We start from the raw sequence: 72,089 nt of genomic DNA, 5'->3' as shown, positions 1-72,089 counted from the left end.
CATAATGTTCAGTAAATTGACGTGAAAGTGAGGACAGATATGTATACACAGGCAAACCGAATAAAAAAGCGCCTTTCTTCTCATTCATGGCAAAATGCATTAAAAGTTCTACTGGATTGACAATTCAATGGATGTGGAAAACAATTCTTTGTTTACTTAACAACATATAACGAAGTTAGCCATATATTACGAAAGTCAACATACTAAGGAAGATCAGATCATATAAATAAAATAAGAGAGATGGACTGTAGAACAGAAAGATTCAGAATGTCCTTTTTTCCACGATCAATAAGAGATTATAACAGCAGCATTAGAATTGATAAATAGATTAGATGACTTGTAGTGCAGCCTACTAACTTATGTGTAACTCAATGCATATCTCTGAATTTTATTATTATTTCTAACAGAATGTGGTTCTATAATTTGTTAGTATGCGTGACGTTTTCGGACCGTTTGGTGTGCATGTGGGAGTCCAATTGCATGCTGCATACTGGTGATTGATTACCCCCTGCCAAACACCCTAGGGGTGGCTCCCAAGTTATAATGTAGATGTAGATTTAATAATATTTCTCGGGATATTAAACCATAGCTTACCTATCTGGTTGCTATACCACCAGGATGACTAATAAATTTTGCAACTCATCTGTAGCATTCGCTCAAACCCACCCGTGGACTATTCTCCCGCATTCTACGCTGCATGTTTCCACCTGAGAGAGGAAGAAAGCTGAAGCTATGGGAGGCGAATGTCAGGGAACTATTCATGCCAGCCGCACATAAATATTCTCTTCCGGGGTTTGAAAAAAAAACATTGTTGAGGGCAAAAGAGCTCTGGCAACCGAGAACACGGTGAGACGGTCGCAGGTAGAATGGAAAAGTGCACAGAGGGAGAGTATTTATGCGAGCGTGTGACCTGGAGGGAAGGCCGTAGTTCAAGTGCGCCGTGGCTTGCGGTTCCCACTTCAAAGGGAAACGGGCATAATTCAGGGGTACAAGGGGCGAGTTCTAGAAGTGCCTACTACTACCTGAAGAAAATGGTAAGGATCGTGGAGAGAATGGAAGAGAGGTAAAGAGGAAGAATGGATTAGAATGAAGGGAGTAAAGACTCTAGTGGATTACGCAAAGGAAGTCCCAGCCATTCCCACGCAAGCTTGCTTCGTGCTGTCAGTTTGGGCTTACTATTGACCTTATTAAAAATATCTAGTGTATATGGTATAAATACCGGAATTTCACTCATCGTACAGCATACATCAGTGCTAATCAATTTCCAACTGACACATTGGTCAATTTCAAATTTAATTTCGTTTTTTAAATTTTTTTTACTTATTAGTTTTTTCTACATTACCAGAAAACAACTCGCAATGGCCTTTAGATCTAGGGTTCCAACAATTAACAACTGTACAAGTATGCATGTGGGAGTCCAATTCCATGCTGCATGCTGGTGATTTATCACCCCCTGCCAAACACCCTAGAGGTGGCTCGCAGGGTATTGTGTAGATGCAGATTGGTTTCAAAGTTAGCAGAGGTTTGCGTTGTTTACAACAAATCCATCAACTTTAGAGGCATAAACATTTTTTTGATTCACTGTTAATACTAGATACTGTTAATTCACTGTTAATACACTGTTAAGTTGCAATCTTTTTACATCCAAATTTCAAGTTACTGGAACGAAAAATACGGGCATACCAAGCGTTCAAAGTTGGGAAACTTGATATCACGCGCAAACCGATACTTTTTTGAGAAATAATTAAGTAGGAAATACTATGAAGCCGAAGATTTTTTTAAATTAGATGATCAAACGTAGAAATAAACATTCTTTCGTATGCTTTTTGTTGCATTGATATTGATTTCCTCGTTTAGGCGATAGAGCCCCTCAAGCTCGATTGTCTTGCTTTTTTACAGACATTACGTATTTTAATCAAAATCTTTGCTGGTTTTCAAAAATGTCAGCAGGCATTGATGATTTGAGATCGATCCATTTATACTCAGCATTTCTTATATTATATTTCCATTTTTGCACTTCTTAAGTATATATTTTATTAGTTTTTTTTAACACAAATATAACCCAGGTAGGGTACACACAGTATAAATGACTATGAAAGACAAGAAAGACTCACACGGCTAAATTTTTGAGGGCACTTCCACCTTCCTCAGAGTTAGGAAAAAGAGTCAATAATTTAATTTCAATCTTTTAATTTTTCTTTTTAGTTCAGTTGTATTTTTAGTTAGTTTTTCTTCACATCGTCAGAAAACAGCTCGCAATGGCCTATGGATCCAGGGTACCAACAATTAACAACTGTACAAGTATGAACACCCATACCTTGGATTGAGGTTTTTTTAGTAAGTTGCACTCGAACCCGCGACCTAATGATTCACGGACGAGGACTTTACGCCACCACTGCAATTCTAATATTCCCATTAGCTTGCTTGCATTATTTGCAGTCAGTGGTCCGAAGTGGGTTTTATAGCGAAGTGATTCGGGACCGTCCCTAATCCTTCTTCCCTTTCACTTGTCCTTCGATTGTATTCATGCGGCCATCATCCCTCATAATATGGCCAGCTAAACCATCCCATCTTCTCCCTACGGTTTTTAGAAGACTTTCCATTTCTCCCACTTTTCTTTGCACTTCCTCATCACTTACTCTGTCAATTCATTATATCCTCATCATTCTTTGGTAGCACCACATTTTGAATGCTTCCACCCCTGACTTTTCTGCACCTGTCGACGTCCAAGCCCTGCTCCCATAGAGAAATATGTTCCATATGCAGCATCAGATGAAATGTTTCCTCACTTATATACTTGTATTTTCAGCTATTATATATATATATATATATATATACATATATATATGAATGTTTAAAAACACAGTCACTAAAAATAGACACAAAATAAAAAAGGAAACACTCACACGAAAAACAAAACTGAGAGACTTTCGCGGTTGTAGCCGCTTCATCAGTCAAGGAGAGAATGAGGGGGAAAGGAGTGTTTTGGAAAAAGAGGTGTTGGCAAAAGGGGAAAAGGTGATGGGAAGAGGGGAGGGGTGTATTGGGGCGGGGCTAACTTAACAAGATACATTCAGACCAGGGTGTATATTGGCTTGTAGACGCCAGATGCATGCCAATTCGAGGGTGTGGAGATTGAGGGGCGAGTCAGTGGGTGGCAGGGAGGCAATGATAGAAACTTTGAAACATAGATTAAACATGGAATCATGCGATAAACAATGTGTGGGGACCGGGAGAGATGCATGTGGGGATGACGGACAGCAGGAGGCGCGGTGATTATTTATTCTAAGGTTGAGGGGGGTGGTGCATTGGCCTATATAAAAAGCGGGGCAGAAGTTGCATTGAAGGAGGTATATGATGTTGGTGGAGGTACAGGTGGTGGAAGGAGATATCGGGAGGAATTTAAGTTTGGAGAGGAAAGAGGCTGGGGGTGGAGAGAAAATTTTGCAGGTTTTACATCTAGGACGGTTGCACGGCGAGGGTGGGGTAGTGGGGACTGAATTCAATTTTTGAAGGGGGCGGGTGGATTTGAAGATGGTGCTGAGGTTAGGTGGTCTCTTATACGTGATCCGTGGAAGAGAGGGGAAAATTTGTGAGGTGGATTTGTGGTTGGAGAGAATGGGGTACAAGTCCTTCAGGATGTCCTGTAAGGCATGAGCACCGGGGAAGTAAGTGGTGAGAAGAGATGGAGAGCAATTCTTTTCGGCACGGGGTTTATTGGACCTGTAGGGTTTTTTTCTAATTTTGTTGATTAACAGTTTATCGGGATACCCGCGGCGTAGAAGAGAAGTGTGTAGATTGGAAAGGAACTTCTCAAGGTCTTCGGGGTTGTTGCAGATTTTGTGACCACGGACGGAGAGAGAGAAAGGGATTGAACGTTTGGTATGTGGTGGGTGGCAACTATCATAGTGGAGGTATTGCTGTCTGTTGGTGGCTTTAATGTGGACAGATGTCTTGAATTTGTTATTTTCGGAAAGAAGAATGTCTACATCTAGGAAAGTGATGTTGGTGTTAGAGATGGAAGAAGTGAAAGAAACTGAGGCGGAAGAGTTAAGTGAAGAGACAAAGGTGTTAAGGGAATTGACGTCATGCGGCCAGAGAATAAATATGTCGTCAATGTATCTGAGCCAAAGGAGAGGTTTTAGAGGGTAATTTGATAGGAAATTTTCTTCGAACAGGCCGAGGAAGAGATTTGCATAGGAAGGGCTAAACCTACTTCCCATAGCACAGCCGGAGATTTGGAGATAGTGGTTGTTATTAAAAGAGAAGGCATTGTGGGTGAGAATGAAATGGGAAAGATCAAGAAGAAATTCAGTGCTAGGGTTTTGAGGAGTGGGTCGTAATGAAAGATAGTGGCGGAGAGCAGCGAGTCCCTGAGAATGAGGGATTGAAGTGTAAAGTGAGGTTACATCAATAGTGGCCATGATAATGGGCTGATTGGGGGGGAGGGAAATGGAATTGAGTTTAGAAAGGAAGTCATGAGAATCTTTGATGTATGAAGGAAGGGACTGAACGAAGGGCTGGAGATAGAAATCAACAAAGGCCGAGATGCGTTCCGTAGGAGAGTTTCTAGAGGAAACTATGGGACGGCCTGGATTATTAGCTTTATGAATTTTTGGAAGGATGTAGAAAGATGGCGAAGTGGGGTGAGCTGGTAAGAGAAGGGAAATGTCAGATGGGCTTAAACCTTCAGGGGGACCTTTTGTTTTTAGAAGTTCGTTCAATTCTCCGGTGAACTCAGAGTTGGGATCTGATGGGAGAGGGGAGTAGGAGGAGGAATCTCCTAATAATCTATTGCATTCTGCGGTGTAGTCGTTGGTGTCAAGTACAACGACCGTGGACCCTTTGTCAGCCGAGGTAATGACTATATTTGGGTTTTTTCGGAGTTTCTTGAGAGCAGTGGACTCCGACGGGGTGAGGTTTGGGGGTGGGTTAAGAGAGCGTAGGAAGGATTCGTTCGTGATTCTCATGACTTCCTTTCTAAACTCAATTCCATTTCCCTCCCCCCCAATCAGCCCATTATCATGGCCACTATTGATGTAACCTCACTTTACACTTCAATCCCTCATTCTCAGGGACTCGCTGCTCTCCGCCACTATCTTTCATTACGACCCACTCCTCAAAACCCTAGCACTGAATTTCTTCTTGATCTTTCCCATTTCATTCTCACCCACAATGCCTTCTCTTTTAATAACAACCACTATCTCCAAATCTCCGGCTGTGCTATGGGAAGTAGGTTTAGCCCTTCCTATGCAAATCTCTTCCTCGGCCTGTTCGAAGAAAATTTCCTATCAAATTACCCTCTAAAACCTCTCCTTTGGCTCAGATACATTGACGACATATTTATTCTCTGGCCGCATGACGTCAATTCCCTTAACACCTTTGTCTCTTCACTTAACTCTTCCGCCTCAGTTTCTTTCACTTCTTCCATCTCTAACACCAACATCACTTTCCTAGATGTAGACATTCTTCTTTCCGAAAATAACAAATTCAAGACATCTGTCCACATTAAAGCCACCAACAGACAGCAATACCTCCACTATGATAGTTGCCACCCACCACATACCAAACGTTCAATCCCTTTCTCTCTCTCCGTCCGTGGTCACAAAATCTGCAACAACCCCGAAGACCTTGAGAAGTTCCTTTCCAATCTACACACTTCTCTTCTACGCCGCGGGTATCCCGATAAACTGTTAATCAACAAAATTAGAAAAAAACCCTACAGGTCCAATAAACCCCGTGCCGAAAAGAATTGCTCTCCATCTCTTCTCACCACTTACTTCCCCGGTGCTCATGCCTTACAGGACATCCTGAAGGACTTGTACCCCATTCTCTCCAACCACAAATCCACCTCACAAATTTTCCCCTCTCTTCCACGGATCACGTATAAGAGACCACCTAACCTCAGCACCATCTTCAAATCCACCCGCCCCCTTCAAAAATTGAATTCAGTCCCCACTACCCCACCCTCGCCGTGCAACCGTCCTAGATGTAAAACCTGCAAAATTTTCTCTCCACCCCCAGCCTCTTTCCTCTCCAAACTTAAATTCCTCCCGATATCTCCTTCCACCACCTGTACCTCCACCAACATCATATACCTCCTTCAATGCAACTTCTGCCCCGCTTTTTATATAGGCCAATGCACCACCCCCCTCAACCTTAGAATAAATAATCACCGCGCCTCCTGCTGTCCGTCATCCCCACATGCATCTCTCCCGGTCCCCACACATTGTTTATCGCATGATTCCATGTTTAATCTATGTTTCAAAGTTTCTATCATTGCCTCCCTGCCACCCACTGACTCGCCCCTCAATCTCCACACCCTCGAATTGGCATGCATCTGGCGTCTACAAGCCAATATACACCCTGGTCTGAATGTATCTTGTTAAGTTAGCCCCGCCCCAATACACCCCTCCCCTCTTCCCATCACCTTTTCCCCTTTTGCCAACACCTCTTTTTCCAAAACACTCCTTTCCCCCTCATTCTCTCCTTGACTGATGAAGCGGCTACAACCGCGAAAGTCTCTCAGTTTTATTTTTCGTGTGAGTGTTTCCTTTTTTATTTTGTGTCTATTTTTAGTGACTGTGTTTTTAAACATTCATATTATGTGCTACGTTGCATCGCATTTCTGCAAAACATTGAATATATATATATATATATATATATATATATATATATAATAGCTGAAAACTGACTGACTAACTGATTCTGAAAATATTGAAATAGCTGAATATAAGATTATATATATAATCTTCTATTCTCAGGAAACTCTTCTCTCCTGTGATATTCTACCTACTATTTATTTCTTGTTTCGTCCATCGTTGATAATTTGGCCTCCTAGGTAACAACATTCTTTCACAGGTTTTGAAAAGTCATCGCTAGCCTTCTTGCTATCAGTGTTATTCCTCATCTGCGACGGTCATACTTTAATTGCTTCTTGAACGCAGTAGATCCGCCAACAATATAGGAAACCTCTCTGTAACTTTTGCAACGCAATCGCTAATTTTTTGTAACGACGTTACTATTTTTCTGAAAAATAAAAGTTTCACCCTTAATCGGGAGACGGTCGCATTTCTGTAGTAGAGGGGTGAGAGGAGTCAGCTGAAGAGAAGGGGTGGAATTTTGCAGACAATGGAGGAAGAAGGGAATTGAATGATAAACTTCAGAAATAAAAAAAATAAAAAAATGATCTTTTAAATCTGTTTGAGGGAAGTGAATCACATTAAAAAATAGATATCTTCAGCAAGAGATAGGATTAATAACATTTCAAAATATCAAACGTAATCAAAGCGCACGAAATTAGACTCCTAAGTAGGACCTGATTGGCATCAACCGAATAAATGTTTTCTCTTGCAATATCCTTGCACTTCTCCTATAAATTGCATTTATTATTTTATTTCATTCATTAACTTCAACCCTGTATTAGCAGTATTTTTGATTCGGTCAATTCATAACAAATTTGGAAAACACTTCATTTCAATTAAAATAAATATAATTTTATAATTACTGCTTCGAGATATTACTCCCATAAATATTATAAAGTGTTTTCAGGGTAATTAATAGTGAATAAACACATTTTTTCAAACAAATCTTAATCAAACTGCTTGAATCAGCTGCAGAACTTTTTTACAATAAACTAGAATATTTTGTGTGCTTGGATATCTTTCGTGTGAAGGTGAATGATCATTCAAATTGCGCCAGTGTTTGCATTTATTTGGTGATGTAGTTTGCTCGAATAAAGGATTACGAAAGAATAAAACCGAAAAATGGATATATTGAAGGCCACACAAAAATGAAAGTCTTCAGGGACCAAGTTCATAGGATACTGTTGTTTATGAAAACTTTTCTAAGTTCCACTTGAATAATTCTACTGCACACCCAATGGTAAAGTTTGGATAAATCAGGAATGACTATTAGTCGAAAGCTTGTTTTCCCAGATTCTTCTACATTTCCTTGAGTTTACCTAACAGCACTTTTTCCTTCTAGCTAAAATATTGTGTGATCTCTGATAACTCCCGCGAGAGGATAGGTGAGCATCTTTATCATACCTGTGTTTTCATTTATGTTGTGATCTTCTTTGTTCGAATATAGGATAATGAGAGAATAAAATCGAAAAATGGATATTTTGCAGACCACAGAAAAGGGAAGACTCCAGTCGCTAAGGTAATCTGTGGTCTAAGGAACCTTTATGCCTATACAAGATATAATCTGCTGTCTATAAAAGACATAATTCCAAAATTATATTTTGAAAAGCCACAGGAAAGAAAAGACCCAAAGACGAAGGTCAAAGGATATTGTGTTGCTAAAGAAAACTTTCCGCTTAAATAATTCCACAGCTAGATCAGGAATAACCGTAAGCCAATCGCATGTTTGCCCAAATTCCTTGCATTCCCTTGAGTTTACGTGACAGCACTTTCTTCCTCTTCGAACTAAAATATTTAGTGAGATCAGTAAACTCACGTGAGAAGAGATCTCTATGTCAACATTAACTTCGTGATCATGTTTTTTTTAGAATAAAGGATTGCGAAAGAATAAAATCGAAAAATGGGTATTTTGGAAGACCACAGAGAAGAAAAGAAAACATGGTCAAAGGATAAGCTCTTGTTTATGAAAACTTTCTTAAGTTATATTTAAAGAATTCCACTGCTCGCTCAATGGTATAGCTTGAAGCTTGGATGGATCAGAGATGACCGTAAGCCAAACGTGTGTTTACCCAGATTTTTCTGCATTTCCTTGAGTTTACGTAAGAGGCAAAATATTAGTATTTCCTTGAGGATTTGTGAGAATCTGTGACCCCGAACAAAGCCACGAACAACAATAAACGTGGACAACTTCTGAGACATAAAAGATTTTCCTGAGCCAAGCCGTGGTCATGAACAAAGTAATTGCTCCCTTCGAAAAAAAATATCCGGGTCCTTTGCCTTTCTGCGCGAAAATCCATTTAAGTCGAGACTGCCTTTTGTGGGCGGAAAGGAAAACGTTTTGACTCGCAGTCCTCACAAGACGCAAATTTTTCTCACTTTTCGTCTCGGGCTAAAACGACAGGTGAGACCGCTCCTCCCGTCAGCGAGGGTCCCAAAGGGCCCTCGGGCCCATCCGAAAGCGCGGTGCGACCAAAGGCAGCAAGTGCTCACGGCCCGAGAGGCCTTTTCTTCAAAAGAACTCACCTTTTCGCAGAAGAATGCCGCACGTCCTTTTGTTAGAGAAAAGAAACCAGGGGTCAAAATAGAGTCCATCTATCTTCCTTTCTCTCTAGTCTTTAAACGCTTTGTTTTGACTCCTCGCCGGCTAATTGAAAAGATCGTGTCCGTGAAAAGAGGTTGGGAGTCGGCCCTTGGTTCGTTGACCACAGCTCGAGGTATTTGAGGAGGCTCACGATCCTAGGTACCTTCCCAGGGCACATGGTTGCCATCTGTTGACTTTTAACCTCAGTTATAAAGAGAAAATCGTGAATAAAAGTTAAATTTTGGAGATAGTTTATCGCAGAAAGTCTTTGGCAGCTTCAAAAATTGAGAGCTACAATCATTCCGGTGCTTTCAATTATTACGTCATCGTAGATGTTCGAATAAAGGATTACGAAAGAATAAAATTGACAAAAAAAATATTTTGGAAGACCACAAAAAAAAGGAAATTACAGAGATCAAGGTCAAAGGATAATCTGTTATTTACGAAAACATTTCTTAGTTCCGCTTTAAGAATTTCACATCTCTCTAAATACTGAAGCTTTATAACGTTAAATATAAATATTTTCCGTTAGAAATAGAGACCAATATTTTCCGTTTTTAGATTTGCTGCCTAATTATCGAACTATTCGCGGCAAACAAATCGATAGCATTTATTATTTCCCAGATAAGTGGATGTCATCACAAATTCCTGCTTCGCCGCTCGGTCACCGTTTCTCAGCCTTTGCTCTGCTCCGCGCATCTACCTTGCGTGTTGACGACGACGAAGATTCCAAATTTTTGCCCCAGCTTGTACAGCCGTGTACTGAGACAGCTGCCGATGTGTATTTAAACAACCCCTTCAGTGTGCTTTTAAGACGCATGAAGGGCGCATATGGTACAATAAGTGTAAAGAAATAGTTAACCTTTCCATTTTAAGTGAATCTACCTTGCGTATTTCGCTTTTTTGTGTACTCTTCTATCGATCTTTTTCCTAAATGAGCAGTTATATCTGAACGACTCTAATAGCCTTACCAACTCATGTAAAATGGGTGGCTGCTTTCCTACTTTTTTATTTTAAAATGATGAGAGAATGGGATAATGAGGAAATTTTTTTGTCTCAACTCTCCTCTCCGTCAGCTAAATTCTTTGCATCAATTGCTATTTCGGGTCTATCTGAACCGACTGTATTCTATTTCTTTATAAAGCGAAGACATTAGTCTTTCGCTCCATCAAAAACAATTTGTTGCCGATACTACAGAGATATTTTGGGAGGACAAGTTTTAAAAGTGACTCCGACTATAAGATGGTTTACAAACAATCTAATAGGTAAAATGTATTGACTTAAATTTCTACTTTTAATTTTTATAGTATTTTAAAACGCGAAATTAATCCAAAAAGTAAAGAGGTAGTGCGAAGAAGAGTGGGAACTAACTAAAAACCATATGGAGATATTGGGACAACTTAGTCGGTCACATAATGAGACATGGAATGACCTGATGAAAATAAACGTAGGCCAGGTAGAAGGGAAGAAGGACAAGGGATGCTCCCGAAAAAGTTAAATAGGACATTATAAAGGACGAAAAATAAAATAAATACGACAAGATGAAAAGGGTAGCGAATATGAGAACGGAATGGAGAGCTGCGTCAAAGCAATCTTGGGATTGTTGACTTATAATTGTGATTAAATCCAAAAAAATATGGATTTAATTGGCATTTACGTAAAACATTAAGATACTTTATTATTTAAATTAAAACTCAAGTTCCTATTGATTTCTTGTCGGGCAGTGTAGTGAGTGACATCAACGCCTGCAGGACAATCACGCCAGCCCCTGCGGTTTTGCAACCCGCGTTCCTCCTGTCGGCCGTTGAAGTCTCCCTCCTGCTGAGCGAATTCCTCGCAGTTCGCATTCGTGCTATTCTCTGAGAATAAAGCGATTTGTGGCCTCAAGATACGAATGCGGTCACGATGGCTGAGGAAACAATTGATTCCACGTTATCTCTTAAACTATCCTAAACAATGAAGACAACTGCTTGGCTGACCCCGACGACATAATTATGTACACCGAAGTGATCATATCAATGCATTTATTTAACTCTTGCCCTCATGTTTTTATTTAAATATGAACTCTTGAGGTTTTGATCATTTATTAATAGAAAAAATATATTTTCCGACATTTTGAAATTTATTTTCCATTTTCAAGGCTTATAATATAAAAAATGAGAGTTACAGTAAAAAGATGAGTTCCCAATATAAGAGAAAAGGGGTCATTAAAATACCAACTCAAAGTAATAAGAAATTGGGTTTAATGCGTAATGAGGCTATTACAAGGCTTCTTCTTACGTCTATATTGCATACTCTTTGGAATTACGTAGACCACACCATAGATTTGAATTTAAATGACGCAAAGAGGACCTCTGGGCTGTTTCTTACACCTCAACCTTCCGTTTCAAATATATTTGCTCAATAATTGGAAGAAATTTTAGCATTTACATCATAATTTGTAAAGAAAACTTTTTATATTAGAGAAAAGTAGGGGTAAATGTCCATTCTTAATTGTTCAAGCAATCTAAGCCTAGCGGCTTCAACCCAATTCGTTTAGTGTCCGGTGTTCATAGCATCATCAATGTACCTAAGTTTTACGTAGACTGCTGCTTCGCATATATCCCAGGCTATCAATCATTTAGCGTTCTCCTTTCTACCACCTTAATAAATTCACTCCTGACTGATATTGATCCGATTTCTTAATCGATTAAAACGTAATAATAATTTTTCTTTATAAAATATATCCAGAAACGCTCAATAACGACATTTAAATATTTTTTCTACTATTTTTAAGGAAAACGAACTTTTAAAGAACTTTTAATTTATATGCTATTTATTTTTTGAGGAAAAATTTTAATATATATCACATATGACACATTATGATTATAAATAACTTTATATGATTATTGACATATGTATCAAAGATTTGGCAATTTTCCACATAAGGTTTTCATTTCACATACTCATCGAATACTTCTCATTGGCGCCCGTACCTTTACTAATTACATAACAGATATCACTAGGGTAAATCCACTTACTTGTTTCACATACGGGGGCTGGCTTCCATCAACATAATTAGAGGCTGATGACCTTAAGCACCTACTGACTGCTTCGAGAACCACATATTATAACAACGGAATGTATCATATCTGATACACCATGCGTTAGATAGGAAGAATTGAGCCCTTTAGAAATAACTGGCAATGAGTACAGTGTATCAGTGACGCCGACTCCATGGGGCCTGAGGGGGCCCGAGCCCCCTCAAAAATACATTATGGGTGTGAGAAAAAAATGTGTCAGGCTTGTCGATTTTCCCCGGAGTGTCCAGATATCGAGATTCGAGTTATCAGGGTTCTAATGTTGATCATATGTGTTTTCTGAAATGCTTAAAAAACTAAAAACTCACTACTCAAAATATTTCCCGGGGCTATATCCCCGGTTTGGGTCCCCCCCCCCCCCAATATTTTTTGTATGTCGGCATCCCTGCAGTGTATCATATATGATAAAAAAATGCAATTATGGGTTAAATTAAAAAATGAAATAAAAATAAGCTGTCACTTAACTCTCGTTTAAATGGATATACGTATGATGCCATGGTTCTAGTATTCCATATTGCCCGACCACTTCATCAAAAGCTTCCCTATGCGCGAGTCAAATCGTTCTACACTGCAACGCTCCACCGGCGAGGATCTCTTAAGACCCCTCCCGGGACTAACACGACTCCGCCCTTAACGTGACGAATCAGGGTCCCGCGTTTGACCCCTACACACCCCTGCGGTGCGCTCGCCGGACCCCCCATTGGGGGTAGAGCTCGGATAATGTCACTTTGAAGGAGGGACTTCGTGCTGGACGGGGTGGGGAGAGTTAGTTGAAGCTCATGAATCAAGAGACCGCCCAAACCCACGGCCCTGAGACCCACTGCATCCTATCCCACGCCTCCGATAGAAACCTTTCGCTCAGTCATTCGGAATCCCTCCAATCCTACACTAAGTTCGGACCACGAGCATGAATACAGGATGATCATCGAATTCACGAATACTACAGAGGATTTTCCAAGTAAAATAAAATCAAATTCGGCTTTAGCGGCTCGAAGTCTTCAGAAACAGCTTTTTAAATGTATTTTAACTTTATAAGCATTCAATTTTTTTAAATTATTTGAAATTTTAAATTTAATTCTCAAAGTTTAAACAAAAATAGCTGTATATTCAGGTTTAAAGGATCAAACACGTCCTAAAGAAACATTTCAGACAAGGTTAAAAATAAAACATTATCGAAAACGCGTTAAGAGGATGGAAAGTTTCAGTTCAGTTTCCAATTGTATGGTTGCCAATTGTCGCGGTTACGAGATGCCGTGGTTTTGAACTGTCGGTTTACGACATGTCGGTTATGAAATAGCCATTTACGTGTTGACGTCATACGATGGCGGATCCAGGATAGGGAAAGGGGGGCTAAGTAGGTGGTTATCTCCCAGCAGTAGGGGTGGTCCGAACAAAATTACCATTCTATCTAGTGTAAATTGGATATCCAAGGGGGGGGGGATATAACTCCCTTAGCCCCGTCCATACATCCGTCACTGACGTGATACCTTCTCCGATCGGTCGCTGAATTGTAGTTTTATCCTCTCTATCACTCTAGTCTCTCCCGCCTCCGACTTCAGTGTGATAGAAAGTAAATATGCCAGTGGCGTAACTATGGGGGGGTGATGGGGATGGATTCCCCCCAAAGCCTCAGAGAAATAAAAATAATATACAAAACTATTGTTTAGTTTTGAGTTTTAGTAAATTTTAACGTAACCTTTTTACTGAAACCCAAATTTTAAGTGCTAAAATTATGTAAACTCTATTTGCAGGCATGCCATTTTTACAAATTTTCCTAAAAGAATGGGTGGGAGGTCGACTTTCCCCATCCCCTCTCATCCCCCCTGTATATTCCTTGTTACAACACTGAAATATTGCAATGCCCTAAATTAGCTCTTTGAAAGCCTTCATAATGTTTCCCGCATCAACGTAAAAGTGCCTTCCAGCCATACCCGTTTGAACTGCCTATGCCACACGCCAATACCCAGGCTATCAACAATTAAGCACTCTCTATTCTACGATATTCTATGTACTATAATGAAAATCTTGAAAATAAATCGATCGCTCAATATTCGTCGCCGCGCTGTGGATATTTTTGTGGCAAGTGGTAACAAGAATCTAGTTTTGCTTTCCAAGATTCAAAAATCAAATTTTCAGAACGAAGAAAATTGCGTAATTAGCTTTCTTGGGTCCTATTTCATTGACTTATTAGTATTTCAGTTCAAGTCCATAAGTTTTCGCAGCCAACAGGCTACAATGCTCTCCATACAACTGTTAAATCCCTCCTCCCGCATGCCTATTTGTTCTACCGTCTATCCGCCATAATAAATTCTCTCCCGACTGATATTGATTCCATTTCCTTATCAATAAAAAAATTTTATGACTTGGCAGAATCTCATAAAATGGAAAATTACCAATTGACTCGCTAATAATAAGGATTTGGCCGCCATATCGGTACGCTATTTTGATTTTTTACTGTTTGTTTTGTAATAGTTGAATGTAGATCGTTCTACCGTCAGCGCCGCGAGTAGCGAGTTTAATGAACTTATCTATTCCAAAAAGTGGTTATTGACTGTACATTTTTATTTTATCATTTTATTTTAAAATAAAATGGTACACATTCAGCAAAAATTCCAATTTAAACTGCACTTATATAAATAAAATTCATCGAAGAAGTCAATAAAATTACAACTCTAGCAAAAATAACAACTAGTCAATACGATACCCGCGTCTGATATAAAAGGTTTTTATTCTATTTTTTGACATTTTAAATAAAATGGCACACGTAGAGTAAAAATAGCAATCTAAAGTTAAGAGAAAACAATAAAAATTCAATAAAAAAGAAGTTAAATACATTACAATGTAAGTACTGTTGCTGTATTGCAACTGATCTCACCTCAAGCTCTCTCCGCGGAAGACCTCAAAGCACAAAAGAGGAGAGCTATGCTCATCCCGAGTCTCCGTCGCAGATTTCCGGGAATACTATCGGCGCGGCTTTATTCCCCGGCCGAAGACGAATGGCCGGGGCTGTCGCGAGCGCCTTCGCTTGTCCACCGTGTGATGGAATGGTTGAAGAGGGACATCTAATGATGGGAGTTGGGATTGCGCGGTTGTTAAAAAGTCGTTAGGGCTGTAACGAGCAAGAAGGCAAATTTCGGAGTGAAAGGGGAATAAGGACGTAGGGGAATTCTTTGGATGAAAGAGAGAAGGAAAGAAGTGAGTACAAGTTTGAAATTGGAGAAAAATTTCTCGGGATTCCCACCGGGTGTGGTATTGGGTTAATTCTCCCAACGTTTCAATGGCTGAGTCAATCATCATCTTCAGGGGTTCACTTGTAATGGTACTTTTTACGGTACTTATTTATTTATTTATTTATTGATATCCCTGGTTGCCGTTATTGTTAAGTTTAAAATTATTTATTTAATTTACAGGGCACTAGAATCCATGAGGTACCAATGCAATTTTATAATTTTGGAGATTGCACATGTACTTCTTGGCTTTGGAAAACTCGAGGAAAATAATTTTGAAATTTACAACTCAATAACTAATAGACCTATATGTTTGTTGTAAAAAAATATGGGCTTTGACATCACAAAGAGAACAATGGGAACCCAACAATACGGGTGATAGAGAATAGAGTGCTTAGCTACTATCCGAAGGTTCTGAAATAAATTACTGCCAACCGTTGCCATATTTTGATGCTACAATGGTACAATATAATGTTCGTTTTTTTATTTTTTAATTCTTTGTTTAAATTGAGTAGAATTTATTAATTTTCACTGTGGAAATTCTTCCTTCTGTGGATTTCACAAGGGTAAGGGATGTAGTGCATCGCAGCCAACTCCAATTCCAAGGTTGGGAGATCGTGTCAGAAGAGTTATATGCTCGCCATTTAAAAACTCTGACACGTCCATCCGAGAGATAAATTGACACGTATCTTGAGTGATCACGCTGCTTGAATGAGTGCGATGAAACCAATACCTTCGTGTCGATGCCTGTTCGTAATAAATGAGCGCGAAATTAGCGAATGCACTTTGTGGACTCGAGGCATTAAGTGTTTCGCATTTATCATCGCACTCATTTCTGCAATGTGTTCGCTGCTCGCGGGAAAGACGCCACGAAAAGCTTTGCACTCTCCCCTTCCCCTCCAACTGCTCCCCTTTCCCCGATCAAATTTCACCCACCCTCACACTCTCCTCAACTCCTTCATTCCTTACAATTCCCTGATGGAGATTTTCTCGGAGTAGATGTGAATAAAAGAGACTCCGTCCCACTTAGCGCATTCCTTTCGGTTTCCAATCGTTCTATCAACTGAAAATAAAGCTATTTGTGGCTTCAATGAACGCATACAGAATATGGTTCATCAAAATTCTTATTTAAAGTTAGATGTTATGCATTCAAAAACATGAAATGTTTTAATAAAAGAAACGGCATAGATATTTTGATTTAAATATGTTCAGAACTAATTAATAAAAATTGGTATAAATATTAAAATTGTGCCATAGCAAATAACAAACGATCTTAAAAACTAATTATGAAGGTGTGTCAAATCAATTTACCAGGCTGAGAAAAAAATGGATATGAGAGTAGTAGCTAGGCAGTCAAATGTCAATTTAAAAATTTTAATTTATTGCAAACAATATTAAATTGTTCAAGCCTACGCATATGCTGACATTTTTGAGATTTTTCGTTACCAAGACTTATTGAATGGGAGGATGAGAGGTACAACAGCTAAAAAAAGTTGTCTGGAGTAAAAAATTAATTTTAAAGTGCAAAAATGTTCAATAAAACTAAATAACATAATGTTCTTTCCGCGCATATGATGCTGGAGAAGTCTTTTTGTGTTTTCCACCGGTAGAGTTGATTTTTATCCGACGTTTCGATGGCTGCCTCTGCCATCGTCTTCCGGGCATGCCCTCGAAACGTTGGCCTACAATGAACTCACCCGGTGGAAAACCCGGTAAGATTTCACCGGATTCAATGAAACGTTTTAATGAATAGATTTAAGAATTTTAAAACGAATTAATAAAATTGATGAGACATATCTTTATCTACAGTTGTTTATTTTATTTGTCAGTTGCTATGTTACAATTTTATATTTATATTTTTTATGTTTACATGATAAAGTAAGACATTCAGTAATCACAAAGGTGGCCAAGCTCTAAAAGTTAATATTACAGTGCAAAATATATCCTATTAAACATTTTTATACTTGACCACAATTGAATTTACGAGGGTCTTTCCATAAATGCACCCAATTTTCCTGATACCACGGCATTTATTATGGGCATTTCCAATTTTTACAGTGCATTAACACATCCTAACCCTATGTCACTTTTCAACATAATCTCTATCCTTTTCAATAGCCTTACGCCACCTTGGAACGGAGGCGTGTATTCCTGTTCGGTAAAACTCTGACTCGGCGCGCTGAGCAATGAGATGTGTTTGTGCAGTATGGGGTCCACCGCTGCGTCCACTATCTTCAATATTAGCGTGCCATTCTCACCAGATACTCATTGTACCCACTAACAAACTATTGTGCGATCGACATTATCATCTCTGTACACCGTCTTCAACCTTTCATCAATATTTCCGACCGTGTCATTTTCACAACAAAGGAACTCAATAGGGTGATATCCAATTTTTTTTATTCCCTAAATCGAAAGATCATTACTCCTGGAGTACGTAATTCACACTATTAGATTTTTTTAAACAAGATATCTATATTTCGCGATTAAATGAAAAGTGAAAATTTTCAAGCACGCGAAAACGCGACGGCTAAGTATGAATGCTGGGAAAACCACGTGTGACATCATTCTGATTCCCGCTGCCGCCGTTTGAGGCCACCTTGGTGTGAGGCTGTGAGCGCCAATACGATGCAGGCTGGTAGCAGGTAGCGTAGAGTACCCTGCTAGCAGGTAGCGCTTGGCTTAAATAAGGATAATTAATACCCTATCAAACGAAGGAAACTTTCCGACCATAGGCAATTTTAATAGGTGATTATTAAGAAATGTTTCCCTAATATGTGTGCCAAATGCATGTATTGGTAATCTTAGATGATGTAAAACTTCTGACTACTCGTATAAAATCTATCTGACCAAAAAACTAATTTTAACGATGTAATATATATATATCTTTTGAATAAATGGGAATTTGTCACTGGAGAGCGAGTGTAGAGAAAAATATCGATTAAACCGCATACTCACTACTTAGGCGATGAAAATAACCAATTTTGAAAAGATATAATTAACGACCTATGTATACACAAGTCACACGAATCACTAAAAAAAATACTTCCATTCTTTACATAGATAACAAAAGCTGTACAATTTTTCACAGATACGAAATATATTATCACAAAAGTTTATAAATATCTTCTCAAATGGGAAAATTGTATTGAAAACATTTAATGGCGTAAACCTCTAGAATTCATGTTTTTATATAAACAAGAGGTCAAGAACAAAATAAATATATTGATTTATTGTATTATTCATAATTTGAAAAAGTACGTACTTCACTCCTCTAAATTGATTATCAAATAGCCCGTACCCGGAGAATAAAAAACATCCATTAGGTATTTGTATCTACATCGAGTTATTCAAAATGGCCGATTTAAAGTGTAGCAACATTTTTGACTTCCTAGTCGGCCTAGAACCGCCATAGTTACGCCATCCCCTCCACTAGACTGCACCTTGTGCCCTCCTTCTCTTGGCTAGGATCCCACCTGCGCCGAATCAAACCTAAGTTTTCGCCTCGAACGCCCTTAATGGTGCCTTCTTCATTCTTCGTTTGCGTTAGCCTATAATTTATGTCTGATTTGCACTGATCCCGGTAGCATTTAGTCTATGAAATAACTCTAATAAGGTCCAACCGTGGATAGAATTGAAGCCATGAATTTCGAAAACAACTGTCGTTAACGGAGCATTTTTTAAACCAATCACTTCATCTGCAAATATTCTAAGAAACAGAATTCGTAATTTCGATTTTTTGCCATGAAGTGATATGTTGATAAAATTAATATCGATTCATGGAAAAATATGAGTTAAGAATTGTGGTGGAAATATTAGTGTTGTTAACGTAACTTCTCATATGACTTGTTTAAGGATTATTTATTTTAATGTCAATTTTTCATTGAAGACCAATATATTTAATATCACGGGTACTTTGTTTGAGTTCTCTGGGCTCTTACGGTGGTTTTGAATCGAATAGCTAGAAAAAAATTGTGGAAACATATAAAAATAATATACTTTAAAATATTAAACTGAAAGTTTCCATTCATGGATATTAATTTAAGCAAGCATGTAGTGCAATATTTTTACATTTTCACATTCTGTTTTCCATTTTAAGCGCCCCTTGAATTTTTCCAATTATTCCTACGAACGCAGTTGATTTGCCCGTCTATCTCGCGCTACCGTTAATTTCTCGATATTTTTGCAACGTTTTTATGAAATTGGTCTATTATTTGTCGTCTTATGCGGAAAAAATCTTGCTACTCAATGTTCACCCACTTCCAGATAAGTTATCAAGCTATAATTTTCAGGATAAGTCAGAACCAGAAGGCTGGTTCCCACACTTTTATCATGGCTGCAACTGTATCTAGAATTTCAACTCAGAGTTTAAAACTAAATATGACGGTAAAATGCAGATATAAATAAAATAGTCAATGTTTTACCTTACCTTTTTAGTTTAGTTTTTAATAGTTTAATAGTTCATATTTTTTTAGTTTTTAATAATTTTATAGTTTTAATAGTTATTTTTATTATTTTTACATATATAGATTAAATAGCTTAAAAGATTGCTACCAAAATACGATGGCCACGTTACGAACATTAAAAGGAAGGATAATGATAGAAAATCGTAGCAACAAATTTAAATACTTCAAAATTTGTTCAAAACTTGCCGCTAGAACAACGTATTTTATAAAAATTTATTTTTACATGGTAATGTTATTTTATTAAGTTCGCAGTCAACTTCCTAATATTTTCTGTTAATCGAGCAATACCCACCTTCCTCTCTGTAACCACTGTAACCACTGCGTGGTGGAAACATGACATCAGCATAGCAGGCGGGTGCGCCCATTTCCAGGAGATGTGGCAACGCCGCCGGACCACCCAGGTGGAGGCGGCACGCCGGCCCCCACCCCCGACGCCAATTCCAGCCGCCGCTACATGTTAAGAGTCCCTCCGCCTCATCAACATCCCCCGCTTGGGGGCAGAGAGGAGGCCGCTCACAGCCGCCCTCCTCACACCAAAGGAGCAACAGATCCCCCGAAAAAATTCGAGGAGGGTGATGGGGAGGGGGGGAAGGGAAGGGAACACTGGTATGGGCCATCTATCGCTTCCTTCATCTTTTTTTTCTATCTCTCGTATTCTTTTTTATTTATTCCTTTTTTTTTAATCTTACCTTCCAACGCCCACCTCTTCACCAAGGTGAGTCCACTGCCACAAACCTTATCTCCCCGTCCCTCAGCCGTGTTCGGTAGCCTAATTGTTATCACCATCGTTCTCTCCGTGCGGACCACCCGGGTTCGAGTTCTAGGGAGTGGGGATAAGAAGGACCCGGAGGAGTGTCCCTGCGTAAGAGATGACGATACCAGCCACGAGAGATGGTCTCGACTCCCGTATCGGGACGGTCCCACGAAGGTCCGCATCGGAATTTTCTCCCCTTTTGCCGGAGAAGTCAGCAGCGTCCAATTTATTACGTTTCCAATCTGAAGGGGGAGAAAGAGGAAGGGATTCTATCACCGTGGGACGGAGTCGGAATCAAACAAGTGACTGTCGCCGGGCGCACAGTTTTTTTTTTTCGATTTTTTAAAAGTATTTTTTCACATCGCTTTTTTTACCTGCCTTTTTTATTAGCAATTTTTTTTTTTTTGCCTCTCCCGCTCCGCGTATATATTTCACCGTTATCGCGTGGGATTTTTTTAGCAGGTAGTCGCGGGGCTGAATTTTTACGTCCCTTTATTTTTTTTACTATCTTGTCTCGCCTCTTATTTTTACGACCTCGAGGACAACGGCAGCACAAACCGTTTGAGGTAATTAAATTAATCTTTGCGAGTTTATTTTTTGCTGATTCCATTCGTGTAGTGCGAATTGCAAGCACCGTTTTATGGTCAATTTTCTTCTCTCTGTGAATGTTGAATTTTACTGCCTCTACAGGTGTGGAATTCCCAGCTCATTAGTAGGTAGTATGCAACGACGAGCTCTCGTAATATACTAATTATCATTGGCCATGGTGAATCTCACGTGTCCGTTTTCAGTTAATGCAGGATTGCCTTCGGTTTTCTCTCAATCGGCCGAAACTTGACTTCTAATTTTACGACTAAATTAACTATGCTAATTTTACGATAAAATTAAATATGAGGTAGAGTCTCGCAATTCAATACTACATAGTGGTGGACAGCTGCAGTTATTTTATCAATCTATACGCTCTTCCTTGGGTAATATTTTAAGTGACTTAATTCGATAAGTATTTTGAATTCGCTACGCTTGATCACCATACCCATGATTCAATTCGTATCGGACTCAGACCCAACTTTGACGTCCAAGATAATATCAGTGTTAGCGTCCTCAATTAATTCTACTCGAAAAATGCTAATTCTACCGGGCATCATTTTAGTTTTGGAATTTTCAGCATTTTCTTCCAATTCTATCTTCTTCGCACTTAATACATTACTGTAATTTGCATGTTTTATGTAAATCGAGCACCCCTGGTTCCGCAAAAAAATACGGACATTCTCAATCCGTGGATCTAAAATTTATCCTCTTTTTAATCTGGGATCATTTAATGTTTTCAAGGTGAGATAATAATCACTCGCGTGAAATTATACTAATTAATAGCTAGGTCATTAAATTCGTGTTACCAGTGAATTTGGATCATATATCCTGGTTTAATGTCTCATCGGGCTCTTTTACGGTACTCCTAAAAAGTTAACTTTGTTCAGCACAGTAGTTTAGCTACTATCATTTTGAATGATTAAGTTACTAGTTAAATTCAATTGCCTTTTTATGTACGCATGTTGTTGAATAGGGAAAATGGTGGCTCAGTGGGTGGTGAGCTTGGTTTCTGATCGAAGGGTCCCGAGTTCGCACCTCGGATGGAGGCTTCGAACACCCTCAAAAGCAAAATCCTCGAAGTGTGTCCCAGGGGAAATAATGGTCCTCCTAAGCCACGCTCAGATTACAATTGTCCCAGTGATCGTCCAAACGATAGTTGGCACAACTAGTTGTATGCAGGGGCGCAGCTAGGAATTAAGGCTGGGAGGGTGGGTTTAGGTGCAATTAACACCGGGGTGTGTGGGGGTATGGAGTACCCACCAGGATAAGCAGTAGGTGTGAGATAAATAAATTGCGAAATTTTAAAGATAAATGGTACAAAATGATGAGTTTTACGGCTTTCTGAGAGATATTTTATTCATCCTCAAACTATTCTATTAGTAAAATCAATCCAATTAAGTAAAATGGATTAAACTTAAAAATTTCTCTGAGCTCTGGGGGGGGGGGGGTTATTTACCCATAACCCCTCACACTCGCTGCACCACTCGTTGTGTGAGTGCATTCCGGACAATATTTACCGTAGTTCCGAACGCTGCCACTTTACGATAGTTAGGCGCTGCGAAACCGGAAGAGGAAGCGAGAAGAGAAGGATGAAAAGTTTGTAAAGCTTCCATTGCTCTATTTTTATGGATTTATCCAAACAAGGAAACATATGTGCGGAGGAAACACTATTCGTTAAATACATGTTGAACACAGTAATATATTAACCCTCCATACCTTAACAGCTTTGCTAACCGTCAATTTCTCGTCCACTTTAGATGTGAGCAATAGAGGGCAGCATAAGTTTTAACCATCGTTGTTTGAATGCACGATAGTTCCAACGATCGCTGGAACAATCGTTATCTGAACGAGGCACTACATAAAATGTGTGAAATTCACACGCATTTCCCTAGGTTCAGGGCAGGCTCAACACTCACCTATGCAAACCAACTATGGGGTTGATTCGGTGAAGCGATAATATTGGTATAATCGTTCCTGTCCAATTGTTTTAGATGCTCTCTTACTGATTTACATCTACATCTACGTTTTAACCCGCAAGTCGCCTCATTATGTGTTTGGTAAAGACATTCGTTAAACAGAAAAAAGAAGCCAAAGGTGAGATCCGCGTACATTGTCCCACCTAGCACTTATTCGACTCCTTATTGCTAGGAGGAAAAATTAAGTCCTATTGGGCCCTTTGTCCTAGCAATACATACTCTTCTTCTTCACAAAAGTCTTCTAGCCGTGGCAGTCTTCTTCCACCGACTTCTCGACTCCCTTCTGGGAAATAAATTTCATGAGGGTGGAGGGGGGGGGCTTTGAGACCCCGCCCCCCTCCCCTGCCCGACATGAAATAGGCCATCCTATCCCCCAATTGTGTTCCCTCCAAGGAAACACACCTTCCTTCCTCTCCGCCTCGGGCGCCTTCCTCAAATTCCCTCCCAACCTCGAAGAGAACCCTCCCTACCTCCCGAGACCGTCTGCACCTCCCCAGCTCCCTCTGACGGTGATAGTGGTAGTGGCCCGGCTGAGGGATGGATAACTTATGGCCGCTGTAACATCGCCCTCCAAATGTTCGTGCGGCACGCGGATAGGCGAGGTTCTGAGGACAGGGGCGGTCTGGTCAGGTCGGTTGGTCGGCGATCGGCGAGGGCCCGAAGGGGATTCCACAACTCTCGCGTCTATCGTGAAGCATATAAGTAAAGTGTAATAAAATAAACACTCGGATCAGTTGAACTAAGGTTTTTTTCTGCAATTATAAAATTCCACGTTTTCACAACTCGCTTTATTTGCTACATACTCTGCGTAAAAAATAATTTTTTTTTAAACGGATAAAATAAAGGTGATAAGAAGACGGAGCAGCCTTATAAGCCATATTGTTTTGAGACATGATGGCCTGATAAAAACAATCGCAGAGCGGAGCATTCCGAGAACGGAAAAGAAAGACATCGAATAAAATATGTGGTAGGTAAAGAAGGATGTGAAAGGGAAAAAATACGTTGAAGTGAAACGATTAGCTGTTAGGAGAATTGAGTGGAGAGCTGCGTCAAACTATCTTATAATTGCTGACCAGTGATGATAGTGAAAAATAAAGGTCAGAAGAATATAGAAAACGTGATGCTTTTTTGAAAGGATACAAAAAGGTTATTTCAGAGGTTTTTTAGATGTCACTTCAGTTTCAAGGAGCATATTCACTAATTAGATAATTGAACCATAGTACATTATTAAATTTTATAAGCTGTTGAATTTTCACTTTTCGCAGCATTTTTTCTTACGATTGCTATATTTTCATTCATTTTAATCTGGAATCCTTTTCTGTTTTCTATGTGAGATAATAATCACTCGCTTGAAATTATACTAATGAATAGCTAAGTCATTAAACCCGTGTTACAAAAGAATTGGGATCTTACATCTTGGTTTTAATGTCTTATCAGGCTCGTTTACGGTGCTTCTAAAATGTATACGTAGGTCAGCACATTAGTTTACCTCCCAGTATTTTGAATGAAGAATGTTACTAGAAAGTTACAGCGTTTGCCCAAAACATCCTTTGAGAGGAGGGATAGCTTTAAAAGGGTGTTCAAGAAAGTTTGTCCTTCCGGAGTGTCTGCTTTGATAAGAGCTAGAACAACGTCAAAATCCATTTCCGAGCATCTAATTTCCTAAAATTTTCCGTGGGAGGACCCCTGACTCCCTCGGCAAGGAGGGCCCTATCATGAGCCCCAGCCGAGGGTCCTCAATCACCGCAGACCGCCCCTGTCTGACGACCCTGTTCACATCCCAGCAGCGATGCCAGGACGAGAGATCTCCCGAAGAACCTCCCTTTTTTATCCGCCATCATACCCAAGCTCAGGAAAGCAATAAGGACACTGATCTCTCCTCACCTCCATGCCTGACTTCCAACCTTCCTCAGCATCCCTTTTTCAAAGCGAGGACGCGTATAACCTAATCTCCTAATCCTATCAGGAGTCTCGAATGGGCTGGCAATTAGTACAAGGGGCCATATTACGGTCTATGGACGACAAGGCAACACCGAAATTCTCTCCCATGTATTTTCTCCGTCCTTCCAGGGGAACGTGTTGCCTCAACAACTGACAAGGAGATTCCTTTTGAATAGGTTGAAGTCGGCGGCGACAATGGCACCTAATGTATCCTGCGGTTGCCCCGAACATCCTTTAGAAAGGAGGAAAAGCTTTTAAAGGGTGTTCAAGAAAGTTTGTCCTTCCGGAGTGTCTGCTTTGAAAAAGGTGATATCTACCTGTTCTTCAACTGAAAGAAACCATGGGGCCAAACCATTTGTATCCTTAAATATTGTTTCCACTACACACGTTGTACACTGGATAGAGAGTGATGGATAATACATAGTTCCCATTTTGCCACGTTTTCATTACTGTCATCCTTACGGTCGTCCATGTGATTGTAAAGCCTGTAGCACACAGAGCACGAAATTGCATCTTTTGAAGCGACAATTTTTGCTCAGTCGGGCTTGAAGTTATGTACAACCATAGAGTAAGTATATACTTACTCTATGGTACAACACACAGTATGGGCTAATTTTTCTCCTTGTTTTCATACATTTGCCAATGCGTTCACGCAATTCGAGGCTTCACACGATGCATTTTGAAGTGCACGTTCGTAAGTGCATGAGGTTGAACAATTAAGTGCCTCTGATAAAACTGGCTTTAGTGGAATTTGTAGCATGCATGCATGTCCAGGCAGTAATAAGAACAAGTTTAATACGCTGCACAGTGGGCTAGAATCGAAAAAAGCTTGCTGGCCAAAACCTCAAAAACTATTTTTTTAAGCAAGAAAGTTAAAAATTCGCATAAATATTCTCAAATAAATTGTGCATAACTTGCCAGATTATTTCTTCCCTGTGACTTCACGTTAACAATATATTTTAGTTCAAATTTGAACAAATTTTGCGAAAAACTACCACCCTCGATTTTTTCTGAAAATAGCATGCGCTGCCACGTTACGATAATATGGTGCTGTCACACGAGAAGTGGAAACGGCAAGAGAAGTACGAAAAGTTGTCGAAGCCATTACCTGTGACAATGAGTCACCAAAGAACCATTCCTCCGGTAAAATATATGAATGAAAGCAGAATTATTTTATGACTGGGTCACCGCCGCTATTGTGAACAGGGTGATTTCCATTATCTCCTTTCTTTCTTTTAATTATTGAAATGTTCCAATAAAATTTTGATATTTCATTACTCCAGTGTTTTTTATCACTTTTTGTACTTATTTGGAGTTGTTATGGGCCATCATGCAGGGGTGCCGAGTTATAAAAAATATTGGGAGGCCCATATTTAATTTTATTTAACGATTTTTTTAGGGATCTCGGGCCCCCTCTGGCCCAATGAAGTTGGCGTCACTGCAATTATAATAGTTTTTTAATGTAAAGTCAGTACAAAATTGCAGAAACTGGCAAAGATAATATACTCTGAAATTTTTAATCCATAAGATTCTATTTAACGATATAAACCCAAACAAATTGAAATGACAATGCTTCAACATTACGTTGAAATATAGCGCTTATCCATACCGTACTGCGTTAAAACTTGAAAGACGCCAACCGTATTCCTATCTATAGAAATAAAGAAAGATAATGAAGGAGAATTTTAATCATGTTCTGAATTATTTCGCTCTCTAGATATTTATCGGTCACGGACTTTTATTTCGAACCGGATTCGAACAACGTGAAAAGATACGCCGAGATATTTATGATTGATGATCATTGCTTCTTGATCTCGATTATTATTTCATGACCACGCATTATCGATGGTGTAGAAACACGAGGTAACTGACGCAGCAATTTCTGTAAATTTAAGGTGAATATTTATACCGGGGGGGGGGAAGTGGCTCACCACCAAAATTATCACATCATTCCTCTTTATCATGCAGAACCATCTGAAGGTAAGGTAGTAGCTCTTTGGAGTACATTCGCTTAACGAATCATAACTGGCTGTATTATGCCGCCTCGGAACTTGATATACGTGCTGATAAGAGTAATGACCAAGGATTTAATGGCTCATGAGCCGGAAGAGCTGGACAACGCACTGAGAAATCTATTTCGCGAACTTCCTGCGAAGCAAAATGCACCAGATCCAATTCTGTTTTGTTAAATGCCAACCGCAAGAATGATCATCATCCAAAATGCGAAGAATGAGGAATGTGGATAATTCAGTCCTTGCGTATCTAAGATCGTTTTTGTAGCGTCATTAATCAAGTTAACTTATTTTTGAGTTCACTTGATGATGGACAAAGATATACAAAGACAAAGATAGACAAAGAATGTACTAACTTCAACAGGGTAGATATTTGGCGGTCATCGCAGAGTTAAGAAAATAAGCCTCGAATTTTCAATGGCAGCCATAGCACCAAAGTCATTAATGCGGCGAACCGTGTCACCAAAGCTCCCCCCAAGCAAATTATTGGAAAGGTGCCAGTATTCATCATTTCTATTAAGCCTCTTGGAGGACTCAATCGTGAACATGGATCTATGCGTATGTCTACCTTGTTTGCTACATTTAAAAAAAAAATATAGTAACTTCAAGTCATCATTTTATGCAAAGTTATGCATCAAAGCATCTTAAAATAAAGCAATGAAAAAGTATGAGTGTATTCCACAATTCTGAACAAAATAAATACATTTGATTTAAAGCTTACCGCAACTATAGACGAAGTCTCTGTCGCTGCAACCTTTTATGCCAATATACACGAACACTGTTGACTCAATGGTAGCCGCCTCTCAGTTCCTCTTTCACTCGCTAGGTGGCCGCTCATCCGGAACCGAATTATTCCCTCCTCAACATCCCCCACACAAACCCCGCGCCTTCAGCGCCAATTTAGTGAACTACTCCTACCCTTGATACTTACTTATTAAGCGAAGGTCATGTCTTAGGGTCAGTCTTTCCCTTCCAAGACATGTGTAAATACAAGAGATCCTCCCGAGCATTTTTTATGAAACCTATTATGCTAAAGCCGCGATATGCTGATTATGGATATTAATTGCATATAAATACATTATAATATATTTGCCATCAAATATTTAACACAAATGATGGACACATCGATTCAATGTTTAAGTGTCAAATACAAATTTTGAATCTTAAGTGAATGCATTACTTTTTGTCTAAAGCATTGACTTTTTCCTTTTTTAATAAATGAAAATAATTTAAACCCCATGATTTGTTTATGTTTTCATCGGGAATAAGATTAGAAAAAAACTAGGCTTAAAACTCGGCGGCAGCTCTAAAAGACGATCGAAAAAATGTCGGCGGAAAAAAACGATAAGGTTGGACGAAAATAATAATTAAAGTTGTATGAAAATGTGCGATTATAACTGTTCGAATCAATTAGTTTTTGAGCTTAATTAAACAAAAGCTTTGAGAGAGTATCAAAAATACGATTGCACAATCTCACCCATTATTTTAGATTGAGTAATTTTTTCAGACAATTATGATCTGACATTTTAGTCCTACCATAATCATTAATTGTCCTTAAAAATTTAGAGTCTTAAATAAAATATCGTAAAGGATGGATGCCCAAGAACATCCGTTTGCATGGTAACTGAAAAGTGTATAAAAAAAATTTACATCGCCATAGCTCAGTAACTAAGTAGTTGTGACCTCACGTTTATGGACAGAAAATGCTTGAAATGGTCTCCCCTCCTGAATTATTGCAGATTCCTCCTGAAACAGCCTGCATATAATATTCAAGGTAGATGGCCATATTTACCCTTATTTTGCCAGAATTACATAGTTATAGGCTAAAACCAGAAGAATACATGCTTGATTAATTTATATGTTCTCCTTTTCCAAATCACATTATCGGAAGTAATTTTTTCTCCTGCAGAAAAAATGGCTAATGTTACCACTAGAACGACTCCTGAATATGTGATTCCTCCTTTACACAGGACTACTACCTACCAAAAATCTTTCTATGTTTTCTTTCTAAAATAGAAACTTTTTATGTTGATGAAAAGTCCCTTATTGATACCCACTGCACTATTTTCACGGCCTTTTCTCCTATACCACTATTTATCTCGTGCGTATGACCATAGGGTAACTATGGTATAGCCTACAGAGGTAAGGATTCAGTATAGGATGGACGTGATCGCACTATCTTGTTGGAGGATTTTGTATAGATTTAATAACCGTGGTCCCCTGTGGAGGTTGAGGGTATGGGGTTGTCGTAGAGGACCGGAAGAAAGGATTGAGAAGGACAGCGAGGGTGTTAGGGGTGATTAATTATGTAGTGTTGGGTGCACACCCTGGGATTGAGGTTAGGGTTCGTGGGTGGATGTGAGAATGAATACCATCTCCACCGCTACGTCGTGACGTGAATGTAATGAAGAAAGGCAGGTGACGGCCATAAAAGGTTTTACCCTTAAAAAAAACACTTCTTCCAACTCATTACTCACATCTTTTGCTGGAGGTAAAACTGCCGATCTTCTAACATCTGACATAGGAATAAATACGGGAGATTCGGCTGCAATTACGTTTTTTACATGGTTCTACTCATATCAGGTATAAATACAACCATTATCCCAAATTTGTGTACATTCTACGGAGATTCTTTTCGAGATAGACTCGAGAGAGATACGGATATCAGTTCTACGGAGAGGAAAACAACCGTGTCAAGGCCTGGTTACACGATAGTTTAACACGAACGAGTTAATGTCTGTTCGCATGAATGATTTTTGTGGACCGGAAGGTAACATGTATGAATGAATGAACCAAATTAGAACAGGTTCTATTCTCTGTGCATGCATTCGCACAAGTTGGGTGGTTATTCGGTGCATTTTGGCGTTTATTCTCGCGTTCGTACATTTAGACATTAACCCGTATGTGTTAATGTACCGTGTAAATAGGCCTTTAAACTAGATTCAAACGAAGTACCTTCAAGAAGCCCACAGGATGAAATCACCCATCGGTAGCTTAGCTGCTAACTGTAATCAGAGCATTCGAGTCATTGCTGGATTTAGGGGGGGGGGGGTTCACAGGGGTCTCTACACCCCCACCCAAATTCTATCAAAAACTTTTAATACTCAAAAGTTTAATGAGGTTTATATCCTTGTAAAGACGTAAAGGGAGTTTATATGCAAATGCATTGCTACAAGTCCCAAACCTATTGGAAGTTAGAATTGTATTCATCGTAGAGCGTAGCACGTTAAAAAACGTTTCCACGGGAGAACGACCCTCTCTCCCGGGGGATATTCTATACTTCCCGGACAGTGGTCATGACCCCTCCCATAATTTTTTGCAGAATCTGCCCCTGATTCAAGGGTGATGGTAATTTAAAATTCACATTGCCTAATTTTAGTCCCTAAAAAGGCAAATGTATAAAACCTTTATGAGATATCCCCTTTTTGAGTGTTTTTTGTGCTTTTGATACCTTAAATGTTCATCGCTAACAGATACGCGGTTGTTTTTTTGGTAAATCGTTGGTGACCTCAGGTCTCTCGTTCGAATAAGCGTCTATTTTTCACGTTTTGTGTCTTCAACATCCATGAGAGTTGCTTTGGTTAGGTTGTACTTACATTTTTCTCATCACTGTCTCTAGTAAGCATCCTAAGATTGGTGTGACATAGCTCTTCAATCAATTCTCTTATCAGCTAATCTTTGCACACCGAGGTATTTCTTCTCCTTCTCATCCTTCTTCATCTACTATATACATTAATTCGACGATTATCTTCATCACGCCGTCATGTCTCAATATATAGCCGATTCGTTTGTTCCGTCTCCTTGTCAGGGTTTTCATGAGGCTTCTCTTCTCTCCTGCTCATCTTAGAACTTCCACATTACTCAGATCATCCATTTGATCCTCATCATTCTTCTGTAGTACCACATTCCAAAAGATTTTTCTGTGGGAGAACAATACTTTTTTGCTTAAATTTCTTTTTTTCTGATTTTTAATCGTTTCTTTGACTTTTTTCTTCATTTGCTTCGTCCGCATATCTTAAGATGTTTCTGTTGATTGCAAAACCTAAAATTCCCCTAGTTTGGATTTTTGCAGTATCTGATATCATAATTTCATAAAATTGTACTGCACTTTTATCTTCTTAAGTTGAAAATTTTCTACGGACAGTCAGTGCGCTACTATTACGCTCTCTACTACCCCTTTTTCTCCTTCTAGCATTTCTCTGAAAATGCTTAAACGCTTTCCGTTGTTACAACCTGATGCTTTTTTAAGATTTTTTAACAATTCAAAATACCGAAGTTCAGCCATTACATAGAGAGGCTACTGAAGTTAACTTTAGCGTACATAGTCTTCACCAGGCAAAAATTGTGTACTCTTAAAATTAGGAATTGATGCCCTTATTTTTATGCAACTTTAAAATGTCTTTATCGTCAGAGCGGTTGAAGAGTCAAATCATTATGTTAGGTGTTATCTTAACATGCATTGGACATCTCGAGCGTAATTGACATAACGATCGCAGTATAAAGGTTTTATATTTATTTTTAATATACTTCTCGTATAACGAAATGTAAAATGAAGACACCTTTTTTCATGGATAAATATTTATGTATTTTTGCCATTATATTATCTAGCAAGAAAAAACTTTATAAATATTTTACGCAGACTGAATTTCTTCTTTCCCTCCGCTTCACTTCGTGAGCTGAGCTTCGAAGATCTGGTCTGTCTACATTCTCTCCCGAACGGCTGAGGAAATTCGATCGCCCTGCCATCTCTCGGTGTCATCCTCAACTCTTCCTCATGCGGGGGAAGGCGGGGTGACTGTCATGTGTGAATAATAAGCCCTCGTCGGGGGATGAGCGTCGCCGATAACCAAATCACCTCTATCCCACGTTCACTCGGAAGAGAGGTCATTTGTAGGCAGGCGCACATCCCGCCTCTACCGGTGGAAATCCGAACGAGCCGCCTTGTTTGCGACACGACCCGCTTGTGATGTGTTAACTCGCTATTCCATCGACGGCAATATATATCCTGTGGAAGGCGACGCGCGGCTACGTCGGGAAAGGTTTTTCCCTTGAACTTGATGGCGGCCAAGGCTCGTAAATTAGCTATGACCCTATGGGAGGAGCCATTGAAACTGCTCTTCTCTTTACTTCGGACCACGTATCAAATTTCAAGACGTCACCGAGGAAATATTTTTCAGTTTTCCCGGGGATGAGGTTATCTTTCCTCACAGAGCGACAATAGCGCCAAAAACCGACGGGCGGTTAGCGGTCAAAACGTTCTCTACACCGCGAAATATATAACTCTGTCACGCACGCGGAAAAGAAGAACTGGTACATATTTACGTGTCATGAGATTCATAAATCGATATCCAAGATCTAAATAACTGGAATCAATACTAATACTCCTGGCTGGTCTTTTCATGGCATCGGAAATGGCAATACCATGCTGAAAATTTGTCGACAATTTTATATGTATATAGTCATCCCTTATACGAAGAAAGCAAAATATTTAATTCTGAGGTAAACGTCCTAGTATTTTTTCGTTTCCCCTTAAAAGAGGTTATCTTTCATAGAACGACACTTTCTTCATAGGCCGACGAACGGTCACCGGTCAATTCAATCGCAAAAACTCCCTCAGTGACCCTAGCGCCGAATAGCGAGTAACGGTCATCGATTAAAATACGCACTATACAGCGAAAGTAAGAACTCTGTCAAGTTATGAAATACAAAGAACTGCTAACTTGCATGCATAGAAATAATAATTAATATTCGGCTAGACTTTGTCTTCAATCTCTGGATTATCTCACTGTAAGATACTTGCTGAATATTCAGAAATGGTAAAATGTAAACCAAGATTGGTACTGCTGATTGCCCCTAATATTGAGTAGATAATTATTATCCAATCAGGAGTGTACCTGATAATGACGCAGTAGCGTTGAAACGCGTTGTATTCAATTAAAAGTCAAAGTGGGCATTACAAAATATTTTCTTGATTAATCCTCAGAGCAGGGTTGCTCGTGCACGCGTTATTGTTGAATATCCCCGATGTAAAAGGCCAATAAGTGCAGTTTCTAGTGGCATGGGAATAAATAAAATAAAAATTAATTTAAAATAAATTTTAAAAAATAAAAATAAAATACATAATAAAATAAAAATTAAATAAAGATAGATTAAAAGCAAAATAAAGTAAAAATAAAATGTAAAATAAAAATAAAACGAAAATAAAATTCAAATTAAAAAGTGAAATAAAAATAGCATGAAAATAAAATAAAAATAACATTAAAATAAAACAAGAATAACATCAGAATAAAATAAAAATAACATCAAAATAAAATAAAAATAGAATAAAGCTAAAATTAAAATAAAATAAATCTCATATTAAAGGAGAAGGGATAAATTGAAAGAAGGGGAGGTTTATATCACTCAGAAGTTCTTGTTTAAGAGAATCTTCCCACCTCAATTTTCGCGCTTTTTCGAACCTCTGGAGCACTGTGAGGTGGTTTTATTGGTACTGAAAAGGCAGGATAAAACGTGGGGAGGTTATGTATTCGGACGAAGCGTGGTGCCTCCGGCGCACGCTTTCTATATGCGATGCACTGCCGTCATGTACCGGGCATTCATCAATCATTGCGGACCCGTAAATATACACGGAGTCGAAAAGAAAAAATCTTTCGTGCCCACTGAGGGAGTGGATGTATTTTCTTCCACTCGGGAACTTTTCTTCTACTCCCCAGTCCGGCAAATCGGATGTCTGTGGAGTGAATTTCATTCCACGGCTGAGCAGAGAGATAAGATGGAAAGAATGGACCTCTAGTGGGAGGAAGGGAAACTCGTAAATCACCCAATTTGATCGAGGGGCCCGGAGGCTTTCAAATTCCCTTCCCTAAACCACCACACCTCTGCCCACAGCTGTTCCGTGGTCGTGAATTCGTTCGGGAGCAGTTTAAGATGGAATTCCTGCAAGCCAGCGCTTTTCCAGAGGCGGTTCAGGCTCTTCACATCGGTGCTGAGATGGAAGCAATTGAAGAGTGAGGATGAAAATAAACGAGCTCAACCACGCGTATTTTTTGTGAATAAATCAACAAATCGGTTCAACGCATCTAAAGGTCGTTTTTTGGCGTAATTGTGCAGGTTATAACTGCACTTCTATTTCAAACAGCTTTATAATCCGGTCAAGGCGAATGATTTTTTCTCTGTGGAATTTTTTCACAAATTAACTTATTCGTAAACTAAAATTATAAGTAGGTTCGAAGATTTTCGCGGCGTTGGTTTGATGATATTTCCATTCTATTCGGGTTTCTTCACCGCGTTTGTTGTATTTTAAAGACAACAGTTTCGCCGGCGTTACAGTCGGCGTCTTCAGGTCATAAAACTAACCGTTTGGCCAAAAAATGCAAAAAACTCATTTTTGTGACCTTTGACCTTGAATAAAATTTTTTGCACACACGGGATCGATGGGGACTTTTCAGGATTTCATTAGAGTGGTATCCTTGAGGTTCATGCAAATTTTCAGCTTGTTGGCAATTTATGCAAGGGTACCCCTGTTTCCTGTGTCCTTTGACCTGAAGACGCCGACTGTAACGCCGGCGAAACTGTTGTCTTTAAAATACAACAAACGCGGTGAAGAAACCCGAATAGAATGGAAATATCATAAAATTATAAGTGTTTTTAGTACAATTTTATAGACTTAAGGCGTTATAATTGAGTTGATTCCATAAATAAAAATATTGCTCTCATAATAATTGGCATAGTGATGAAAGTATATTTGTAAAAGAAAGACTGGCAGATAGTCGTGAAAATTCCTTTTCAATACATTGAGTTATCATCTCAGTTGCCGAATTCCTGCTTCGTCGCTGCGTGTATCGCTGATCCACTGTTTTTAGGGGATCAGTTGGTGGACGTGTTGGCCTCCCACTCCTTAGGACGTGGGTTCCGATTACTGGGTGCGGCGTAGATTATTCAATGTTTGCAAGGATATTTTGAGGGCTCAAATACTTTCGTCTGATGGGAAATATATCCGTGCTCTTTTCGGCGTATTTCGTATGGACGAGGCCAATCTAAGACCTATCGCAATAAAATATTTTCTTCCATGCTTTCTCAGCATGCATCTGTTTTGAAAAACAAGAATCAGCTGCTTCGAAAATGCTATTTTTTACTTCATCTATAAAATTAGATTACATTTACTAAGGTCTGATGTCCTTAATAACCGTTTCTATACAACTTATTCTGGGTCTTCTCTCGTCCATCTTCCCATCCACTTGTCCTTCCACGATTTTCTTCATCAAGCCGTCAAGCCCTCTGTTTCGATTCAGTTATTACGTCTTCTTCTTAGGAATTTTAGAAGGCTTCCTCCTCATGACTCCTGGTTAAAAATTTTTATGCTGTGAACTATATTTTACGCTCGAAACGCAAATACTGTTTACTTGACGTTTCAAAAATATCTAAAATTCAAGATCTCCACATTTTTGCTATCCACTGATAAGTCTCGCCGTAACATATTGTCGAACTTATCCTAACATACAATACCCTTGCAGACAAGGGCGGATCCAGGATTTTATTCTGAGGGGGGAGACAAGGGCATGACACGCAAACGGTCTTCTCATATTTAAGATTAAAAACTGCATGCAACAATGGCTGTACGAAATACTCTCTTTATAGCCCGGTCAAATTATCCCAAAAAACAGGGGTACCCTTGCATAAATTGCCAACAAGCTGAAAATTTGCATGAACCTCAAGGATACCACTCTAATGAAATCCTGAAAAGTCCCCATCGATCCCGTGTGTGCAAAAAATTTTATTCAAGGTCAAAGGTCACAAAAATGAGTTTTTTGCATTTTTTGGCCAAACGGTTAGTTTTATGATAAAAATTGCTCAAACCAAAATTGTAGATCAGAAATTTATTTACAAAATTTTCATTTCTATTTTTTCTCTAAGATTTACCGTTTCTAATAAAAAGCCTTTTAAATAATAATTAATAATGTTCGGGAACTCAACAATACAGTCAAGAATATTACGGAGAATACAGCTCCAGCCTACATTCGAAAGGCTTTTTCTCAGAAACGGTAAATCTTAGAGAAAATATAGAAACAACAATTTTGTAGATAATTTTTTGATCTACAATTTTTATATGATAAATTTTTATCATAAAACTAACCGTTTGGCCAAAAAATGCAAAAAACTAATTTTTCAGGATTTCATTAGAGTGGTATCCTTGAGGTTCATGCAAATTTTCAGCTTGTTGGCAATTTATGCAAGGGTCAATGTCTATTTTGACCGGGCTATTATTTCAGTATGAAAGTTATTAATATGAAATTAAATGAGTGATACTCCTTAATACACTAAACAAAATGAAAACTGTAGTAAAAACGTCTATTTTTTACACGTCTGGGGGAGGCACCCCGTGTTACGATTCAGTTACGACGTCTTCTTCTTAAGGTTTTTAGAAGGCCTCTTCCTCATGACCCCTCGTGAAAATTTTTTTATGCCGAGACCAATTCTTTCCCCCCCTAAATCCGCCTATGCTTGAAGATGCAGCGCCTGGTATATCCCTAATTTTGAAAGCAAATCGGACTAGCATGTCAGGAAGAACCTATTTTAAATTTATGGGATTGTGATTTTCTCTTTTCTCGGTGAAACCTACTTAAGTTAGGTCTTGTATGTCCCTTTGTTCTTACCGCCGCAGTCAAAAGAAGCCGCCGATGGTTGCATTTGACTTATATTCCGCGATATCGCTTGTCTCTCGACCGATACGTGCCGACACTCAATGCGACAAGGTCTTACGCAAATAAGCAAATGCACGTACTCTCCAGGACAACGCGAAAGAGGGCGCGCAGAGCAGTTCAGCTGTCCTTCACGACGATTGTCAGTCACTTTTTCGTCTCCGGGGCAAACGGAGATATTCTAAGCTCCCACTGACCTCAGCAGATTTGATTGATATCGTCCTGAGGGGCTAATTTTTTTTATTTTATCCCCAACATTGTCTTTTAAATGGGCTCACCTCAATAAATGACTGCTTAAAGATAATGCAATAAATAAAAAACAAAAAAAAAACAAAAACAAAAGTTGTGTTTCCCAACCGTCTTTCCGTCCGTGGGCTTATTTCGACCGCCTTCATAAATGAAGTAATAAGTAGATTAACAACAAAAGGACCAGGGATGCATGGCTACCTAGAAGGCTACCATCACTCGTCGATTTTGTAGTCACACGTCATTTCGTAGTAATTATTTTTAATATTTCTTTGATTATGTTTGAATTAATTTATAACTACATTAAATATATCTTTTTTCTTTAATAATCAACACAACTGAGTGTTATTTTTACAAATCATCTCACAACAAAAAATTTAAAATGAACAGCGGTCACGTCGCTTCTGCCTCCTCTGCGCTGACCTACCACACGCCACTCGGTAAGGCAAATATACTGCTTATATCCATATCAAAACGTAATGAGAAATGTTGAATGCATGAATTTGCCAACTAAATCATAAAAAAGGCCAGACGCAGTAAAGTGTGGGGATTTCCTGAGTAAAGCACGCGCTACCGCTAAAAATAAAACATTAATGCTTAACTCGTCATTATGAAGAGTGTTGTTCTTTTAAGGTAGACTGGTGGAATAACTCTATTTCTATGTGAAAGAAATTAAATTATATTTAACAGAATAAGTAAAATAAACAAATGTCAGGAAAATTAAGACGACAAAAAATTCTCGGCAATATGATTAAGGAAGCCGAGGTTACTCGTAAAATGACAGATCTGGTCCTTTAGTGTTAAGTTATTGCAGGCTTCAAAAACGTTTTTGTTACAATTCGACATCAAAAATGAGAGCGGGTTTTTATCAACAGGCTCATACGCTTAGAACGTTGGGATGTAGCCATATGGCCACGGTGGGTGGAAATGGGTTTGGAAGATGATAGGTCGAGCGATCGCATTTATGTCCCTTAAAATCCATCGTTGGAAATAGCGCTCAAAGCAGTGGCGTAAATAGGAATATGCTTTGGGGGGATGGGATGGCCTAGGGTGGCAACCTTCCCCCCAGCGCGGTTCCGGGAAAATTTTGGAAAAATGAGATGCCTGGAAATACATTTTACATTATTTTGGCACTAAAGATTTAACTTCATGCAGATCCCGTTATCCCATGACAAAGCTAGACAATAGTTTTAAATGTAATTTTTGTTATCTCCCGGCGAATAATTGCAGTGAAGTTTTCTCGGGTTTCGCACCGGGTCAGGTCCTCCATTTCTCCTTCCAACGTTTCGATGGAATTTGGGCGAGTTGTCCATCGAAACGTTGGAAGGAGAAATGGAGGACCTGACCCGGTGCAAAACCCGAGAAAACCTCACTGCAATAGTTTTAAATAATTTTTTTCATTCCTCTGAGCCTTTGGGGGGGAAATATCCCCTCATCCCCCCACAGTTACGCCACTGACTTAAAGGGACGCAAAATATGATCGTGTGATTCAGGTTTTAGAGAGTATCTCTAGCTGATGTGACAAAGTACTCGACATAGGTGAGGAGAGGAAAATTGTAGATGAGATAAGGATTTGACAGAAGGTATGGATGGAGCGAGTACTGAGCGGGGAGGTGATGTTGAAAACAGTATTAGAATGTTAGGCTAACGAGGGAGGGGAAAGAATAGGGTGGAATTTTTAGCTAGAATGAAAAGGCCTTTTATGATTAGGCCTTATTATGAATGAAAGAGGGAAAGGGTGGAAGGCTTCCAAAATACTTCTTAAATACTCCACGTAAGCCTACCTGAATTGTAAGAATACTTTAATAATTATTATTCAATCATTTTACTGAATATATTTTTCGTGAAGCAGGACGTGCAGCAACGAGCAGTGGAAATTGTAAATGGCTCGCAAAGCGACGAAAATGGTAATGGAATAAGGAACGGCGGAATGACCGCATGATTAAGAAAATAATACGTTTAGCCTAGTGGACTGCATAGAGGAGGCCCAATTCCATCCCATTGAAGGCTGATTTCTGTTGCCACTTCGGTCCGATTTTAATCGATTTCCAAAAATGTCCACGGCGCTGTGATGAGTGAGTGCAATGCGATCGACTTTTTTTCAATGTTTAACAAATGTGATCTTTGTAAATGCGAGTAATAGCATTGAAGAGTTATGAATTTGATAAATTACATCATCATGAATGTAAATGTCGGCTAACACTCCTAATTGTGCCATATTTCCTCGTGAAACTCGGACAATTTTGTCCGTCAGCGACGCGAGTGGCGACTTTTGTAAACCTATTTAAATGCGCGGAGGGTGGCAACACGTTTACTAGTCTGTAAAAAAAAAATTCAGGACAACCGAGTTTGAGGGGCGCTTTCGTCTAAACTAGGTAATCAATTTCAATGCAACAAAAAGCTTGCGAAATAAAATTTATTTTTACGTTGGATCATTTGCTTTAAAAAAAATTCCTCCCCATAGTATTTCCTGCTCTTAATTTTTTCTAAAAAAAGAGTACCCGTTTTTTGCGCGTAAAATCAAGTTTCCCAACTTTGAGCGCTTGGTATTCCCGTAGTTTTCGTTCCAATAACTTAAAATATTTATTTATTTCCATCGCCCTGAAAACAGCACTATTTGGCCTATACATCGGAGGGATTTCTGCAATTGACATAGGACAAAATACAAACAACCATGCCGTGATTAGGGGTTAACCATCCAGGCGGGATTCGAACCCGCGACCTTCAGTGTGGCAGGCGAGGACTGTACCCCGCCGCCACCGACAGACCTATTTTTAACAATATGCAGAAAAAATTGTTTACACCACAAAAATTGACGGATTTGTTGTAAACAACGCAAACCCCTGCTAACTTCTTCTAACTTAGTAGAGGCCGACTTGAGAATCCGCTTTTGTAATATTGGCGCGTTTGGGAATCACTTTTTTGGCCCCAAAAATTTATCATTGGTTATATCACTCGGGGGGGAAGGATAAAACGATCGTGTGATTGAGGCTTTAGCGAACACTTCCATCTGATGTTTGTTCCAAATATCCGCGACCTGCTTCTTCCTCTGCCGCCGGTCGCTGTCAAGGTGGTCTACTCCTCGCGAAGCGTGTGTGTGCTTGCACCGCTAAAATACCTTTGTCCCCTTGACGAGTGACTTCCATCGGCGGATCGGATTGCAAGAGGCGACTTATTTGGATCGGCGCGATTCAAAAGCGCCGCAATCACATCAACGAACAGCCAATGCGCGCTTGGTGCACGTTGGTTTCTTTTATCGCTTCGAATTACTCTTTATACGGCTCTCTTCCACTTTAAGAGCGTAATTGGATGTTTACTCGGGTTCCTGAAATAATGAGATCGACCCGGGAGACCCTGGATGCTTTTTCAAAGGTTCTTTCTTTCCACGACATAGCGGCGGCGACTTAGTGTCGGAAGGCGCTGAATTCCACGGTGTGACCCCGTCAAGAAAACCAGCCATTCAACAGCGGGACGATAGAGTTTCGAATAAGATCCATAGCCATGCTGAAGATTAATGCTTCTGTCCTTGGGTAATGGAACGAAGCAAATTGTGCGGACGGCATTGCTGGCTCCGGTTGCAGCGTCCATCCCTTTTTGTGTAAAATGCATTTCTCGGGGTCAACATCAGGAGGAGAAGAAAGCAATGCATATGAAATGGAGGTACGCACTTGATGGGTTTAAAAAAAAACTTAAAGATGGGGATATTATAACTTATGCAACTTATGATGTCGGCGACTTAATAGAAAATATGAAAATAGCTTACCGATTTGTTATATTTTATTGGTGGGGTACGGTGAGGGAGGGAGCGAGGGGAGTTGCGGCAACCTAATCTTATTCCTCCTGACAATACTCCCAGCTCCGACCCTGGGTGAGGGTAGAGCTCAACTCAGACTAGCAGTAAGCCACAGGGTAATGATTTCACAGATCCAGGGAAGGGAGTTACTTTCCCGGTGATACCTCGCACCTCGAGGGTATTTTATGGTTGTGTCCAAGGGCTTGACCCAGAAGACGAACCCAACATCCTTCGAGCTCAAGCCAAACGCTTCACTCACTTAGCCACCGTATCTCAGTAATTTAATTTTTAGGCCCTGGTTCCAATGTTCATTTCTTTTTGCTTAAAATTTACTTCATGGGGTTTGCAGCAGGTGGAGACGAAGACAATGGCTTTAAAACTGAACTACTCCACTGACACTTTTTATATTTTTCAATGATCCGACGATTTTGTCCCTAACCAATTTTTGCCCCTGGAATCCTAAAAGGTGTAGTCTGATTTAAAATATCTAGAGATATAATCAGGAAAAATTCACACCCACGCCCTTTTCGTGAGCGGTGAATAAGCGACACAAACGAGAATCTAGACCGCGACCCTTAAGTTAGTAGGTAAGAACTTTAATCCACCACCACCGGGGCCAAATTAAACTTCTAGTGAGGAAATAATAAGATAAATGTTATCTTAAAGGTGAATTCATTTAGCTACGCAAATAATATCTTTTATTTGTTGAATGGCTAGTCACATTAATTTAAGTTCACCCCATGTTTCTACCCAAAGATTGGTGTAGTTAGGTGAGGGTACAGTTCACCCCAGATTAGCCCTCAGGCATGTAAATCTCACTCACTCATGTTAGCGGGGCTATTTCCTTTCCAGGGGCTACATCGCACTTCGATAATATAGTACGGGAGTGTCCTATATGTGGTAGTAGTATTGCCAGAAATGAAAACGGAGACTCTTCGATCCACCGCTCTTTCCAATAGTTTCATTCGCAGAAAAATAGAGTTGGTGATTTTTACAAAGAAGCGGCTGCTAAATTGGCCACAGGAGCTGGAAAATACTCTAAATTCCTCCGTGTGGCACCGTCAAGCCAGCCGTTCCAGCGTGGGACGATGAAGTATCGAATAAGATTCATCGCCAGGCTAAATAAAGAGTCGCGCCGCTGTCCTTGGGTAAAGGATGGAGTAAATTGCACGAGCGGTATGCGCTGGCTCTGCTTGCGGCTGGTTATTTTGTGTGAAATGCACTTCTCGAGGCCAACTTCATGTGGGAAAGAAAACAATGCCTCACAGCCATCCATCTTCAACCGCGAATTGCACATTACTATACATGGCCAAAGATGCATTACCATCGAAATTACGCTTACAATATGTAAACAAATTATCATGAAACTTTAATTCCATTCACCTCTCTGATGCCTAATACTGGTGCATACATTTGATGACAACAATGTGAAATTCTCCATGCTATGCATCATTTGATTTTAACCTATGTTTTCAGGTAAGATGGTAGTATTCTAGCTAAAAGTAATATTGCTAGTATTAGTGTGGCTATTATCAGTATATCTAGCAATTTTATAGATAGTTGTAGTATAGTTGGTAGCTGTATTGCCAGTAATAGTATATTTATTAGTAGAATAACTAGTGGTAGTATAGTTATTAATAGTATAGCTAGAAGTAGTGTAGGTAGTAGTGATATAGATAGGACTCGTGGTAGGGTATTCGAATTCCATTCCAACAGTGTTTTTTACGAGACGCCATCACCTCTAGGGGTCAATGGAACGCACAAGCCTTTCCACCTCGGCAAGGTCGTTGCCCAAAGGAAAGGGAACTTGTATTGACTAAGAAAAAATGATTGGATGGCTCTCGAGAAGGAAACGAATTAAGCAATGCAAACACTAAATTCTTTTCTTGTAATGTAAAATTTCTTTTATATCCAGTTAATTAGCTCTATGTCTTCGGCCATGAATACATCGCCACTATACTATTAGACTGCACAGGCTAAATATTTTGTAATCTCTACAAATGATCGGCTAACAAGATAAGATTTGTAGATTCCTCAATCTGTTCTCCAGTTCGCCGCTGCGCATGTGAAATAAGGGTAACTCATACCAGAGGTTGAAGGGAATATAGAGAAGATGTGAATTTTTAAATTCAATAAGAAAAAAGTTAATATTTTGAATTATTTATCACTAACGGGGATATGGAAATGTAAGCATAAAAGTATCCTTACAATATCTTACCCATTAGTTTACTTAAACTCAGCAGGTTTTTTGCCTCGCTAACAGCACCTCTCCACCTCTCTCGATCCTGCATCCAGTCGTCTTCAGCTCCGGCTCTTGTTCAAGCTCATTTCTTTACGATTTGGTGCTTCCACCGAAGTCGTGGCCATCCCAAAGTTCGCTTTCCAATAGGTTATGATACAGCTTTTGTTATTGCGGTATTTTCTCTCATCGATGCATGTCCCACCTACCCGCGGTACATTATCATGTACAAGTTAATGTACATTTGCATGAATGATTTTGGTGGACCGAAACAACATGTGCGAAATCATAAATCAAATAGGAACAGGTTCTATTTTTCTGTTCAGGCGTTCACACGTTCACGCGTTCTTATATTTTTAAATTTTGGGGTGGTTACACGGTGGATTTTCCCATTCATTCTCATGTTCATGCATTCATACATCAACTTGTATGTGTTGATATACCGCGTAACAAGGCCTTTAAACTTTGGTTTTGTGCTGCGACTGTATCTGCGACTTTATATACTTAGCTTCTTAGTACATTCCTGTCTCGCATCTTCCATATTCCATCATCGTTTATGAGACCATAAATGAATATTTAAATTTTTTTTCGAACGCTATCAGCTTCTTTTTAGTCTGCTTTGACATTTCCCATACCTACTTCTAACCCATACAAGACAACACTTTGCATTATGGTTGTATAGACACGTTGTCTGGTCTTTCTTGTTAGTATTTAGAGTAATTTTTTCCCTTTAAAAGCTCTCCTAAAGCGCAAGAGCGTCTGTTAATTTTTATTTTATTCTAGTGTTTATTTCAGTCACCTCTTGGTTTCCTAGGTCAACATTTACTCCCAAGCATTAATTTCCTGTCCAGAAACGCCGCCAAAATAATCTTCGTCTACGAGGTGCTGTGCAAGCCTCCACCGGGGTGTGGGGCATGGGGTGATTACAATCCAGGTATACAGCACTCATCCTAGCCTTAATCAGAAACGCGCTCACTTGCCGGACACAGGCCAAGCACACAATAGACTGCGTCAAAACTGCAGAAATGTCTTAATCCATGATTTTCAATGCATAATGTATCGTAGCCTGTATTCGGATTCGGGCTTCTGGTCTCCAGCCACCAGTTGCGTAGCCAAGGGGGAGGTCCGGGGGTTCCGGACCCCCCCGGAAGTATAAAAACATAATTAATTTTTTGATAAAAGAAAACAAAATATTGAAAAATCATGAATTTACCAAATTTAACTTAAGCAAATGAAGTTTATTCGATAATGAAAAGTGTTAAAATTAGTTTAAAACCCATTACTTTGTACCCTGTTTTTCAAAAATTTTCCCCCCTGGTTTTGGACCCCCCCCCAAACGAAATTCCTGCCTGCACCACCGCCAGCCACTACAGGCCATCCCAATCTGGCCCGCCACCATTCCTCTTGCACTGTGGCTCGGCCCAACCCAAAAAACACCGCGCGCATTCTCATACGCACATCCCCCCCACAAGAAAGAAACATCATTATCTCCCTCCCCTGCGGTCAGCCCCTCGCCCCCCTACCGCCCCCACCCTTGTCCACGGAGGCAGGTGTACCAGCTGCGAAGAAGAATGGTGGACGCAGGGCCAAGTTGGTGCGTTCGGCAAGACACACTTGGCTTGTTTTGAGAGAGAGATGTTTAGAAAAATTTGCTATTATTTTAAATTAAACCCTTAACGAAAGATGAGCTTCATAGCTTTGGGTTGTTTCTTGAGAATACTAAAGTATTTAAATAAATACTTGCAATTTTCCAAGATTATAAAAATTATTATGACCGAGGTTTCAATATTTGGCAAAAAATTCATTTGAAATTCAACAAGACACGTAAGTCCGAAGATTTTCGTGGCGTTGATCAGATGATCTCTGCATTCTCTTCGGGTTTTCACCGCGTCCGTTGGGTTTTGGCGAGAACATTTTCGCTGACATTGCAGTCAGCGTCTTCAGGTCGAAGGTGAAGAAGACGCTGACTGCAATGTCAGCGAAACTGTTGTCGCCAAAACCCAACAGACGCGGTGAAAACCCGAAGAGGACGCAGAGAACACCTTTCAACAAGACCTACACTTTAAGAGACTAATTTAATAGAAAATAATAAAATAAAATTGAAGCCATTTCATTCATTAGCATATTTCATTGAATGCAACAAGTATCACCGATAGAATGAAATTAGGTCTAGGTGATGATCAAGACCCTGAAGATAATGTTGCAACATTGAAACTTAGGTCTTAATAAATTTTACAATCGTGCAAAGTTGCAAATAATTATTTCGGCAATGAAAAATTCCAATCCATCACACTTGAATCTTCGGATATTTTAATATTATAGCGTACCGGACGTTATCCATCATTCCACTGCAGTATTAACGCCAAGTTTCCACACACACACGTTATTCAAATTAAAATGCCTCCTAGCCATATCGATGTCTTTAGAAAGTGTTTTTATAACTGTTGGCTAGAGATTGATTTGATAAGTAATCTAGGCATGCATGAAATCATTTGTTATTATGATATCTACTTTGTTTTCATTTTGCATTGATTTTGAAATTTCAGTAATAACGACGTTTTCAAAGCATTCTCGACGCCATCTATCATTCTATTGCAGAACTAAAAGAAAATTCCCGCGGACACATTGTTCAAATTGAGTTTCCCCATATAGTTACCCTCATCGATGTCTTTAGAAAATATTTTTTTAATCTTGGCAAGGGATTGGTTTGATAAGCAGTTTAAATGTCCATAAAATCTTTTGATATAATGATATTTTGTTGTTATTGAGCGCTGTCTTTGATATATTGTGATAATGAACACTTTTATGTGCATAAACTTGCCTTGATGCTTATATAATTTTGGTTGTCAGTACTTCCATATGTATAGGATGGCAACCAAGGGCATTACGTCCAATATGCCGTATGACCTCTCAAGAGTACTCCTTAAATTAAGTTCAACGTTGAATCAACTCCTTATCCGTATTGTAGTGCAGGTAGGTAAATTTTAAAGGCGTACCTGTGCGCGCCGAAATGCTTGCCTGTATTGAGCAATCAAGATTTTTTCCTCGGCATCTTATATAGCCTCAGAATAAGAACAATCAATGCATATAATTCATATAAGATATTAAATTCCACGAGCGTAATATCTTTCGTGTGTTTTTGGCCCCATGTCTCCTCATGGGGCCCGCCCGAATCATTATATGGGCTGCCCCTTCCATATTTCTGCCCCACGGCCTTCCTCGCGCCCCCCCCCCCCACCTTGCCTCCAAAGCGACCGGCTGTTCCTCTTCCGAAGACAGGGGAGGCGGGGTCACTTTTCTCCGTCCCCCATTTCAACCATACCTCCCAACTCTGACAAGACTCTCAGACCCTCCGAGAACGAAGAGAAATTGATTCGTTCGGTAAATCGGCTCTCGGACGAAAATTGCTGAGTGGGTAAACAAGTTATTCGAGACCAAGGGTTCATTATTCACCTGAAATTATGTGTCTCCGCGAGCCCAGTGGATCCATAAAATGCTCCAGCTCAGGGTATCTCATATGAATAATGCATGCTGATGTTTCGGGATAAGTGAACCGCATGAGATACACAACTTAACCGCACGAGACGGAGTCCTGACCCACTGAATGTATGCTGGGTACCTCGGACGATGACATACGTACTTGGTCCCATGGTAATCCGGTTTTCCTCAGATTGCCCGCGCCAGCCATTCCTGATTTTCAGCCCGAGATATGCCCGATGCACAGTCGTGATTGCCATAAACTGTCACTTCCTTTTTTTCCAAGAATCCCTAGTGAATATGCTGTATCTGGCATGACAGACTATGTGAAGGTAATAGCTTTAGATATTTTACTTAGCGCAGTACTGTTCGTAACTGAACAAAAATCTAATGCTCCATGACTGCAATCGTGTGTGAAAACTAATTTTCATTGAATACTGGAGGGTAAATGTGATAATATTTAAGTATTTAGTAAAATTAACGTTAGTTAGTGATAAGTTTTAGCGTTGAACCCGTTTAGCATTCGCGTTGTCACAATAAAATTATTTTAATTCCTCTTTACTTCACATACAGCGGCGTAAATTGACTCTCTTCTCTGTAAAAATTGAGAAAAACCTTATAAGATGGAAAAAAGTACTCTTGATTTACCAAAGAAGCAAGTGTGTAATTTCCTAGTAACCACGAGGAAAAATATATTCATCCCCTAAGTATTATTGAACTGTAATAACGCGTATAACTAGCTTATACTTATCCTACATTTTGGAACGAATTAATTAATCATTCCTTTTTCGTCACCTCTTGTTGGCTTTCGTACAGAAGGGGAAATGGATGTAATAGACCAGTATATTTCCATGAAACTTGTCATTGTAATCAGAAGCGAAAATTTCACTGAAGTAAAATCATTTTCCCCTGGCTAAAATTAGAACCCGCTTATGCCAAATTCACATTAGATGAATACCTCTTGAAATAGTAAATTATCTTCTTCATTAGCTGAGTTCATGGACTTTAGAGGACAAAGCTGTTTATGCTACCATATCGTCTAAGAGCAATAAACCTTCATAGAGGAATGAGATTCCTAGTTTAAGGGGTAGAGCATAATAAAATGCATAGGAAAATCATGCGATTCGTCAAATACTGCTCCGGGTGTACAGAAAGCGTTAAACATATTTCAAACGAATTAGCCTGATGCCCTGACAGCCCCGCCACCGCATATTTAGGCGGCTTGCGGGGTGGTATGTAGATTTAGATCAGAAGCCAATTATGGACATCTAGGTTCGAGTGGTTCATCCGGTGGAGCCAAATGACTTTTCCTCTGTGGAGTTTTCCACTTATTGATGACTCCGTAAAGGCACGTCACTGACCAGTAAGCTGTTATTTCTTAGAATAACGTCATTTTCCCCCTTCCATTCTCCCCGTCGCGAGGTAATCAACAAAAGCTAACGAAGAAGGAAGAATCATCCGCCTCTTGTGATTTGAAATCGTATTAAAACAATTTAGTGTATTGGACCAAATTCACCATTGTGGCGAAGGCGTTGAAGTCTCCAGATATTTAGGTTCCTTCAGGCACCTTTCAATGAAAGTACACTTTGATACTATCGTGCATTTAAAATGTTAGCGAGTTTAATTTCCTGTCTACTTCCCCTTAGCTTAATTCTGTGAACAATTTAAGACTACTCATTCTGTTGACCTTACGTGTGCTTGTACCTGTTCGTTTCTTAGACAAGGTACTGTTAAAGAAGATCAGTAAATTAATAAAAAATGTAACAATTTATGTTTGGATTTAAGGATTTCTTTTCTAAAAGGTTACAACACAGTTAATTCACCAAGGTTAGCTACAGACGGTCCACGGATAGAATTGAAAGTAACCATGATGTCCATGAGTTAATATATTTCTGGATTTTCTGTTCTGACGGCGTACTAGCATCGTGTGAAAGAAGGGTAATATGTTTTAGCTTTATGGGCACTTTCTTCAAATATAATAGTGGACAAGTCATTTCAAGAAGGCCTCCATTCTGAGTAAGCAAATACAATAAAACGACAGTGGCAGCGAAGCACCATTTTTGGGACCAATCTCCGTATCGCGGTCGGTCGGCATAAAAAAACGTACGTCGCAACACGTGTTTGAGTGAGCCGTAGATTGTCTCGCAGCTTAAAGGTTACCCCTGGAAGGAAGTTGGCCTGGTATTCACTTCTGAACTAAGAAAAACATGGAAACGCAAGAAAACTCAATCAATCAATGACACAGCGACTAATAAACTAACGATGAATTCGTATTTCTTACACTATAGGCTCGTTCACCAAACATCATAGTGGATTAAGATTGGGATATAGGGACTGTTATGAAAATTCAAAATTATTATGTGCCATCTGTTAGGTACACTAAACGAAATTTGTCCTTGGTTATTTCTACTTCAAAAAAAAACAATTTTTGACTGAATCACCTGAAAATGACGGCTTATCAGAAATATTGCTCTGTTTCACCATTTAACTTCTTCAAATCAAATTATTTTCTCATTAAATATACATCGAACGTGCTTAAAGGCATTTTCACACCCAGTTGAGACTTTCTGTTTCATATTATTACACAATTCGAGTGATTGAAGGCCATTTTACAACTATATAAATAGTTTTTAAGTATTTTTCGCTATTTTTCCGCAGTTTTCATTTGCAAGAAATAAATTTGCCACCTTTTAATCTACTTCATCAGAATCCTCATTTAAAATAAACAGAAATGAGTTTTTAAATTATATATTCCAAAGGTTTTTTTCCCGTGATCGATAAAAGACTTAGAAATAAGTTAGTTTACTGATGGTGTAGCTCAGTAACCTATGTTTTCCTTAATACATTTCACTGAAATTTCCTAGAATTCCTTAAAGCATGTTTTTTTATTCTAGCTTCATAGACAGAAAGGTTTAATTAGTAGGAAATACATCAGTCAATCTGATACATATGGTGTCATATCTGGTGTACGTGAAGGTACTGAATTGCATGTTCTTGGAAGCAAATTTTAATCCTCTGGTGCATTTTGTTGATTGTTCTCCCACAGCCAAACACATTTGTAGGTATCTTGCAGGGCATAACCAAATCAGTTATTTGGTGATGGGAAATCTTGGATCGTTTCAGACAAGTGGCTGAATTGAAGTTCCATATGCAACCTGTCGTGGGTGCACTCAATAGAGTGTTATACATTTTAATCTGAAACCAAAGCATCTAGAATTTAAAAGGGTAGTTTCCTTCATCAAAAAAAACGAAAGGCATTGATTGCGATTCGTTACCCACCATTAGTGTATTCATAATATACAAATTATTTGGTTTTAGAAATACCGGTTTAGACGAATGGCAATGGTCAATTTTTATCCTCATTTGAAAAAGGCCAGATTGGAGCCCATGCGATGCCACTCCACGTAACGTCACAGGGAGCTAGTTTCTATACGACTAGATAGGAGTTTTACATCGTCCGAGATTACCAATGCATGCATGAGGCAAAAATCTCAGGGAAACATGACTTAATAATCACCTATTAAAACTGCCTAAGGTCGGAAAGTTTTCTTCGTTTGTTAAGGTATTAATAATCGTTATTTAAGCCAAGCGCTACCTGCCAGCAGAGTGCTTTGCTACCTGCTAGCATCCTGCGTCGTATCAGCGTTCAAAGCCTCGCCTCAAGGTCACCTCACATGCGGCAGCGGGAACCAGAACGACATCACACGGAGTTTTCCCGGCATTCATACTTAGCCGTCGCGTTTTCGCGCGCTTGTAAATTTTCACTTTTCATTTAATCGCGAAAAATAGATATCGTCATTTAAAAATCTAAAAGCGTGAAATAAGTGCTCCAGGAGTAGTAATCTTTCGATTTAGCAATAAAAAAATAATAGGAAACCACCCTATTGTCGGTACTATGGGCACTATTGGAAATTCGATGTCGTTTTTCTACGATAACTCGGCAGATGATTGAATGCAGTTCGTAAATTGTCATAAGAAATCGCTGTCCTTCAAATCATCACATTAATTCGAAATTAGGACAACTTGTTCATTGGCGATTTCGATAACGCCTTGCACTCTCTTACTGGGGTAGTAACATGTTTTGGAGCACAGCATTATTAAGATGGCATCTCACCCTCCTCTCCTCCCCCCCTTTCCCACGTCTTGCGTCACTCCTTTACCCTTTCCGCTGCGTTATTTATTGTTCCACGAGCAACTCGTTTGGACTGGTTTATCGACTTTGGATTCCTTCGCAGGGGTTGTATATAGTACCTAAAGAGAGATTCTTTTACCATGACCTTGTGTTTCTTCTTGTGGAGTCACCAATGCATAACATCCTTTGCAAAATTCAGTCACTCGATTGAAAGAAAATGAATTCCCCAGGGCCGTACTCTTTGGTGGGCAGAGGGGGTGAGAAGTTACAATGCTAACAAGGGGAGTAATAAACGAATACAAGATAAAACACTAAGAGATTAAGCAAATGAGCAGCTAACTCACGCACCTTGCGGATTTGCTCAAAGGAACAAATGCCCGCGTTGGGCACACGCAGTCACTCACACAGGTTTGTGAATGCGTGTGCCCTACGCGGACAATAGGGTGGTTTCCTTTTATTTTTTTATAGCCTAAATCGAAAGATTATTACTCCTGGAGTACGTATTTCACGCTTTTAGATTTTTAAATGACGATATCTATTTTTCGCGATTAAATGAAAAGTGAAAAATTTCAAGCGCGCGAAAACGCGACGGGTAAGTATGAATGCCGGGAAAACTCCCGTGTGACGTCGTTCTGGTTCCCGCTGCCGCAAGTGAGGTGACCTTGGGGCAGGGCTCTGAGCGCTGATACGACGCAGGATGCTAGCAGGTAGCAGAGTACCATGCTAGCTGGTAGCGCTTGGCTTAAATAAGGATTATTAATACCTTATCAAACGAAGAAAACTTTCCGACCTTGGGCAGTTTCAATAGGTGATTATTAAGACATGTTTCTCTGAGCTCTGTTCCTCATGCATGCATTGGTAATCTCAGACGATGTAAAACTCCTATCTACTCGTATAAAAACTACGTCTCTGTGACGTCACGTGGAGTGCCATCGCATGGGCGCCAATCTAGCCTTTTTCAAATGCGGTTAAAATTGACCCTTGCCATTCGTCAAAGCCGGTATTTCTAAAACCAAATAATTTGTATATTATGAATACACTAATGGTGGGTAACGAATCGCAATCAATGCCTTTCGTTTTCTTTGATGAAAGAAACTACCCTATTGAATAAATCCGAGAGGTGCTTGAATGAGCTGCGCGTTTGTTTCATCTCTTAGTGTTTTATCTTGTTTTCGTTTATTACTCCACTTGTTAGCATTGTAACTTCTCACCCCCCTCTGCCCACCAAAGAGTACGGCGCTGGGGAATTAATTTTCTGTTTAACGACCGTAGTTCGTTCAATCACGTACATCATTCACTCGAGTTTGAAGACCGATATCTAAAACACTGCTCATTCTAAGCACTGCAGGAACGAGTGACTTTGTACGCAGTCACGCACACGGGTGCAAAGTTAAATTCACCAACGGATGAAGTTCGCCATGAAAAAGTATTTGACTTCGCCGGGATACGAACCCAGTGGAACTGGCTAACACACCTGACCGGCAATTGGGAGATTCAAGAGCTATAGTTATGAGTAATGAAAACCTGAGTTTAGTTTTTGGTGTTAAAACTCCTTTTGCTTTTCTATGATAAATCATTTTTTATGCTTCAATATGGAAGGAAATTCTATTGACGCTAGAAATGTAAGTTCTTTCTTATTTTTCATGTGCCATCTAACTATAAATAATTTTATGGCAATATTAATGTCTTTATTGTTGACAAGTGCTTTTAATTTTTCTAATGGTTATCTTCCGAACAAGAACAACTTATCTATCCATGAAAGCGATGCCATAGTTCACGCATACAAAAGATGAAAATCACCGTTTTTTTACATTTTATAGGAAACGTATTCAGCTACTGAACATTCATTTTGAAGCTTAAAATATTTCTTTTTTCCTACTTGTTTTGAATGGCCCAATGTGGAGCGCGTTCCTCTTCCAACACCTGTCCTTCTCCCTCCTCCAGTTCAAACCCCTTCCACATTTCCCCAATTCCTTCATCCCTACCAAAATTTACCCCTCCGGCACACCGGCGACGAACGGCATTTGCTTGTCAGAAGAGGCTGTGGGTAACATAAAAAGACATTGACAGATTTCCTAGAATGGCAACTTCCTTTCCTTTTCTCCATTCCTGTCAATCCACACGACTCGAGGGAAAAATTAGGGCAAAATGGCACGGAAACAGAAAGAACATAAATGTGGTGCGCACGCGACGTGAGTGGACGAATCAATCCATGAGGCAGCGCATTCAAGGGATCTTGCCAGGTTGTCAGTTGGCCAGATATTAAGAACACCTCGTTAAAGTTTAAAATAAATTTCATTACGCAAAACACAGCCTGGACATGCAATGATTACGGCTAGGTGGGGAGTGAATACAGTCTCGAAGCATAGTGAGCCAAGGTTCCTAAGTAGAGCTTCTTTTAAGCTTAGATTGCTTGAACAATTGAGGCAGACATCTTTAGGAACGACTAGGGGAACATCTTCTTAGAGCCCCACTATATTTTCAGGTCCGACAGAAGCGATAAATTAAGAGAGATATTTTTCCGAACGGTTAGATGTGCGATTTCGTTTTTCCCCCGAACCATGAAGGACTTTAATGAAAGGTAGTCGAAATATTTTTTTAGCATCTTCTTTCTATATTCCACACATTATATTTAAGAAAAAACTCAACCCATTGCGACCTTTGCAGATCAGTATCAAGGGGTAAAAGAACAAGGGGAAAAGAAGGTCGAAACCGGTAGAGTTATTTAATGAATTGTGTGCGAAATATAACAAAGTTAATTTTTGAATCGATCTTGTCTCCATCCCTCGATATTAACTCCCACGCTATTGATTTGAAACATGGTTCAACAGAATTTTCGACACTGATGGGATGTACCGAAATATTACCATTGCATGCGCAGTAAATTGAAAGGGGCGCTAAATGGGCACTGCGAATAGCGCCATACTTGCGGCGGTGATGTCTCGAACTACTCAAGCCACAAGCGCTAAGAGCGCCTCTCTCGCGGATAAAGGACACTACATTGGGCCCGGAACCACTGTCGCTCTTGTGAGGCGGGTATTCTTGTAAACTCTTGAAGCCGAAGAGGCGCTATATTTAATTAATTCTGCTGTTAGGGAAGGAACGTATTTTTATGTACAGTGACGGAAAAAAATTACGCAAAGGACATTGACATCTTAATGCAGCCAGCTAACAAACTACTTGAAGACATTTACCTTCCAAAATTGGAGAGCCTAGGGAATCTCGACCACAGTCAGACCACAAGACCTATAAATAAAATACATTGATCATGGACAACGTACCTTCTACGAAATCTATTGCATTTTCATCCTCTTCTTACAAATAAATTCATAATAGGGTAGTTTCCTTCATCAAAGAAAACGAAAGGCATTGATTGCGATTCGTTACCCACCATTAGTGTATTCATAATACACAAATTATTTGGTTTTTGAAATACCGGTTTTGACGAATGGCAAGGGTCAAATTTTATCCTCATTTGAAAACGGCCAGATTGGCGCCCATGCGATTCCACTCCACATGACGTCACAGGGACCTAGTTTCTACACGAGAGGATAGGAGTTATACATCGTCTGAGGTTACCAATGCATGCATGAGGCACAGAGCTCAGGGAAACATGTCTTAATAATCACCTATTAAAACTGGCTTAGGTCGGAAAGTTTTCTTCGTTTGATAAGGTATTAATAAACATTTTTTAAGCCAAGCGCTACCAGCCAGCAAGGTACTCAGCTACCCGCTAGCATCCTGCGTCCTATCAGCACTCAGAGCCTCGATCAAGGTCACCTCACAAGGCGGGAGGGGGAACCAGAAACGGACTTTTTCCCATCATTCCTGCTTACGCGTCGCGTTTTCGCGCGCTTGAAAATTTTCACTTTTCATTTAATGGCGAAAAATAGATATCGTCATTTAAAAATCTAAAAGCGTGAAATACGTACTCCAGGAGTAATAATCTTTCGATTTAGGCAATAAAAAAATAATAGGAAACCACCCTATTATGACATATAAATGGTTATTATCATGTATTTATTTCCACACCTTCGAAAACAGCACTACTCGGCCTTAACATCGGGGTTTTGTGATAACATTTAACAATCAAACCTTAACAAACAGCCATCCCCTGGATAAGAATAATCTACCCTGGCGGAACTCGAACCCGCGACTTTTGCTTTGGCCGGCGAGGATTAAATTGTATTCATTACGTTCGTTTACTATAAAGCGAATTCAGAGTTATCTCATTTACGATCTCGAATCAATCCAAAGTAACGAATAAAGAGTGGGCATAATTATTTTAGTGTGACACGATAAGAACACTTTCTAGGGGAAACTCCCAATGTGTCGTTAGCGACTAGAACTTTCAACCCCAATAGCGATTTATGATATGCCATTGCGTCAAACAAATACCTTTATGATAATATTTTTAATTTTGGAACCATTAAAATACAGTTATATTCACAATTGATACACTTAATACCGAAAAATACTTACATTTCTGTGCAGAGAAACGGGTCTGAGGTTCCAAGTTGGTGGTAGGGGATGCCATATCATACTGAAACACTCAAATAAGCAGGAGGTATAATCATAGCATTCCCAGACACAGAGAATAGTACAATCTATCTGAGCTATCTTTTGTTGAATCTATATGTCTAACGGTATTTCAAAAAAATCACCCAAAATGAGTTAATAATATTAAGGACCTACCTATTTATATACGATTTATATAATAACAACATTATTTCGTACTGTAGGCTGCATTTTCCGGGTTTCACCGCGTCGTGGTTGCGTTGGTGACAACAGTTTCTCCTGCATTCCAGCAGGCGTCTTCAGGTCGAAGTGATTATGCCGTGTTTTGGCCGCCGTTATACAGACTGTCCCAAGGGTCGTGTGTCATTTTTGACCTGTAATTTTAGTAACTTTGCATGGAGCAATATTCATGAAAATTGTCACACTTATGGGGAAAGGTCCTAAGTTTTGTTGAGTGTAAGCGAAATTTTACAATTTTGACCTTTTGACCTCACAAAGTGGGTCCAAACCAAAAATTTGAATTTGCCTTATGGGGTTTCAATGTTAAAGAAATCGAGATAGACAAAAGTGTGAATTTCATTGACTAATATGTCATTCTTAGGTTTTCGGACACGAGAAACCCGAAAATAACACTTTTATTTACGAATATTCAACCGTTGATCCAGTAAGGTCACCGTCAAGGTCATAAGGGTGGCAAAAGGAATAGCATACCAACAAAGGTGTCGATCCATGGGTTTTGTAGGGTGCCCAAGTCATTGGTATTGTCCAAATACCCGTATTATTCACTAATTGACCTCCGAGGGTCACCACGGGGGTCAAAGGTCATAGAGTTAAAAGTCGGGCAATCATAAAAACCAAGGGGTCAAACCATAGGTTTTGAAGGGTGCCAAAGTCGGTTTGGCTGTTCGTAGATCCGTATTGTTGATTTTTTGACCTCCGAAGGTCACAATTGGGGTCAAAGGTCATAGAGTCAAACGTCGAGCCATCATGACAACCAAGGTGTCAAACCATAGGTTTTGAAGGGTGCCAAAGACGGTTAGGCTGTTCGTACATCCGTATTGTTGATATTTTGACCTCCGAAGGTCATAATGGGGGTCAAGGGTCATAGAGTTAAATCGGCCCACCATGACAGCAAAAGAGTGTAACAATGTGTTTTAAAGGGTGCCCAAGTTAGGTTTGCTGTTTTTAAATCCATATTGTCGACTTTTTATTACCAGCGAGGGTCACAATGGGGTCAGAGGTCATAGAGGTATGTTTTGAAATAATAGGAAAACTAATGTCCCCAACCAAAGGTTGTTTTGTTGTTTTCTTCCCAAATCTAAACTACAGCTGGAAAAAATACATGGCATTAATAAAAAATAAACAAACCGTGTACAATAATGCATACAACAAAACACAAATTAAAGAACAACTATCTTCAGGCTTGATGTCTTCTATCTTCTTATCTTCTGTCTTTTTCTTGAGTCTTCAGAGCTCTCTTTAGGTGTCTCTGTCATTGACGACCACATCTTCGTCTCCATAAACTTGCAATAGCAATACGCTGTTGTCCACAAGCTTGGCCTATAATAAAACAATAAACAAGATATTCTCACAATCCAATGAAGGGGATACACCAAAAGATTAACCTCTCGGCACAGGAAATACTATTCCGAGGGAAACGTACAGACAATATTGACATTTTAAATGTCCTGAATTGTTAAAAATTGCAGGAATGCAACCAGGGAGAACTACAAATTATTCAATAATGATCTAATTGGCAATGTTTCAATGTATATTTGTTATTTTTTGAAAGATTAGAAAGGTAAAATTGAGAATTTAAAATTGGGCATTATTGAGAATTTTGCCACAAAACGTTCAAGTGAGCTGAGTGAAGTCGTCATTGAACATTATTTCTGACTTACTTCCACTTGATAAACGTTACTGAAAATGATTTTGTCTTCTGCATATTACAAAGATAAAATGAGATGAATTGGAATCTATTACAGTACAGTCGGATTCAAAGTTATTGCAACAAATGTAGCGGCACCACTTTCGCCGCAGTTTTGAAATCGAATTTCGGTATTTTATATTGCACCAGTGGGAGGGAAATTTGAACAACATTCCCACTTCCTGCAATATTTTTATAGCAACATCATTAAAGGGAAATGAATGCGGGATATGTGCAGTGTTTATTACCACATAAATTGTGCAGCTCATGCTAGATAATAAATCTACGTCCAGAACGTCACTTTACTTCCTCTCGTAAGTTGGCCGATCCGTCGAAGTATATTGTCGCTTATAATTAACGCTGAAGCTTTCCGATCAACGATAGCGAACAAAACATACACATGAAATATCCGCCGGATATCACGGCATATAATGCCACTGAGTGTTAAAATTCAGTTTGATTTAGTGACACTAGAAGACTGGTTCATTCCCTTTCCTGACAAATCTCGTAATGAATCCCCTTCGGAGTCAACGAGTGAGATGAACTATGGGTTAAGGAGAAGACTTACTACGGTAGTAATCCGAAGTCGGTGTTTCGAACCTCTCTGCAAAACATTTTTTTCAGTCACATGGTATGGCAGTAGCAATTTTTAAAATCCACTTTAACGCATATTAACTTAATTAAACACTGCTGTCGTTATAAAATTTTTAATGGGCAAAATTCTTTTTTGCTCCGCAGATATCATAATTCATTTTTACCGAAATATCAATGCACCTAGTGAACAATAAACTAATGGTTAAGGGGAAGACTTACTACGGTAGTAATCCGAAGTCGGTGTTTCGAACCTCTCTGCAATAATTTCTCTTCAGTTACATGGTATGGCAGTAACAATTTTAAAAACCACGTTAACGCATATTAACTTAATTAAACACTGCTGTCGTTATAAAATTTTTAATGGAGAAAATTCTCTTTTTGCTTTCCGCAGATATCATAATTCGTTTTAACCGAAATATCAATGCACCAATAATATGGAAAATATATCAGTCGGGTAAACTGCTTCATCAAGTCTTTTTTCGTATTACCCGAATATTCTATCGTGACCTTGTGACCTTGACGAACACTTAGTGACCATGTGAGATTGCTCTTGCTGCACTCAAATATATGCATATAATACTGGATCTTACTGCATCTGGTTTTTGGGGTAGATACCTTACCCTACTAAGAAGTGACAACATATAAATATAACTAATAACTTACCATCATAGGTGGATCTAGAGGGGGAACGGGGGCTCGTGCCCACCCAGGCCCTTAAAAAATATGCATCATTTTTAATACGGTCCCATTATCATTGCCTTCACTTTGTATTACGAAGCATCCTTGTGCCCCCTAAAACGAAATCCTGGATACAGTCGTGCTTGCGCCCCCCCCCCCAGAAACAAATCCTGGATCCGCCCCTGCTTACCATTATATGCAGATACTTCAGGAAATTCCTCTATGAGATGTACAACACAAAAATGTCCTAGGTTGGGTGCACCCATTAAAATACACACTTAAAGATAAAATAAATAAGTTTTAAATAATAAGTTTTCAGGGGAACATACCACCTTCCTCAGAGTTAGGAAAGATTTTTATTAAATTGTCTTGTACTGTGTGCGCCCAACCTGGAATATTTTCATCTTATATGTATAAATATTCAAGGCTGATATCCCAAATCCCCTTCCCCTCCATCTTACTGTCTAACAGTGTTATACATTAAAAAAAAAACAATGCAAATTAGCTGTGAAAATGAGGCTCTAATTTTCATAGTTGAATTTACCTGGCAGATCGCTGCTGAGTTCTCAGTCAGCCACATAGCCAATAAGGTATGAAGAGTTTGGGTGTTATGTGGCTTGCCTACACTGATACTCTTTTGTCATCACTTTGGAGGAATCAGACAACGATACACTCATTACAAACTCTTCAGCTACTTAAGGATGAAATAATCTTTCAGCATTATAACAATTCATTGATTACTGGAAGACATAATGAAATGTAGCCACATAATTTGAAAATTAGAGTGCTGGAGGGCTTGTGGTCTTCTCAGCAGATGCGTTGCAGGCAGTCACCTACACGGGGAAAATATGGGGGATGTTTATGCCCCCAAAACTCCCCTATGGTCATAAAAAATTATGTACATTATTAAAAACAATTTACACTGATCAAGCATTACCAGTACTATTACACTTATTCACAAAATCACATTCATCAATTGTTACCCAATCCATTGTTAAAGCCCTACCTAACTAAATACCTCAACATGCACGCCTGAATTAATCTAACGCCATAATATGGACTCATTGTCACGATGTCCGAAGGCCTGCCTAGTCCGAGTTATGTATAATCGACAGCATTATATAATTGAAATATATCCCATATTCTCCTGTTCCAAATCTAAACTGTAACGGGAAAAATAAATGTTCCTAATCTTTTTTCGTAACAATGTCATTATCATTACCAAAAATGGATTAACAATGTTAACAAATTGCCTATTTGCATACCAAAGAGTGATTTAAAATATTTTTATGCAATTGCCCAATGTAATTGCACCTTGATGGATGCTTTCTTAATATGTTCACTTTATTTACGTTAATTATCAAATGACGAATGTAATATTTTGTCAATAACTTAACGGCATTCCATTTTACTGGATTTGTACAGCACTTTAATTTTCACAAAAACTACATGTAAAATGTTTTATTTTATGTCATCAATCACGAAGACATTAAAATATTTTATTTTTAACAACATCTCCTAAGTAACATAGTCAATGGTATATAGGAAATAGTTTTATTGCCTTTACTTGTACAAAGTAGTAGAGAGAAATTACATGCACAGCATTTAATATCATTTAAATTATTAAACTAATTATTTCAAATGCTATTAAAATAATATCATTTAAAAAATCGAGACAAAATATCAACAACAATAATACAAATCCAACTTAGCAAAGGGTACAATTTATTCTGGTCAGGGTGTTACTTAATTATATTTTCATGGTCTCAATATACGAAGACCTGCCTATTCCGAGTCATTTCCTATCAACTGTAAGATGCAATATTAAATCCCTACTTTCCTGCCTTAAGTCTAAACTATAGCTGGAAAAAATACATGCATCAGTTACAAAAATAAAAAAGGCTCTTTACAATATTATCGAAAAACATCACAAAAACAGTAATGCAAATAGTACTAAGCACTGGAATAAAGATCACAGCAACATATACAATATATTCAATGGTTTCACATATTTAAATACAAATCACAAATGCACCAACTGTTTTAGCCAGGGATAAGTCATATTTGCATGTTATCAAATAACCTTTACAATTTGCAACTCATGCGGAAAAACCACAAACTTTGGAAGAAAAAATATTCCATCACTTTCCTTATACAATACAATTTTGTAAGCATTTGGTGCAAATTAATGACTTATCCCTGTTACACCCCCTCCCCACGATGAGGGAACAGTTTGGATTTGAGGGGGGCATGCACTACACTACGACGAAAATTAATAAGAATAAAAAAACTACACAAAAGATGATTAGAAATTCAAAACAATCAAGCACTACTACTACTAATATCATTCATTCATTCATAAACCACATTCCATTCACTCATTCATAAAATCACATTCCATTCACTCATTCATCAAACCACATTCCAACTCTCTCATTCATAAAATCACATTCCATTCACTCATTTATAAAATCACATTCATCCATTCATACAGCCCTGCCTACCTAAATACTGCTTTATACGCCTGAATTAATTAAACGCCTAAATACGGAATCGTGGCCACGATATACGAAGACCTGCCTAACCTGAAGTTTTTCTAATCGACGCTAAGACGCAATATAAAATCCCTACTCTCCTGCCGCAAATCCTAACTATAGCGGGAAAAAATACATACATGAATAAAAAATATACAAACACCCTGAACAATAATTACAACAAAAAATGCAAAAAAAAACAACTATCTTCAGGCTTGGTGTCTTCTTTCTTCCTATCTTCATTCTTCCTTTCTTCACGATAAAATCCTCAAGTATCTGGTTGTCGGAGCTGTAACCTTCAGGTGTCCATTTCATGGACCTCCACAGTTGTCTCCAAAAGCAATCGCTGTCGTTGTCCACAAGGTTGACCTGTGGTAACATAACAAAAAATTCTCATAATCCAACGAAGGGGAGACCTAAAAAGTTAACTCTCAGCTCAGAAATATCATTTCGACGAAGACCTTCAGAAAATATTATCTTTTTAAGTGTCTAGAAATTTTTAAAATTAAAAAAATGCAAGAGTGGGTAATCCCAAATTATTTTATGCTTATCTAATCGGCGATATTTCAAAGTATTTTGCATTATTGTTTAAACATTTTAAAGATATGATTGCCCAGTATTTAAAAAATTCCCGGAAATAATTACAGTGAGCTGAGTGTGTTATTTATATAACTTTTTTTAAAGGCTTACTTGGACGTCATGGGTATTACTAAAAACTGATAGCAATATATACCATTCTGCATATGTACTATTATATGAATTGGAAAACAATAATGAAATTAAAAAAATCAATACGATGAAGTTATTTAAAAAGACGAAAACAGAAGTTACACATATGGCATCCATATTAAGGACACCACGCCTATCCAGGAGGATGTATTTTAATGATTTCTTGTAGGATGCAATTTAATAATGAAGTCTTCTGATACGAAAGAAATAATATAAGTTAATTCTCAAGATCATACTAAGAGCCAGATGTCAAAGTATCACTTCAGAAACAAAACAGCCGAAAAAATGAAAAATATATACGGATTTTTCCAACACCATTGGCTTAATAAATATTAATAGCAAGGAAAAACGCGTCACCGGAAATTAAGCACCCAAAATTAAACAAAAAAGAGTATCAATCATTGTAACATTATTGTTGTGACTTTTTTTGAAATATGTCACTAATACTCGTTTAATTCGCGGAAAATTCAGAAAGGTAGAAAATATGACCGGAATCTCATGTTTCTCTCAGGTAGGATCTCCGAGGAAGTAATTACAGGTACTTTAGCGCGCATGACGGTTGCTGAGTTACCAAAAGCAAGGCCAATATGGAAACCTCGACCTTCACATTACAATGAGAAAATTAAACAGCGAAGTAAATACTTATGATAGATTCACGAAAATCCCCATAACTTTCCTTCATTCGAATTATTTTATTTAATGGAAATGAAGTTTCAAATCGAAATATATTAAATCAAACGCTATCGTCGTCGTAAACCAATCAATGCCTTGATATTCAGCGCGGGATTAAAGTTTTGTGAATGTTGCAAAAAAGCGCGAGATCTTAATTTTGGGTGCGGTTTAATTAAATATTTTCGCGTTGAAAAAGTGAAAATATTTATTTATTTTCTCACGCAATCATTACTTTTATCATCGAGGTTCCTGAATGTGAAAGTTAAAGTGTACCTATGTGATCACAAAATAATGGTTCTGAACTGAACTCAAAACTTGGAAAAGGAATTAATAAAATCTTACCGTCTGCCTGCGGCGACGAGCTGTATTCTTTCGATCTCTTTGCACGTGCCTTCATCGAGGCCTCGAGTAGTCAACTCACACAATTCAATCCAACAAACTCTGAAATTGAAAAAAAAAAAACGAACACTCATAAAGAGAAAGCAATGTCCTAGAAAATCGGCTTCATGGCCGAATCAATCAATAAATTTTCTTATGGATCACGGACGTTACAGAGAGAATAGGCTCACCTTTTAATTAGATTTAAAAAAAACTTCGAGTGAAAAATAAAATTTCCCGTATTGCAGAGGAAATTAAAATAATATTCAATTAATTAATAATACTTATTAGAATATGATTCCAATTAAATGGAACTATATCTTTGTTTAAATAGGAAAAATTCAGGATTGAGTTTGAAGTGGGTAACTTTTCACAGGACAAAAAAGTTAAATAATTCTGATTCAGAATGAAAAATCATGATGGAAAATAAAATTTTTAATAAATAAACAGATAATTAGAAACTAATTATAAATAAAAGTTATTCGGACTGCCTTATAATGTGAAAATATTTTGCGGAGACTGTTAAGGGAGGTGATATTTTGACTCAAAAACATTTGTAAAGAAGATACATTGATGTGTGATTATGAGTCATCCAGAAAAATGTTGGCACAAAAAAATATGCCCGTTGCAATATTTTTTTCACAACTTTTCAATTCAATTCAAAGTTGATATAGGTAAGTGCAATACCACTTCCAGTTACTAAGTACCAAATCCAATTTTCAAACTGAGTAGTCAATGACTAAATTGAGGAGTACATTAAGTTTATTTGATAATTTTGATGGTATTATGGGCAAACTAGAAATTCAGTATAAATATGAGCACAATTGAGTTCCGTAAATGAATGCAAAATTGAATATTCTCAAACAACTCGTTAATTTAAAAATTTATATGGGAAAAATGAACCAAATTTGAATGAATATTATGAGATCATACCGCTCCTTATCTGCTGCAACTCATGTTGAGCCGCGAGAAGCCGGCTCGGTAAGGTGCACCATCCCATCTTCTTCCTAGTGTCCTCTTTCTCCTTATCAGTATGTCCAGCGATGACTCGCGCCTAATGATAGAGCGGGTTAGTGCATACACAAATAAATAACCCTTCCGAGGATTGCATCACTCCAATACAGCACACAAGAACATGACAATGGCATCAATAAGAAATCATAAATTTCCTACCTAGCCACCGCCACATTCCTGCATGACGCAATGGAATATGTAATGCAAAACCACGGCACAAAAAACTAAAACTAACGCACGGAAAAAAACGCCTAGCCTTACGCAAATAAAATTCAACGGCCAGAGGGGCCCAAAGCTAAGATGTCGTCTTCTTCTGGTCCCGTGTTGCCATCCTCTTCTGTCATCTCTTCTTCCGATGAATCTTCATTCTTCTCTTCACATCCAGCGATGGCTTGCGGACCTAGGGAGAGAGCGGGTTAGTGCATACACAAATAAATAACCCTTCCGAGGATTGCATCACTCCAATGCAGCACACAAGAACATGACAATGGCATCAATAAGAAATCATAAATTTCCTACCTAGCCACCGCCACATTCCTGCATGACGCAATGGAATATGTAATGCAAAACCACGGCACAAAAAACTAAAACTAACGCACGGAAAAAAACGCCTAGCCTTACGCAAATAAAATTCAACGGCCAGAGGGGCCCAAAGCTAAGATGTCGTCTTCTTCTGGTCCCGTGTTGCCATCCTCTTCTGTCATCTCTTCTTCCGATGAATCTTCATTCTTCTCTTCACATCCAGCGATGGCTTGCGGACCTAGGGAGAGAGCGGGTTAGTGCATACACAAATAAATAACCCTTCCGAGGATTGCATCACTCCAATGCAGCACACAAGAACATGACAATGGCATCAATAAGAAATCATAAATTTCCTACCTAGCCACCGCCACATTCCTGCATGACGCAATGGAATATGTAATGCAAAACCACGGCACAAAAAAACTAAAACTAACGCACGGAAAAAACGCCTATCCTTACGCAAATAAAATTCAACGGCCAGAGGGGCCCAAAGCTAAGATGTCGTCTTCTTCTGGTCCCGCGTTGCCATCCCTTCTGTCGTCTCTTCTTCCGATGAATCTTCATTCTTCTCTTCACATCCAGCGATGGCTTGCGGACCTAGGGAGAGAGCGGGTTAGTGCATACACAAATAAATAACCCTTCCGAGGATTGCATCACTCCAAAGCAGCAAACAAGAACGTGACAATGGCATCGATAGGAAATCATAAATTTCCTACCTAGCCACAGCCACATTCCTGCATGACGCAATGGAGTACCTAATGCAAAACCACGGCAAAAAAAACTAAAACTAACGCACGGAAAATCGCCTAGCCTTACGCAAATTTTTATTCATTGGCCAGAAGGGCCCAAAACTAAGCCGCAAATATCGCACACGTCTTCTTACGATGATTCTCTTCTTTCTTCTGTGAATACTTGCGTCTTCAATCTTCTCTTCTTCGTGCATTCTTCTTTCTTCCTTCCTTGACGTCCAGCGATGGCTTGAATCTGTCAAGAGGTAAGATTAGTGCATGCACAAACAAATAAATAATTAAATATCACTAACATGCAAGCCCTAACGCGACGCAACGTAAAAATACTCGCAGCACACGCAAATATAAATAATCACACGCAGAAAAATATCACGCGAAATCACACGATAGACAAAAAAAAGCACACGCAATCGGATTATTGCCGTTCTTCGAGCTCAATTTGATGTCTTCAATCTTCATGGCTGGAAGGGAAAGAGTTACAGACATGTTACAATTAAGTACAAAAAACACTCAGTTCAGGCGAGGGATTATCAATGTCCACTCATTCCCAATACACACACACATTATCTTCCCTCTTCATTCTTCGAGGCCCCCTGCGATATCTTCAATCTTCGGGGCCTCAGCTACGTCTTCTTTCTTCATTCTTCACTCCTGCAATAAATGGTGTTAGTACAAAACCCACCCGAATACCTTAAAAAAAACTACACACAAAAATGCCCACATGGATTTCCTACCTAAGAATGCATTCTTTGTCTCCTAGGACCGGTCTCATTCGTAGTAAATAACTAAAGTACACTTTCTTGTACCTTTGTTTCAGCGCTGTTTCGAAACCTTTTTCAACTTGCTCCTTCGAGCCGTTACCTTTCGTGTACTGTTGTTACCTAGAGCACGTGCTTTGATAATCGAGAGTGAATTCATTTTCCACTAGGAGTCTCTCATAACTCCAGTTGTGTGGTTCAGGTCGGCCCTAATTTACCATTTCACGTTCAAGATAACCTGATGTAAACCTGATGAAAATATACGGCAATGCACAGCGTCCGAGGAAAACTGCACTCTTCCCACCCTTCAACTCAAGTCGATGAATGGTGTTCTAATTCTTCAATATTCATTCTGAAATTGAAAAAGCAAAAATGTGGATTAAAAATCGAGTCAAATCTCTCCGAATAACATTAAAGGAATTAGCATTGGATGTCCCGCGTGGCCATTGTCTTCTTCTCTTCTTCATTCTTCCTGCTCCACCCTTCATTCTTCCCCTCACGTCCGAGGATGGCTTGCACCTAAGGAGAGAGCAAAAAATTAAATTAAATTCGGGGGTTAGTTTATATATGGGTCACTCCACCTTAATTCAACAAGCGTTTGTCCCTAAGAGACTCAGATTTTGATATCTGTATGGGTCTACATCAACCTCAAACTAAATACCCTGAGATCTTTTTTTAATGTGGTTTTATTACGCTATCGATTTTTTTTCCACAAAAATTGCCTTAAATCATATAAATCCCACAATTTAACTATCAAATTGTAGTAGAGCCATTAATTATTGATTATTTTACAGCAAAGTCCTTTCGGAAGTCACTCTGAGTAAAATATTTGTAAAGTGCACTTCCCTATTATTGCTATATTTAAGTAGTTTAAAACATTTTAATCAATTTTTCTCAAATAATCCATCTCATAATTGGCCCAAGTATTTATTATTTAGAATGCAGGCTCATTCATATCATTAGAATTACAATAACTAAATTTAAATCAACTCCTGAATTATATTTTTTGAAAATATTTAAACGTTTACTTTTTCTCCCGTGCGGCTTTCCGATTACTTTTACTTCCAGTCTATGGACTGGTAGTCTATATCATAGTAGCATGACCTACAGCTTCAACTATAAACTATCAACCATGAATTCATCAAAATCTGAGACTCTACGGGACAAACTTTTTTGGAATTGAGGTGGAATGACTCTCCAATGAATGAACTATTATGCCCGTCTGTCTTTAAAAATCGTGGAAACGGATGCTAAAACTAAGGTTGCTCATTTAAAAAGAAGGTCACCCAAAAAATTCTCTACAAATTCACATATTTGTTCAATGACTTTTAAAAAACAGGCTATTTTTTAGGGAGCTTGCTAAATTGATATTGAATAGGGTAGGTATATTAAAATCTCTCGTAAACAGATTAAATTATTATACTTTAATGTGAAATTCTTTGTATCCACTTGATGTTAGCAGTGAAAGATTTGTATAAATATGTATACTGACTTAGAAATATATAACTTTAATTATTAACAATACCAAATAAATACATAGAAAAGAACATTTTGGGAAATATTACATCGTATCAACTATTTTGTTTTAAAAAATAGACAGGCAACAAAATTTAAAGTTATTGACCACACGATGTTAGTATAATAAAAGTTGAAAAAGATTATGTAATTATATTGGATTTGTAGAAATTGAAATTCATAGTTGCTTTGTTCCACCAGGATCACGTTTTAACTTTGTCAATTTTATTTTGGATACGCTAATTTTGGATAAATTAGTACGGAAGCTCATTTTTAATCAATAATCAGAGTCAATATTTATATAAAAATTTCCTTCTCTCTTCACATAAATCGTTGAAATTGATACTGGGAACAAAGGATGGTGTCAAGTGAACCTTATTTCTATAGTTCACGGGTTATCTTAATGGTAAAATGAAAAATCAATAACTTAAAACCATGACCCATAACCATGCGTTATTATTGCGACAGAATTTAATGCGTATTTTCAGTGTATATACGTTAATCTAACCTTCATTCGTTAAATTTATTAAAAAAAACAATGTTTTATCATTTTTTATGAAAAAAATTACATGATATTTGCAAGTACCCTTGTGAGATTGGGTGAAAATCGGCTTGACCCCCTCGCACCTCCTAAACGCCATATCTAATTAACCCTTTCGCTACTAACAATGTAAATATTCGCCCGGACGGTTTTTGACACGGAAGAGGAAAGCCGCAAATTTTCGTCCCATATTTTCCGACGCAGGCGAAGGAATGTCGCAAATATCCGTTTCGTTGACCTTTTATGCCGGCCGCAGCTACGCGAAGTCTTATCGGGACCCAACAAAAGCGGGGACATAGGCCGTACCCTCGAAATCCGGGAAAAGGTACCCCGACACCTCGTCTTCTATTACCCCTTTTTTTGGTAAGGGATAGCGATCATTTAGTCAGTTTTTGTAATAAGCATTTGTTCCTTTCTCAAAAAAATATAAACTAATAATTGAATTCTTTGTCTTTTAAGGAGCGTTTACAATTTTTAAATGAAATATTACCATAATTATTAACTTATAACTCAAATTCAATATAAACATCAACATAGAAATTGTTGATGCATTAAATCCGTTAATTGGGACGGTATAGCTCCGTTCATAAGTTGACAATGCACAGAAAAAACCAAGGAATTGAATTCGAAGTCTGCAACATACGGGCAAACAACAATTATCCGTGTAGCTAACTCACAAAAACTAATCATGAGTTGACCCGGAACCAATTCTGCTGCTAGGGCTTTCATCCCGGAAAGGAGGAAGACCAACTATACTTTGAGTCCGAGATAATGCGGAGCCCCCGCTAGGAAAAGTCGAAAAAGGTTGGCGCTGAGAGAGTGTGATTATCCGTGAGACCCTTCTTAACCAATGTCCTGCAAAAATGGCCCATACAGAGGGGACGGAAGGGACCCTTGGGGCTCAGTCCAACAGTCATGCTAAGGGAACAACACCACTGTGACGAAAGGGTTAATGAATACCCCCAAAGATGTAATATCCGTTTTTGAATTGGCTTGTATGGTACAGAGTAAATATATAGCTGACAGACGAAAGTGGTATTTTGCTTGCATATTGAAAAAATAAGGAAATAAAATCCTTGCAGGAAATTAGGAAGGTGGAGTAGTAAACCAAAGAAGCACTATTTTACATTAACGTCCGAAAAATATGGTTCTGTTGTGCCTACAAGTCAAGGGGAAAGTGAAGGGTCTATCAATTTATAAAGAGAAGAACTTTGAGAATGATATGATATTCGGTTCTCCTATTTTCCACCTGTATAAAGGCTTTAGTATCGAGTACAGACACGTAAAAGATAAGCGTGAAAACTCCATCTGCGAAAAGATTATGAAATTTAAAGTATGAAATGCTAAAGATTGAATAAATATATTATAATTTTTCAAACGTTTCAACTTCAGTGTTGAATAATATGAGTAAAAAATAATAAAAAGCACGGTCTTATCCTGTAACTCATGTCATAAAGGATTAGCCTCATTCAGTGAATCGAATCACGTACTAGCTTTCTGTACGAGAGAGACTATTTCTACACTTAATCAGCTTCTTTGCTTATTTATGCTTCATGTGACATTTTTTCCGATGCCCTCCGAAGGTCTAGTTAAATTAGTGCCGACGAGAGTGCGATATGTATCCCGATGTCAAATGCTAACTCAGCATAATATCCAGCCAGCATTGCGCGAAAAATCCAAGGAGAAAAAAATCATTCGCCAGGATTCGAACCCGGATCCCCCCGAATAATTTTTTTTCTCAGTGGATTTTAGCACAATTAGTGCATTGTGGGTGACTCTCGTAAATCTACCACGGTGGCTAGTCCCGGTATACTTATAAAAAAAGAAACACTTATCCAGCCAGCAAACTGAAAAGGTGTTTGGCAGGGTTGGCTTATCACAAGCATGTAATCTACCTTCCATAAATTTTTACGAAACATAATAGTAATGGAAGAGGAGTTTGGTCCGTGATTTCAAATGAAACTATCGTTGAGCATGCAATTTACGGCGTTCCTTGGGTCCTAACTTCCTTTCTTCGCAAGATTTATCGCTCACGGACACTATAAAATTAATCTGAATTTATTAATTGGCGGTATGCAAAGAACTCGAATCGATTTTATCATGTGGCAATGTTCTAACAAATATTCCAGTATTTTTCCTGGGCAATGATGAGTACTTCCCGATTCCCAATGAAATTATTTGAATGATAGAGATTTATATTATTGTATCGGCTTTAAACTAAGGAGCCCCTTTTCATTTTTTCCATAAAAACCAGCACAAACTAATATTTCAGTTTTCTACGGACAAATAATGATTGAAAAGCTAATTTTAATCAAGCAGAATCACTACTACTATTTAGTTTTCCTATAATTGTTCTCAGTGCATAACATATGACGTTATTTTACTCAACTTTCTTCTCTTCGGCAACCATTATTATCCTCTGCATTGTGAAATTCTTTAGAACTAATATCATCTACTTCGGACTCCGCAAAGTAAAAGTTTCAATATTTCTGAATCTCGACAAGAGGGCAGGTGAAAAATTCGAACGGAATGAAAAAGGAAGATAACATGCGTTCTTGTCAGCGTAAAGAAAAGTATTAACTCGAAAGCACACAATATAATTATGAGCCCATTTGTAAAAATTTATACACTGACGCATTTTATCATGAATTAGTCGTTACTTGTCATCTGGGCGTTATTTAGACGGTGCGTTAACCTTTTACAGAACTTATCCATAACATAATATAAATTATTTAAAAATCTTTTTGATCACCTAAATCTACATCTACACACTAACCAGGAAGCCGCCTCAATAGGCGTGTGGCAGGGGGTGTTAGGTCACCTGCCGTTGACAAATAAAAATGATATGCTCTAACGAAATGCGACCCAGCATTTAGTAAAGTCCTTTATTGTCGACGGGGGAAAAACTAATTCCCATACCTATCCGTTCGGCAAAATATCTCTCTCAATTTATCGTTTCGGTCAGACCTGGAGATGTGGTGAGGCTCTGATATGATGTTCTCCGTTTTCGCTTCGAAAGACATCCACTGTCAATTGCTCAAGCATTCCAAGTCTAACGCGCAGCCTCAGAATCTACAGCGGTTCCCAACCTAATTCGTTTTACATCTGTGTAACACTTTCTGTACGCCCGAGCGGGTTTATCACGAATCGTGCAGCTTTCCTTTGTATTTTATTAATTTCACGAATTAAGTCTTTCTACAGCGGATCCCATACGCTCGCTGCATATTCAAGGTGTGGCCTGGCGAGTGCGAAATAACACCTCTCTTTTAACTTCTCATCCGAAAATCCACCCGCTAAACGCTTGACGAGTCCCAGCTTCTTCAGGGCTCCGTCAAAAATATTTCTTAAGGCCAGTTTACACGGTACATTAACACGTACGGGTCTAAATGTATGAACAAGAGTTTAAAAGCCAAAATGCACCGTGTAACAACCCAACTTTTACGAATGCAAAGGAAATAGAACCGGTTCTAATTTGGTTCATTCATTCATACGTGTTCCGTTCCGATCCACAAAAATCATTCATGGAAACAAACATTAACTCGTACGTGTTAATGTATCGTGTAAACAGGTCATTATATGCGTTCCGCAAGATAGGGTCGAGGTTATGGTAACTCCCAGATACCTTACTTCATCTGTCCCCATAATGTTAAAAACATCCACAGAAAATACATGGAGATAGTAGGGCGACCCGAGCAAAAAATACACCGTCGTGCATTTGATCAGATTAATTTCGAGTCCCCACTCTTGGCTCCACACATGGACGTTGTTTGAATTCGTTGATGGAATTTAAAAGCCAGAGTGATCACTAATATGGCGGGATGGATGGCAACGTCGCGACGTTGCCATATTCACTTCCTTCGTAGCCTTTATGTTAATACCGACCACAGCATTAGAATGTTATATCTGGACAAACTCTGCAAAAAATACACCGACATGAATTTGCTCAAATTAAGTTCGAGTCCCCGCTCTTGGCTTCACAATTGAACGTTCTTTAAATTCGTTTATAGAATTTCATTGTCAGAGTGATCACTAATTTCGCGATAGATAACGGCGTCGTTTGCAAATAAGCGTATTTTACTGCTAATGCTAGCGCATAGGTCATTTAT

This window comes from Ischnura elegans, chromosome 12 (genome assembly GCF_921293095.1).
Source record: "Ischnura elegans chromosome 12, ioIscEleg1.1, whole genome shotgun sequence".
Lineage (NCBI taxonomy): Eukaryota > Metazoa > Arthropoda > Insecta > Odonata > Coenagrionidae > Ischnura > Ischnura elegans.
Note: the sequence above shows the minus strand (reverse complement) of the source record.